This window comes from Pleurodeles waltl, chromosome 6 (assembly GCF_031143425.1).
Source record: "Pleurodeles waltl isolate 20211129_DDA chromosome 6, aPleWal1.hap1.20221129, whole genome shotgun sequence".
Classification (NCBI taxonomy): domain Eukaryota; kingdom Metazoa; phylum Chordata; class Amphibia; order Caudata; family Salamandridae; genus Pleurodeles; species Pleurodeles waltl.
The window spans coordinates 1,651,575,346-1,651,647,434 of NC_090445.1; positions in this window are offsets into that span (position 1 = coordinate 1,651,575,346).

The window sequence follows — 72,089 nt, forward strand, 5'->3', positions numbered from 1 at the left end:
AACTCCTGTTGTCTCGCTTGTCGCTCCTCTTCTTGTGGTATCCCAGCATTCACTGGGACACCAGTAGAGGCTCCCCAGCAATCCTGGTGCTGCTTTCATGCTAAACCTAGCATGAAAGCAGCACCAGGATTGGTCTGAGCGGCTTGGACTGTTGCTCAGACACAGCCTTGTGGTCTGTGCAGTTTCTTAAACCCAGCTGTTTAACACAGTCGGGCTGGAGAAACCTAAGTGCACATGTGTGTTTGGCCGGCCTGAGATGATTGGCGAAACATACATGCGCACTTAGGTGCACTCTCTCCTCCCTCTTCCCTCTCACCTCCAATGACTCAGCCCGCACCTCCCTGCACTGCTGGCTGATCCAGCAGATGAAAAATAAAACAATAGTAAGCTATTGTTTTATTTTTCATCTCCTGGCCCATGGCCATGTGGCGACGCTCCTCTGCTATTGCAGAGGAGCCTCCCCTGCTCAAAGAGTCTGCTGCCGGCAACTGCAAATTGGCCTAAGTGGAGAACTTACCCTCCTGGAAGATGTCAATCTAAATACGATTCCTTCTATGTCTCCGAAGGACGTCACAGCAGTGCAATGGCGTTCAGAGTAATGGGAACTTAAGTTCTGAATATCAGACTGCCCTTTCATTTTAATGAAAAGATATAAATATCCCACACCCCCTAATCAATCGGGGTTCCCGGTATCTACCTGAAAATGTTAAAACTTTAATTTAGAACAGCACTGGACACAAAGGAAAACACCTATGATCTAAATGGGGAAGGGATAGGATATGATCACACAACCACCTTAGTGAGCATGGGAGTTGACGCCCCATGCCTAGATCAGTCACAGAGGGATACATGACAAAACCATGCATGCCATTATCACGCATGCCTTTACCACGCATCCATTACAGCGGTTTTACAACAAAATAGTAATTATACGCAGGAAAGTGATATCCTTCTTTATTTATATGTATATGGATACATGTGCATGTGTGTGTGTGTATATATATATATATATATGTATATATATGTATATATGTATATATATATATATATATATATATTTATATATATAATAATATATTACCCAATTTTGGCCGCCAGTAGGTAGTTATGTTTTGCCAGTGAGTTTCACAACATTTGACGAATCTTCATGAAATGTTCAAAACCAGTAAGACAGTCAGTTCAGCTGTTGTGTTGAATGTTTTGGGGTGATTCTTCAAATGGGGGCCGAGAAAAGGGGGGGTCCCAAAACGCATTTTCCCCCATGCATTTTTCCATAGGGTTTTTAGACAAGCACTACAGCCCGAATCGCTGAACAGAATTGCACCAAATTTGGCAGGAAGTTAGATCTTGGTGCACAGATCATGCTTTTTGTTATTTGGTGTGAATCCATTACATAGTTTTATAGTTATTATAGAAAAAAGAAATATAGATATCTGGGTGGAGCCTAAACACAGATCTCACAGTGAAATCTGATTGGCTGTCAGCACTCCAAAAAAGAAGTGCTGGCTGCCACCTTAGAACCAATATACATAATAATATCCCATTGGAATGCATTGTAGTGAATGGCAGGTTTTGTAGGTCACAAAAAGGAGAAAGTATAAAGGGTGATGCCAGATTTTAGTTACAGTATAAATCGTTTGTTTATGGTACTAATGTTTGGAATTGTGGTGTGTTCTAAGGTGATTATACCCTGTTAAAAAGCCTTCTGCTAGGATTTCATGAATCATGTTTGAGAAAAAAACTGTTTTCGTATGATTTTTTGATAGAGGTTATGGAAGGTGCTCCAGAAGCTAAAATGAGAGTATATTTTCTGTACATTCAAGTGCCATATTTACAAGGCCCTTTGCGCCGCCGGAGTGTCACTTTTAGTTCCCACGTAACACCCATGGCATTTGACACATTCCCAGATCTACAAGGTTTTCCAAACCTGGAATTGCGTCAAAGGTGTATGGCTCCCCAGGGGAGGTTTAAGGGAGATGAGGTGAGGAGGAATATCTTTATTTCTCTTTGTTTTCCCTTATCCTATGTGTGTTGCATTCTGTAGTACACATAAAAAAGCAGAACTTCTTTGGTGATTGTTTTTGTGCAAGAAAGTGTCCCATCCTGCACAAAAACAATCACCCCTGCAACGCAAACACCCTTGCACCATGGTGCAAGGATGCCTGCGTATGCGCATGGCAGCCCATTGTGCACCAGTGCAGGGGACAAGGACACCATATCTTGTAGCTACAGCGCATACCTGCCCTTTTCTTTTCACTCAGGGCAGAGCTGCAAGAAGGCCTGCGGCACTGCCCTGCGTCAAAAGTTTGTAAATATGGCCCTATCTTTCCCAGTCATATGAGAATGAAGTCTGACATTCTCAGTAAAACATGTACTTCCAAGAGGAGCAGCCTGTCAATTGATTCCCTTGTGCTCCACTGTGGCCTCCCAGTGTTCTAAAGAACAACTAGGGTGCTAACAGTCTTACTTATGACAAAGGTGTGGCACACCTGAAGCCATCTTGATTGAATCAAACTGGTAAAACATAAAACGTTTACTTTAGAAAGGAACATAATGAAAGGGTTAATTTTTTCATAGAAATTATGGTAAGTGCTGTAGAAAGAAAAATTAGGACATGTTTTAAGTGAGTTCTCAAATATCTACCTCTTCTCTTTCATTAAACCATTCTGACATGCAGGCTGAAACATGCACTTTCAAACCAGCAGCAGACTGCCAGTTAACTCCCTAGTGATCACCATTTTCTCTACATAGTTCTAATGTGCAACTAGAGTGCTAACATTCTGAATTTATACCAAAAGTGGGGCACGTCTGAGCGCCATCTCAATGGAATCGAAGTGGAAACCTGAAAGCACTTTCTACTGAGGATACTGAAGTAAATGACGGAAAGGGAGCTTCATAAAAATAAGTCTCCTAAGATGGTCACCAGAGACAAAAAAGAGCCCAAATGTAGCACAAATATCACCCAAAAGTATAGCTCAATGACATATGTGTGCAAAGCACTTAGGGGGTGACGGGCCAGGGTCGGCGGGAGCACCGCCGACAGGCCGGCGGTGCCCCGCAGGGCATTCTGACCGCGGCGGTTCGGCCGCGGTCAGATGCGGAAAACCGGCGGTCTCCCGCCGGTTTTCCGCTGCCCATGTGAATCCTCCATGGCGGCGGAGCGCGCTCCGCCGCCATGGGGATTCTGACACCCCCTACCGCCATCCTGTTCCTGGCGGGTCTCCCCGCACACTGCACATAGCCATACACCCCCCTAAACCATCATCACACAAGCTTCCACACAGGGATACCAGCACTGGGGTACACGGCCACCCACCCATTGCACAACATGGCACACACATATGCAATAATCATGCCTTTCCACCCCTGCAGGACCCCTACCCAACGTCACCAGACAGGAGGGTCCAGACATGTCCACTCCACCCACAGAAGAGGCCCACAGTGATGACAGCAGCTCTGTCGAACTGGATCTAGATGACCAGCCCGGACCATTGGGGACCTCTGGACAGTCGGTTCCCCTCACACAGGCACAGGCCACCACAGACCTTCCCCCCTCTGGAAACACCAGCACAGCACCCACCCAGCGGGCCCATACCTCGGTCCCCAGGACACGTCAATCAGCTGTGTGTCCACCACTACAGGGACCCCAGGATAACCCACCACCCCAACAACAACAGGGACCCGGGGGCAGTGGCAGTGGGCACACGGTCCAGGGGACGGAGGCCCAGGAACACAGGGGAACTGGGAGGGTTGCCGTGCGACAGGGGGCGGACAGGCCAAGGGAACCCACTCTCCACGAGGCCCTCTCCTCCATCATGGGAGCATACCACCACTCCCAGGAGACGATGGCAACGGTACTGGCCAAGTTTCAGGAGACCCAGCGCATGCAGGAGGAACAGTATTTGGGCTTCAGGGAGGAACTCAGAACCATCAGCTCCACCCTGGGCACCATCGTAGGGGTGCTGAAGGAAGTACTCAACACCAGGAGGGACACTGTGGCACTACAAGGGGCCCCTGGCACTAGCATGGACGATGAACTGCCCACCACCTCCGCCGGCGCTAGTGGACAGGACGCCCCACCACAGGACCAGCACCCCACCCCCTGCAGACGGAGAACCACCCCGCAAACGGTCCCTGAGATCCAGGAACAAGACAGAGAACGATGCCAAGACCCCGCCAAGAAATGAGACCACCCTGATTGTCATCCTACTGTCCCACTTTGTCACCCTGTCCATAATTAAACTGCCCCAGCTCCACTTCCTATGCCCATATGGGCAATGCACCAGTGAGACTAATAGACTGGACTCTGCCATGGACATTCCTCCGCCATCACCCCTCACCATTTAACTCCCCCCTCCAATATTTTGCATTTAAATAAACACACCTAAAACACAAAATGATCTGGAGTCTGTCTGTGATTTCGAAATAGTGTATTTGCAATTACAGTGACAAAATGTTTTTGAAATAGTAATGTCAACATACCTATGTCACACAGCTCTGGTCCAAGAGGAATTTAAGCAGATGACACACAGTGGGACCCACATCTGTGAAACCGTAAGGGAAAGTGACAACTCAGTGACCATACACTGGGTGAAAACGACAGACAGGATAGAGGTAGTAGTGTAAAAGTACATGTAGTAGGCAGGATTGTATTCTCACCTGTGTTTCACTGGAAATATTGCTGGATCACTGAGTCCCTGTTCTGCATGTCTTCTTCCTCTGCTTCATCCTCATCACTGTCCACAGGCTCCACAGCTGCCACAACACCGCCATCTGGACCATCCTCCTGCAGAAAAGGCACCTGTCATCGCAAAGCCAAGTTGTGAAGCATACAGCAGGCCACGATGATCTGGCACACCTTCTTTGGTGAGTAGAATAGGGATCCACCTGTCATGTGGAGGCACCTGAACCTGGCCTTCAGGAGGCCGAAGGTCCGCTCAATCACCCTCCTAGTTTGCCCATGGGCCTCATTGTAGCGTTCCTCTGCCCTTGTCCTGGGATTTCTCACTGGGGCCAGTAGCCATGACAGGTTGGGGTAACCAGAGTCACCTGCAAATGGCGAGTGACAACTGTTAGACACACACTAACCTGTAGGGATAACCCCAGACAACCATTCCCACTGTCTTGCTTCCAGGGGATCACCTAATAGCCACACACGGTGCCTCTGGAGTTGACCCATCACATAAGGGATGCTGCTATTCCGCAGGATGTAGGCGTCATGCACTGAGCCAGAGAACATGGCATTCACATGGGAGATGTACTGGTCTGCCAAACATACCATCTGTACACTCATAGAATGATAACTCTTCCGGTTTCTGTACACCTGTTCACTCCTGTGGGGGGGACCAAAGCCACATGGGTCCCATCATTGGCACCTATGATGTTGGGGATATGTCCCAGGGCATAGAAATCACCTTTCACTGTAGGCAAATCCTCCACCTGAGGGAAAACGATGTAGCTCCACATGTGTTTCAGAAGGGCAGACAACACTCTGGACAATACGTTGGAAAACATAGGCTGAGACATCCCTGATGCTTTGGCCACTGTTGTTTGAAAAGAGCCACTTGCAAGGAAATGGAGCACTGACAGCACCTGCACTTGAGGGGGGATTCCTGTGGGATGGCGGATTGCTGACATCAGGTCTGGCTCCAACTGGGTACACAGTTCCTGGATTGTGGCACGGTCAAACCTGTAGGTGATTATCAAATGTTGCTCCTCCATTGTCGACAGGTCCACCAACGGTCAGTACACCGGAGGATGACGCCATCTCCTCACATGTCCCAGCGGACAGTGCCTATGAAGGACAACAGCGACCACAGAGTCAAACAACTCAGAGGTACGTACCCACAGTTTACACAGAACACCAATCATACACAAAAGGTGGCCTGTATGTGTGTTGAGACTAGGCCTAGGTATGTGTGACGCAGTTGAAAATGAGGCCACGTGGGCCCCTGAAATGGCAGCTGCCTGACCTCTAAAGTAGGACAATGGAATGTGAGGTAACTGCGCTGGCGTTGTACACCGTTGCGGTAGGCAGTCGAAGTCCGCGGCGCAATGCTGCATTGGTTAACATTGGACCCTATGGGTCCCAGGAGCCAATGACAATGTACGCCGGCAGTGATGGTACGCACCTCCGCGTACGTGACCGCTGCGGACGTGACCACCATTTTCTATCACTTCAATCACTCAATACCTGATCTTCGACAGGAGAGGACCTACACTGCAAGTGCTGCTGTGACCTTAGTCTGGAAGAGACAATGGCTTGTGCGTCTGGGGAAAGGGCCCCTGCCTTCACATCGGAGGAGTTGGAGAAGCTCGTTGATGGGGTCCTCCCCCAGTACACGCTACTCTACGGTCCTCCAGACAAACAGGTAAGTACACAGGAAGCATGTTGTATGGGCTATGCCTGTGTGGACAGGGCTGGATGTAAGAAGGAAGGGGGCAGAGTGCTGCGTGCATCTAAGATGGTGAGTGCATGTGCCACATGGCAAGGGTAGGGATGGGGGCCACTCACTTTGACGGTGCAGTTGGTAATGACTTCTCTTCTTCCCCTGTACATTTCATGTAGGTCAGCGCCCACCAGAAGAAAGATATTTGGCGTGCCATCGCAAAGGACGTCCAGACCCTGGGGGTCTACCACAGACGGAGTACCCACTGCCGGAAAAGATGGGAGGACATTCGCCGCTGGAGTAAGAAGACGGCGGAGGCTCAGCTGGGGATGGCCTCCAACCGTGGGAGGGGTGCCCGTCGAACCATGACCCCCCTGATGTTCAGGATCCTGGCGGTGGCCTACCCGGAGTTGGATGGGCGCTTGAGGGCATCACAGCAGACACAAGGGGGTGAGTACACTCGCATTCTGCTGACTTTGCGTGCAGTGGAGTTGTCTGGGTGGGGGAGGAGGGCTGTGGGTTTCCCTAGGCCAGGGCGAGTTCCGTAGGCTAGGCCCCTCCGTAAGGCATGGCCCTGTGGCACCCCAGCCTACCTCTGTAGAGTGCCAAGTACAGCTCTTCATGCCCCTGTGTCATCTATGTGTGCAGATGTCGTCCATAGCCTTGTAGGCCCTTTCCCAGGAATTGCACTGTGGAGCCCAAGAGTGTGGCGTAGTGCAGGGGGCCTCTGTGTCTGTCTTGTCCGCCAACGGTAGCGGTAATCCATGCACTGAACATGTCTTTCTTCTGTCTCCACCCCCCCTTTTTGTGGTCTTCCTGTTCTTGTGTGCATTAGCATCATCAGGCAGAGGAGCAGTGGCACCGGCGCACGAGGGAGCTGCATCCCATATGGCCCTGGAGGGCGAGACTACGGACTCGGAATTCACCAGTGGGACGGAGGGCGAGGGGAGCTCCACGGAGGGGACAGGAGCTGACATCAGCGACACGGACTCATCCTCTGATGGGAGCTCACTTGTGTTGGCGGCTACATCTGTGCCCCCCGCATCTACAGGTACAGCCGCCACCCCCCCCCTACCAGCACCGCCCTCCCAGCAGCCCCTCAGCCTTCGCCCCGTGCCTGCTCACCCAGGAGGGTGGGCATCACCTTCGCCCCAGGCACCTCAGCCGTGCCCCAGTCACCTCTGCTGCCCTCAGTGAGGAGACCATTGACCTCCTCATGTCACTCACTGTTGGGCAGTCTACCATTTTGAATGCCATCCAGGGTGTAGAAAGACAGTTGCAACAAACTAATGCATTCCTGGAGGGCATTCATTCTGGTCAGGCAGCCCTTCACCGAGCTTTTCAAACTCTGGCCTCAGCACTGATGGCAGCCACTGTCCCCGTCACTAGCCTTCCCCCCTCCAACTTCCTCCACCCAGACCCAATCCCCTGTTCCTCTGCCTATCCCAAGAACACAATCAGACCAGCCTGCACACACCTCACCACACAAGAGAAGCTCAGGCAAACATAAGCACCACACATCCCACAGGCCCTCACGCAAGCAACACACACATGCAGACACACCAACATCCACTGCCTCCACTGTGTCCCCCTCGTCGTCGTCTCCCTCCTCCCTCCCAGTCTCGTCTACACTCACACCTGCATGCACTGCCTCTACAGCCACTACGTCCCTCACCAGCACACCCACCAGCACACCCCGCTCACATGCAGTCACCACCCCCACTACCATTCACACGTCCCCTGTGTCCTCTCCCAGTGTGTCTGTGACGCCTCCTCCGAAGATACACAAACGCAGGCACCCACCCACCCAACAGCCATCTAACTCACAACAGCCTCCAGCGCATGCACCTGCACCCAAAGTCACCAAACGTACACCTCCTACTACCACCACCTCTTCCTCCACTCCCAAACCCCCTCCAGCTACCTGTCCCAGTGTGTCCAAAAGAATTTTCCTGTCCAGCCTTGACCTTTTTCCCACACCTCCCCCACCCCGTCCATCTCATAGGTCCCGAAGTAGCACCTCAGCCACAACATCTACAGGACCAGTGGTGCCTGTTGTCACAGGTATGTGGAATGCACCGGCCACCAGGACAGCCAGTGTGGCACGGAGCCACAGCACAGCCAGTTCCCCCCCCCCTGTGAAGCATCAGAAGTTGGCCAGTGCCCGGTGGGAGAGGGGGAAGACTCCAGCCACCAAAGCCGCTCCCAGGGGTCCCGGTGGGAGTGTGGAGTCAGCTGTTACACCTCCCAAGGTGGGGAAGGGCCACAAGAAACCTGTCAAGTCTGGGAAGAGCTGCACAGGGGAGAAGACCGCCATCATCCCCGCTGCCCAGGAGGCCACCGCCAGCCCCAGCCCAGCTGCCCAGGAGGGCCCCGCCAGCCCCAGCCCAGCTGCCCAGGAGGGCCCGCCAGCCCCAGCCCAGCTGCCCAGGAGGGCCCCGCCAGCACAAGACCCGCTGGGCCATGAAGGACCGCCAGCACAAGCACCGCTGGGCCATGAAGGACCGCCAGCAAAAGCACCGCTGGGCCATGAAGGACTGCCAGCACAAGCCCCGCTGGGCCATGAAGGACCGCCAGCACAAGCACCGCTGGGCCATGAAGGACCGCCAGCACAAGCACCGCTGGGCCATGAAGTGCCGCCAGCACAAGCACCACTGGGCCAGGAAGGACCGCCAGCACAGGGACCACTGGGCCGGGCACCACCAACTCAAGCACCGCTGCACAGGGCACCGCCAACTGAAGCACCGCTGAACAGGGCACCGCCAACTCAAGCACCGCTGCACAGGGCACTGCCAACTCAAGCACCGCTGAACAGGGCACCGCCAACTCAAGCACCGCTGGGCCGGGCACCGCCAACTCAAGCACCGCTGCACAGGGCACCGCCAACTCAAGCACCGCTGAACAGGGCACCGCCAACTCAAGCACCGCTGGGCCGGGCACCGCCAACTCAAGCACCGCTGCACAGGGCACCGCCAACTCAAGCACCGCTGGGCCGGGCACTGCCAACTCAAGCACCGCTGCACAGGGCACCGCCAACTCAAGCACCGCTGCACAGGGCACCGCCAACTCAAGCACTGCTAGCCCATGAGCGGCAGGGGCACTGACGCAACTGGGTCCGTCACGGGGTGAGTGATGCACTCTGGGCATCCCCCTCCAGAACCAGTGGAGAGATCCATCCACTACCTCTGTCCTTCACAGGATGAAGCACTCTGGGCACCAGTCCCCCTCCAGAACCAGTGGAGAGATCCATCCACTACCTCTGTCCTTCACAGGATGAAGCACTCTGGGCACCAGTCCCCCTCCAGAACCAGTGGAGACTGTTATCCACTTGAGAGACTGTGGCTTTGCACTCACCAGGATATGGCAGTGGGCAAACCACCCACTTGTGAGACTTGAGAGACTGTGGCTTTGCACTCCCCAGGATTGAACAGTGGGCAACCCACCCACTGGAGAGACTTGAGAGACTGTGGCTTTGCACTCCCCAGGATAATGCAGTGGGCAACCCACCCACTGGAGAGACTTGAGAGACTGTGGCTTTGCACTCCCCAGGATAAAGCAGTGGGCAACCCACCCACTGGAGAGACTTGAGAGACTGTGGCTTTGCGCTCCACAGGATATGGCAGTGGGCAAACCACCCACTGTAGAGACTTGAGAGACTGTGCTTTGCACTCCCCAGGATATGGCAGTGGGCAAACCACCCACTTGTGAGACTTGAGAGACTGTGGCTTTGCACTCCCCAGGATTGAACAGTGGGCATTGAGCCCCCTCGTGGATCTGGCGTCCTGCACTCATCCGGCTGAGGTGTCCCCCCTCCCCTTCCCCCTGAGGTGCCTGTTGTATTTCTATCTGATGCCCCTGCAGTGTTCTCACTGTTTTGATCGGGTATTGAGTGTGGGCCTCGCCCATGCATTTTGGGCCCAGTGGTCCACGGACTATAAATGGTGCAATACCTGGACTTGTATTATTGGTGTATGTATTTGTTTATAGTGTATATATATATTTTTAAGTACTGGATTTTAATAGATTACAATGGTTACACTCATTTCCTTTTGTCTTTGCATTCTTCCGGGGGCTTGGGGGGTGTAACTGTAATGTATCAACATGTATTAGTGTGTGTGTTGTAGTGGGTGTGGGTGTTGCATGTGTGTGTCCCTGTTTTTTGCCTCGCCCCTCCCCTGTGTCGTAGGTGCAGTAATCACCGTGGTCTTCACCACCATAGTTTGTGCTATTGGTAGAGGAGCAGAAAGACTATCGCAGGTAGAATTTGGAGTTCCGGTTCCATGGTGTCCTCGTTCCTCGTGGGGTGTGTAGAGGTGAGCGTTTTCCCTTCGGAATTCCTGTTTCCGCCGTGTTTTTATCCGCGGTGAATCCTCCCCGGAAAAGGTGTCGGATTGGCCTGTCATAATAGTGTGGGTGGTACATTGTCTCCCGCCTGTCTGTTGGCGGTGACCGCCGTGCTGTTTGTTTGTACCGCCGTGGCGGTCGGAGTGTTAAAGTGGCTGTCTTTGTTGGCGGTTTCTGCCACGGTCGTAATTGCAATTTTATTACTGCCAGCCTGTTGGCGGTCTTACCGCCGCTTTAACACCATCCGCCAGGGTTGTAATGACCACTTAAGTGATTTGCCCAAAATCACAGGATGTCGAGCTGACATGGAAACTCTAACTACCTAGTTCGCCTAGTTCGCTAGTTGCAAAGTCTGCAGCTCTGGCTGTAAATCCGCATCCTCTTCCCTAAGTGTAACAAATAATCAAGTGATAAACTGGATAAAAAAAATCATAATAGCAAATAATTTAAATTAAAAATGCTTTTCCGCTACTTGAGAACTCAGATAGTATGTCCTCCTTTTAGTTTTTTACACCACTAACCATAATTTTTATGAGAATAATACCCCCTTATTTTTATAATCTCTAAAGGAAATGCTCTAAGTATTACAGTTTTGGTTATATCAAGATGACATCAGATGTGCCACCCAATTGTATTAAATATAGAATGTTTGCAATCTAGTTGTACATTTGAATATTGTGGGGAGGCAGAGGTCATGGGCACAGAATGGGATAATTGAGGGCAGGGGGAGGGTGCAGGGAAACAATCAGCCTACACTGAGAAGGCAGGACGGGCAGGAAGTAGGGGCCTGGAATTCAACAATGAATGGCAAGGAAGAGGGGGGCAGGAGCAGCAAGCTTCGGTGGGGCAGCACAATGCCAGTTCAAGCCCTGCATCCAACCCCCCCTATATTGCTATGTGCATCTTACTTAACATGAAAAAAACTAGAAATTCACTGAAAAAAAACAAAAGTTTACAGGGACGTTATAGTTGTGCCCTTAGGCATGCACTGCTAATTACCCCAGATATTACATCACTCATTACATCTTCTATGACATTATTGATAATATCACTATAACATTTGCAGTAAAAAATATTGATGATAAATCTGTGCATGGCAAGAGCACAAGTTATAGTTACGTTAGGGTCAAGTTATAGGTTCTTGAAAGAACTCAAACAGCTGAATTTCTATGGTTTTGTGTATGTAAAATCTAAACCTAACTACAACATATATATGTATATATATATATATATATATATATATATATATATATATATATATGTTGCCTAGTGGCAGTCACCACTAGGTAGTCTAGTTTATATAGAAAAAGCAGTTTTTTTACTTCCCCATATCTTTTGGTGTTGCTTGACGAATCTTCACGAAAAGTTCCCAAAAAATTCAACAATCATGTGGCCGTTGTCTGGAAAGTTTCAGAGTGAACCGTCAAGCGGGGACTGAGATAGGAGTGAAATTTAGACCATTTCCCAGCGATAGAGCCAAAACCTCTGGACGGAATTACACCAAATTTGGCAGAAAAGTAGCTGCTGGTCCAGGAAGAGCCCTTTTTATGGGCAAGCGCAAAGCGCTTCGTCCCATGCTGTACTCTCTCTTTGGGCTTCTAACCACACCCATGTAACGTCAGTCACTTTCATTGGTTCGTGGGCTTGCCTTTTAAAATCTGCTAGCTTTCATTTGTGAAAAGCATGCATACGTCATGCCTTTTCTGGTGTTTAGCCAACCTACACAGCACCGGTAAACTACTGAAACCTTTCGAGGCTCGATGTTTTCAGCATGGTTTCCGGACTACTTCATTTTTTTATTTTCGAAGCAGCGTGATTGCGCTGGGGTTTACATAGCGCAATCGTGCTCGGTTTTTCCGTTTTACATAGCGCGATCGCACTGTGTTTTTTTTCTTGTAATTTGTGTGGCAAGAAAAGTCTGGTTAGGAGTTTATAACGCTAATAGCTCTAACTCGAGCAAATGCAAGACCCTTTGCATTGCAAATGCTTGTTGTTATTTGGTGTAAATCCGTTCAGTAATTTTTGAGAAATTAAAGAAAATCCAAATTTGTACATATAGGGTCACAAAAAGATTTACGACCCCTCTCGATCTCGTGCTGAGATCTAATTGGCTGTTAACACTTCAACAAGGAAATGTTGGCAGCCATGTTGGGGCTCGGCTTGAGCGGAGTCCCATACAAAAATGTAAAAAACAAAGAAAATGGGCCAGGGTACAGACATCCTGACCTATTAGCTCTGGTGGTGGGGACCCAGAGGGACCTCCCCAGAGCTAAAAGGCATTTTTTTTAAAACAATTTCCAGTGGGAGTCATGGTGGATCCGCTGAGAATGTAAAAAAAAGAAATGAAGCACAGGCTCCTACACTTTACTTGTAATGGCAGGGCTGCGCGACTCCCCACATCCAGGAAACCACTACCTCCCTGGGGCTAAATGTTTCATTTGTGTGGTGGAGGCCCGCCAGCCTCTCCCACAGCCCCAGGACCGCCACCTCCCCTGGGCTTTAATCAACATTAATGTGGGGGGTACGTTTGGGACCCCCGTAATTCTGGGGACCACCAGCTCCCTGGGGCATTGTTCGTAGGAGGGAGTCCGTGCAGCTCCCCTTGAGGAGCTACAGATGGCCTTTGGGACCACCGCCGCCTTGGGCCAGCTCCTGCTATGTCCCGGGTTGCCCACCCCGGGACATAGCTGTTTGCTTTTGCTTGGTAGGAGCTGACCGCTCCCACAAGCAAAAGCAAACATAACTCTGCTTTCTGACAGCGGGACCTGTCAAACAGGTCCCCCTGTGAGAGAGCGGAGATTTGATCTGTGTTCTCTGCATGCAGATGTGCATGCAGGGAAGACAGATTAAAATATTTCTCCAGCAAGCAGGGAGCTGCTATTAAAAGCAGCTCCTTGCTTGCTGGAGCAATACCGGCACACACAAGAGGCGGATATTAGATGGGATAGCTGGGGAGGCCTCGAGGCTCCCCCCGCGGTCCCAAATAGCCTATGAAGGGCAACAAAAAGGGGAAAAAAAATCAATCGGGTGGGACCGTATGGGAGGCCTTGAGTCTCCCCCGCGGACCCAGATAGCCAGTAAAGGGCAAGAAAACAAAGAAGAAATAAAATATTCATACCTTAATGGTAAGGTCACAGACCTTCACACTGAGACCTGAGAGTTCACCTCCAGGTATTTTTTCGTGGTCATTTCCCTCCTTTGATTTCTTTGCAACTGCAAATGTTTAAGGCTCATGCTGAAAGGTGATCTCACTCTTTTTAATTGACAAATACACTTTTCTTTTCAAATTGTGCAGAAATATCTAATTCTAAGTATATCACCCATCAAAGCCTAAAACACTCTCTAGCTCTCTCACTCTCACTCTCTTTTTCTCTCTTTCAATCTCTTTCTCCCACTCACACACCCACTAAGACTGTTACGCACCCACTCACACACCCACTGACACCCTCATGCACCCACCCACTCACAGACAGGCACTGATGCACCCTCTCACAGCCCTAGTCACTCATGCACCCACTTAGAGACCCACTCAAACACTCTTGCACCCACTCACAGACCCACTCAGACTCTCACACACCCACTCGCAGACCCACTGTCACATCCACTCACAGGCCTCTGGAGACAATGACACACCCACTAAGTCACTGATGCATGCACTCTCACACTCAGACAGAGAATCTCACAGGCACTCTCACCCCCAGATATACCCTCTTAAACTGATTCTCACACCCAGAGGGATAGGCTGGGGTCAACTCCCGCCATACATGGCTAAAAGGCTGTGTGCCTTGTGGGCAACCCCTGCTGCGCACAGGTGAAGGCCATGCACAGTGCAAGGTTGGGTGATTATAGATGGTTGTCCTCAGGGCCTGGCCGCATGACTGATGGATAGGTCACTGAGGGACCTCTCATGGGCAAGAAATTGCCCCAAACGTTTTCCTTGGGGTGAACGAGGATCCATATGAATCCGTGATGGATCCTCAGATCCAGACCCCAATTAAAAAATACACCCACTCACAGACCAACTCACACACTCACTCACACACCCATTCACACTCTCTCACACAAATACTCACAGACCCACGAGACCACTATCACACCCACTCACAGACTCACACAGCCATACACCTGCCGACACACCCATTCACACACTCCACACACTCACACACCCACTCATGCACCCATTCACACCCTCATACACCCACTTGTACAATCATTCACACACTCACACACCCACTCACTGACCCATTCACACCCTCATACACTCACTTGTACAATCATTCACACACTCACACACCCACTCACTGACCCACAAAATCACTACCACACCCACTCACAGACCCACACACCCACTCACACAGCCACTGACACACCCATTCATACACCCACTCATACAAACATTCTCACACATTCACAGACCAACAAAGCTACAATCACACCCACTCACAGACCAACACAGCCACTCGCACACCCACTCATGCAACCATTCACACACTTACACTCCAGCTCACACACTTACACACCCACTCAGAAGCCCACAAACCCATTACCACACCCCCTCACTGCAACTCATACACTCACTCAGAGATCCAGAGAGCCACTCACACACTCACATAAACACCCATACAATCACTTACTCACCCACCAACAGACTCACAAATGCACTTTCACACCCATTCAGCAAAATCGGATCTGCAGATCCATCACAGATTTGTCTATGGGTCGACTGCAGATTTGCATCTCTGAGTGAGACATTTTAAAAAAAGATTTCAAATCAAAATGAACCAGTATTTGGGAAAAGGGTTGACTCTGAAAAGAGCCTTTGTGCTTATGATGTGTAGATGATAATTACATATAGAATGGGATGCAGTCTTTTAAGCTGTTAAGGGACACCTTGTTACCTCCGTCTGTGAAATTGACTTCTTCTTTTTGATAAATTCCATCCGTATTGAAGCGCAAGTTGTTATGGTATACAGAGCCCACGCTGTCGTCTCAGAGAAATGCAGAAACAGTTTTATTGACATGTTTCCTGGATTTCTCCATATACAGACAAAATTCAATCGACTACTGCCACTTCTGTCTTTGGTAATTGTTGGCGAAAACCAAGGCATAATGTGGGAAAAGTACCATTAATTTACAATGGTAACCTTTATTAGGATTTCCAGTCCCACCCCAGTAATTCTGCCAAGGTCATTGCAAACACGGTGCGCAATCATGAGGTCTGGGTGCTGGCAATCTGCAATGCTTTCAACCAAAGGCAGCAATTAATGCCACTTTAACCCTCTCTGACCAACCAAAGTAATGTCTACAACAGGTAAACCTATGTCCCTGTCAATGCTACTCTTTCTAGCACTCTCTCTGGGCCAAAACACAAAACTGTGGCCCATGCTCCACACTCTGGCCATTTTGGAGACAGGCAGGAGCAGCACAAGAAAAGGCTGCATCAGAATGAGGCATTTTTGAAGATGAAAGGTTGTTAAAATGGAGGACATCAAGTAAAATATAAAAGAACATATTTGATTGGATGATGGAGATATGCAGGAAACTAAAATTAGGTACTGACTTTAAGAAAAAAGTAATTAACTCTGTGATTGGCTTTTGTTGTTTGGGGTTATGCTTTGAATTGCAGACAGCCAACCACACCTGTTACAGTTAATGTGAGGCTAGTATGCTGTTGAGAAACATTCTGGTGAACATTTGATCTACTGATAGGCAGAGGCCATTGGAAACATGGTTACTATGGAAATGGAGCTAAAAGAATGTGGGTCGTAGGGAACAAAAGAGACTGCAGTGTGAAACTGAAAAGCAGACTGGTGTACAAAAAATGCTCAGTAGGAAGTGCATGTCCTGTAATCGACAATATTTTACAAAAGAACATGCAAATGAAAAGCATTGACAGCAGATTGTTGAGTTCTCTTAACGGCTTCTGAGTGAATCTGCAAACCCACACGAGAGCTGCACTGAGCCCCGCAGGGAAGCCGCACAAAATCCTACCGGATTGGGCTTCTTTACAGGAAACATGTAAAGAATTCAAAAATAGAGACCATTTGGAAGTGGTATAACAAAACTAAAAGATGAATTTAAGTCTGTGATTTGCTAAATACAGCAGTATGAGTGAGAGCACAGTGGGAAGGGTAGCCATTCTTGGTACTTTTCTACTGGGGAGTGGAGGAGAATTGCTATATTTCTGACTGGAGATTTGCAGTGGAAAACAGATCTTAACAGATATTTAAAAAGCTAGACATCAACAAAGAGATGTTACAGGTATGTGAATTAAGTTGTAGTAAAAAAAAGTATATTAAAAAAAAACTATGAGTGTCGCGCCGCGTGGTGCGGCGCGAGCCGAATGTTCGGCACAAGCCGGGCGTTCGGCTGGGGCCGCACAGCGCGTTTCTAAAACGCGGCGCGCCCCCAGTCTTTCATGCACTTTTCGAGGCCCCAGGCATTGCATGGGGCCTCGCTCTATCGTTTTCCACCGCCTTGCTGGGGTCTCCTGACCCCCCTTACCTGTTCTTCTTTCTTCCTTCTTGTCCTCTTTCTTTTCTTCTTTCTGGGGTCTTTTTGTTGTACTTTTTTTATGTCTTCTTCCCTTCCCAGGTTACCTTTCTCTTCCCAGCATTCATTGTTCCCTATTCTCTATGGTTTCTATTCTGTTTTGTTCTATGTACCTCTCCCTGTCTAATATGGTGTCCTTTTACTTCCTGTGGGTCACTTCCGGTCTTTTGGTATATAAGGGCTGTATTTTCTTCATTTCCTTGCGCTTTAACACTTTCTGCTCAGTTAGTGTCTTCGCTCCTGATTTCCTCCCCTTTTGGTTCTGGATTTTAGCATTCTGTGTTTCCTGACCTTTGCTCCTTTTGGATTCCTGTTTGTTTGTTCTTGTTTTTTCCAGGAATCTTCCTGTTTGGAGGTTTTTCCCCTTTTCCTAAGGGTTTTTTTCCCTCTGGCGCTATTTTCTGAAGGGCACGGTCTGTTCTTGGCGTCTCCATTGCCTACAGCACCGTGGCTACCAGAAAGAGTCGCCCCTTTTTGGGCCAAAGTCGAACATTGAAGATCCACGCCACCAGATCTGCAAATTCCAGGCGCAAGCAGCACGTGAGTCGTGTCAGATTGCAGCGCCCAACCATTCCGACGTCCTCAAACACCATGGATGACTCAGTGGCGGCTGCTGCAGATCCGGAACAATCTCTTTTGACCACGATTCAGCAACAAGCTCAGGAATTGCAACAACTACGCAATGAAAATGCTGCGTTACGACAGGCTTTGGCTCTCCGCATCAGTGATGTTCCAACTATCTCCGCTTCCACCCCTTGTTTCTCTGGTGAACCAACCAAGCTTCGCGAGTTCCTGGATGCATTAACAGTGTACTTCGCCTTCCGACCTACCCAATTCTCCCACGACAGGACCAAGGTGGGTTATCTTATCAGTGCCTTATCCGGTCCAGCCTTGGCCTGGGCAACCCCGATGGTGTCCTCCAACGACCCGGTATTGTCGGACTATTCCACCTTTGTGAGTCGCTTCAAACAGATGTTTAGCTGTCCTGGATTGGAAGCCTCTGCTGAAGAAGCCCTATGTGACATCCAACAAGGCTCGCAAGACGTCCTGCAATATATAACCCGTTTTCGTCAGCTGGCGGCAGAGACCACTTGGGTGGAACGTACTCTGGTAACTTTATTTCGTAGAGGACTCAAAGAAGAAATAAAGGATGAACTAGTACATTCTACCAGAGCAGAAGAGCTTCGTGGCCTGATGGATCAAGCACTGTCCATCGAATATCGTCTTCAGGAACGGAGATCAGAAAAGAAAAGGAGTAGAGGGTTTTCCCAGCCAAGTAGCTCACGAGCTTGCCTACAGCGTTCCGAGGAACCTCGCACTCCTGCTAGAGACATCGAAGGGGAACCCATGCAGGTGGATACTACCTGAGGTCCGCTCTCTGCTAGTGAACGAGAAGACAGACGCAAGAGAGGGTTGTGCCTGTACTGTGGTTCTGCTGGTCACATGCTTCGTACCTGTCCTGTACGTCCGCCCAGGCCTTCGGGAAACGCCACCTCCCGTCCTCTGTAAGAAGGGAGGGGACGGGATCTACAGCTATACCTTCCATTAGCTCCTTTAATGACAATACAACCGCCTTGTTCATTTTTCCTGTCCTGTTACAACTTCCTGACGGTCGTCAAGAAAAGACTATGGCATTACTAGATTGTGGTGCTAGTGGTATATACATGGACAAGACGTGGACTGCTGCTCACCAAGTTCCTACACAAGCAAAAGAAGTACCCGAACAGGTACACACCGTGGATGGATCCTTGATATCCTCGGGTCCTGTAGACACCACTACCCTGATGTTAAGTCTACAGGTGGGAAACCATCAAGAACACATTTCCTTCGATCTTATCACGTCCCCCAACCATACCATCATTCTTGGAATTCCGTGGTTCATCAGACATAACCCGTATATAAATTTGGTAACCCGGACAGTTTCTTTGTCTTCGCAATTTTGTCATGAGAACTGTTTTACTTCCGACAAGTATTGGTCTCCGAAAAGATCCTTAGATACTGAAGGTGCCACTGGTATGTCCATTAATACGGTCCAAGGGGACCCAGACCACTATTTGGAGTTTCAGGATGTTTTCCAAAAACCGTCGAAACCTGTGCTACCTCCACATCGAGAATATGATTGTGCTATTCCATTGGAACCCGGCACAATTGTTCCTTTTGGGAGGATGTACTCTCTCACGGAACCCGAAAGAGAAGTTCTAAAAGAGTATCTGGACGAAAATATACAGAGTGGCCTTCTCCTTCTTCCATAAAAGAAACACAATGTTTCCTAGGGTTAGCAAACTTCTATCGACAATTCATTCTAGACTTTGCCAGACTGACTAGCCACATAACTCACACCTTAAAAAAGGAAAATTTAAAGAAAGGGTTTGTCTGGACTGAGGCGGCTGAAGCAGCCTTTCAAGAATTAAAGAGAGTCTTCACCCAAGCCCCCATCTTGAGACATCCAGATACCACCAAACAATTTATAGTCGTTACTGATGCTTCTGAGAGAGCCATCGGAGCTGTCTTACTCCAACGACAAGAGGATGATGGTCTTGAACATCCTGTTTTCTACTTGTCTCATATCCTTTCCACAGCTGAACAACACTATTCTGTACTGGAAAGGGAATTATTGGCTCTGAAAACAGCCTGCCTTGAGTGGAGACAGTTTCTGATGGGTTCCAAGGAACCATTTGAGGTGAGGACAGACCACCGTAACCTACAATGTTTACGAAATTTTGTATGCCAGAATAGTCGTCAGGCCCGCTGGGCCTTTTTCTTCAGTCAGTACGATTTTTTTATCACATATATTCCTGGATCTCAAAACATTCTGGCTGATGCTTTGTCTCGCCGATATCCAGAGTGTACTCCTTCCTCATCTCAGTATCTTCTGGAACCCCGTAAGATCATTGGAGTGGCTCAGTCTTTCCTGGAAGAAGTACAACTGGAATACGCCAACCTATCGGACCACGACATTGAAGAACTAAGACCATTAATACATAAGAAACAAGGATATTTTTATTATCAAAACCTGATATTCCTCCCCACTAACAAGGTGCAAGAAAAGGCATTACAAATGTGCCATGATTCACCTGTAGCTGGTCATAGAGGCATCAAGGCCACACAAGAACTTCTTTCACGATTTTTCTGGTGGCCTACCTGGAAGCTGGATGTGGAAAGATACGTTCAGGCCTGTCCCATATGTGCCCAAATCAAGATACCCCATACCAGACCGGCAGGATTACTACAGCCTTTGCCTGTTCCACCAGCCCCATGGCATACCATCTCTACTGATTTTATGTGTTCACTCCCACCATCAGCAGGAAACCGGGTCATCATGGTCACGGTGGATTCTTTCACGAAGATGGCTCATTTCACTGCCCTGAAAAGGCTACTCACTTCTCAAGAACTAAGTCAAATATTCATTGATCATATCTTCTGTCTCCATGGACTTCCACATACCATAATATCTGATAGAGAAACTCAGTACATTTCCCGATTTTGGAGGCATTTTTGTAAAACACTAAATATTAATAGAGCCCTGTCTTCAGGATTCCATCCTCAGACCAACGGCCAGACCGAGCGTCTGAACCAAGGACTAGAGCAATATCTTCGATGCTTTTGCAATTCTACCCAAAGTAACTGGAACACTTACCTCTCTATAGCAGAATTTTCCTACAATAACTCAGTCCATAGTGCCTCCAAGGTCACTCCCTTTTTCTGTTCATATGGTTTTCATCCTACCTCTTTTCCTACTTCTCCACAATCCAACTCTCCTCTACCCGCTATTACCTATTTCTCCAAACGCCTTCTCCAAATCCATAGACTAATTCGATCTAATTTGTTACATACCAAGAGATATATGAAGAAGGCTGCTGACAAGAGACGTGCTACCAATCCAGACTATCATCCGCAAGATAAAGTCTGGCTCTCCTCCAAATTCTTACCCTCACGTCTTTCTCAAAATAAGTTCACACCTCGTTACTATGGGCCTTTCCGTATTCTTCAGTTGGTCAATCCTGTCACTGTCCGTCTTCACTTACCTCATACATGGAAGATTCATCCGGTCTTTCATGTTTCTCAGCTTAAACCTTATGTGCCTGACCCTTACTCACGTCAGTTTCCTTGTCCACCTCCTGTACTCGTGGATGATGTTCCTGAATATGAAGTACAGGAAATTTGTGACTCTCGTCTTTTTCACAAACGCCTTCAGTATCTGATTCATTGGAAGGGTTATCCTCTCAGTGAATGCTCTTGGGAAGATGCATCTTCTGTTCACGCTCCTTGCCTGATTCAACGCTTTCACCGTTTATTTCCTCTCAAACCTGGCCCTTCGGGAGGGGGACCTACTGTCGCGCCGCGTGGTGCGGCGCGAGCCGAATGTTCGGCACAAGCCGGGCGTTCGGCTGGGGCCGCACAGCGCGTTTCTAAAACGCGGCGCGCCCCCAGCCTTTCATGCACTTTTCGAGGCCCCAGGCATTGCATGGGGCCTCGCTCTATCGTTTTCCACCGCCTTGCTGGGGTCTCCTGACCCCCCTTACCTGTTCTTCTTTCTTCCTTCTTGTCCTCTTTCTTTTCTTCTTTCTGGGGTCTTTTTGTTGTACTTTTTTTATGTCTTCTTCCCTTCCCAGGTTACCTTTCTCTTCCCAGCATTCATTGTTCCCTATTCTCTATGGTTTCTATTCTGTTTTGTTCTATGTACCTCTCCCTGTCTAATATGGTGTCCTTTTACTTCCTGTGGGTCACTTCCTGTCTTTTGGTATATAAGGGCTGTGTTTTCTTCATTTCCTTGCGCTGCAACACTTTCTGCTCAGTTAGTGTCTTCGCTCCTGATTTCCTCCCCTTTTGGTTCTGGATTTCAGCATTCTGTGTTTCCTGACCTTTGCTCCTTTTGGATTCCTGTTTGTTTGTTCTTGTTTTTTCCAGGAATCTTCCTGTTTGGAGGTTTTTCCCCTTTTCCTAAGGGTTTTTTTCCCTCTGGCGCTATTTTCTGAAGGGCACGGTCTGTTCTTGGCGTCTCCATTGCCTACAGCACCGTGGCTACCAGAAAGAGTCGCCCCTTTTTGGGCCAAAGTCGAACATTGAAGATCCACGCCACCAGATCTGCAAATTCCAGGCGCAAGCAGCACGTGAGTCGTGACAATGAGTGTATATAAGCTGAAAGAAATTGTGTAGCTTCTAGACCAGTGGTTATTAACCTGTGGTCCGGGGACCCCTGGGTGTCTGCAAAGCCTCCTCATGGGGCCCGCGACTGCTTGGAAAATTAAATAATATTAACAGATTAGGTCCTTAGCTTTCAGTAATGACCATGTGAGGGATCCCCGGATTCCAAAAATGATTCAGTGGGAGTCCCTGGGTTCCAGTAATGATAAAGTGTAGGTCCACGGAAGTCAAAAGGTTGGAAACCAATGTTCTTGACACAACATTAAAAGCAAAATAGAAGGGAGATTAGAAGAGAACATTAAGTAAAAAATTGTGAGCAGCAAAGGAGGAAGAGGAATTGTTATACTAAAAATATAGTTATTTTATTAAGCTAGTATGAATGAATGAATGTTTGAAATTAGATGTGGCTGCTAGCTTATAGCATGTAATTTAATAGTATGTAATTTGCACTCACACAGTCAGGCAGGTACTTACACACCCATTTAGACTCCTACAAAAGCACTTGTGTATCCGCTAGTCATATAGACAGACAGACAGTCACTGAAACACTCAGTCACACATACATAAAACCATTCAAACATGCATTTACTCACCTATACATCCACTTACATAGTCATTCACACACCCATGCAAGCACTGTCACACCCACTCACACACCAATACAGTCATTCATGTACCCAGCACTCAGTCAGTCGGTTACACATGCACGTACACACCCAGTCACCCACCACTATAGGCACTCACATACCTATTTACAAAACCATAAAGCCATTCACACACCCAGTCAGAGAGCAACAGAGGCACTTACACATCCACTCACAAAACTACACAGCACTTATATATTCACCACTAACACACACAGTTACACACCAAAACACCACCTAACACAGCCGGGTACCAATCCATACAACCATTTATATACCCATTTAGACACCCATAGAGTCACTAACACTCAGTCAAACACCCACATAGTTACATACACATCCAGTGACACACCCATAGAGGCACTGATACATTCACTCACATATCCACTCAACCACTGACACACCCAGTAACCCACCCATTCAGCCACTCAAATACACATTTCACACCCATATTCAGAAACTTACATAGCCTGTTATGTTACACACTGGCATAACCACTTATGCAGCTACTTACTTGCTTATAGTATGTAATGTAATAGTATGTTATATAATTGTAAATGTATTCTATATTTGCTTCTCAGATATCTACTTGTGTTTAAAGAGGAATGGAAAATGGAATGGTTACGTAAACAAAATCAAGACTTATGCTTGTTGACAGCATCCATAAACTGGGCAAGAGATGACATTATAGTGCAACTGGCATATGGCATTTGCTACAATGAGTGACCATGTCTTCCAGTTTTGGTGAAATGGTGGGGATGGTAAACATCTGGTCAAGAGGTGAGTATCCCACAAATACACCAGCTGCTGATGATGATGCACCATCTTCCCTCTCTCGTATCATATGGTGATATGTCCGTCTATGTATGGTTTTTCAGGTGTTTCCAAATAGAGGATGTGCCATGTTAATAGATCTTCACCATACCACTTGACAGTTTTTTGCTGTATATATTATACTGGAAAAAGTTTAGGAAGAAGGTTTTTTACTCCTGAAGGGATGGAGAAACGTTTTCAAATGTTGGAAGAATTCTTTGGAGGTGGTAAGTCATATTCTCCTTTGTCCAGCTCGTCCCCTTCTCTTCTATCTTCAGCAGAAGACATCTCAACTTTGAAAATCTCTTCTTTTTAAGGAACGGCAGAAAAATGATGGTGCTGTGGTTTTGAGTCTATCTCCAAAGAGATGTGAAACCCAAATTACTGATTTAGGGATGGTTTGCAATGAGGATGGGTGGACACTATGGGGCACATCCATGGGAAATTAGCGTAGGGCAGTGCCGCACGTCTTCTTGCTATGCTGCCCTACGATAATGTGAAAGAGCAGGAATTTACCATATTTACAAAATATGGTACATTCCTTTCCATTTCTCCTGGGCTGGTGCACAGTGGTCTGCTTGGCGCTAACGCAAGCACCTTTGCACCATGGTGCAAGGGTGCCTGCATTGCATGCAGGATTGTTTTTGTGCAAGAAGGGACACCTTCCTGTGCAAAAACAATCCTCAGAGGCTTTTTCCTCCTTTTATGTGTGCTGTGTTCTGCAGAACACATAGAAACAGGGAAAAACTAGGAGAAATGAAAATATTTCTCCTCATTACCCCTGCTCTGTGGAGGAGTAAGGTGTTGGCACTGTTCCAGGTTTAAGTGATTGATTAAATCTGGGGCAGCATCAAAATCCATGGGTGTTGTGTGTGAACACCCACTGCAAAGCCCATGGAAGGCCTTTGTGGCGCAGAGTAAGGCAACGCAGCATCTTGTGATGCTTTGTCTTACTCCACACCTATGAGGCCATGAAAAGCCACGCAAAGTGGCTTTGTGTGGTCTCAGAGATACGATAGAGAGGCTTGCATTGCTGGAGCATGAAAAAACAAATGATGCTCCAGTGGTGCAAGCCTCTCATAAATATGCCCTTTAGTGTATGAAATGAGAATTTGATGTTTGGGTGTGTTCCAGGAATTGCAGAAGATTTGTTGTGGCATCGTTGCAGAACTGTGGATCCTTAAAATGAATACAAAAAAAAGAAAGACTTGCTGAATTGCATTTATAGAAAGTTTACATAATTTACCTTGCTTTGTTTTGTTAATTGTAACTTTTATAATGTATTATTAGATTACGTGTTTTAATAAAATGTATGTACAACCTTATGAAAATTTATAGTACTAAATTTAAGTAATATAATTTATAGTAAAAAAAACAGTAAAATACACCTAAAAATACAAAGGTTATAGGGACGTTATAGTTAGGAAATAGAATTTAAAAACCTTGGAAATTCACTGAATAAATAAAAGTTCCAGAGATGTTATATTTAGGCTCAGATTTTACACAGACACACACAAAACCATAGAAATTCAGTAGTTACAGTTACCTAAGCTAACTATAACTTACGCCCCCTGCAATACACTGCTTATGACCTCACATATTACATCACTCATGACATGGTCACTGACATCAGTGTTGACATCACTGATGACATCCTAATGACAGCCTGGTAAGCTGCAAAGTCAAGCATCATGATGGCACCACCTTTGTCTGCTGGTTTGATGGTAATCGTGCAGTCAGAGCCCAATTTCATAACAAGTTTGTGTAGCTGGTCTGAGATATTATGAAGGGCCTTCTTGCAACTGTATCAACCTTTTCAAAGTCCTTGAGTACAGCCTTTTCAAAGGATAAGACCTCTCATGGTAGTGTGTCCAGAGGAGAATTAAAGTTGGATTTTTTTCTTAAGGCCAGTGTTGACATCAGCTCCCTGTATATCTTTCTCCAAGGATAGATCTAAGAAAATCTCATTTGAATCTTCAAGAACTGAGTGAGTTGTTTTTGAATGCGAAAGTCATCACCAAGATTGGTAGGTACGTAACTAAGTCTGGCAGGTCGACGGTGTTGGTTCTTTGCTCATACCCCTGGTCTGACGAGAGGATGGCGGGGGTTGCAGTGTACTTGCTGGGATCCCCTTCTTTTGCCTCTTGGTCTTCCGGGGCCTTGTCCTAAAGGCATCTTCTGTTGCCCTGGAAAAAATAGTAGTTGAAAAGGCGGTGCTGGATATCCCCATGGTTGTGTTTACCAGGCCTGTGGAGGTGGTGGCCTGGTGAGCAAAAGTGCAATGGATTTAACCTAGATCTGTGACTGGAAGTGAGTGTTTGAAAAGTTTAATTAATAAGTCCATCATCCTTTTGTGTTGCTAAAGTGGCCGTAAGTGGCTAGGGTATGCCCAGACATGGGTTCCTTGCTCACTGTGCCACTGGATTGAAGCTAGCCCGGCTGATGAGGGGTTATACCCTGAAACTGGTCCCAGGAGGCTTGTTTCCGATCCAGGGAGGTCCTGGCCTGGCAATTCAGGCTATGCTTGTCCCATGTTGATCAGTTTCAAGACTGATTTGCATATGGCTGCGTCCAAACAAGGATTCCATAGTGAGCAAAAGCACAATGGATTTAACCCAGAACTGTAACTGGCATTGAGTGTTTAAAAGGTTTTAGCACTCCGGTCATCATACTTTTGTGCTGCTAAAGTCACCATAAATGGCCGGTTATGCCCAGATGTGGGTCCCTTGCTCGCTGTGCCACTGAATTCAAGCTGGCCTGGCTGATGAGGGGTGATACCTCAAAACCGGTCTCAGGATTCGTGATTCTGGTCCAGGGAGGACCTGGCCTGTCAGTTTGGGCTGGACTGTTCCCATGGGGAGCAGGGTGAAGACATATTTGCCTGTGGCTGGGTCTAAATTGGGGTGTCATGGTGAGCAAAAGAACAATGATTTTAACTCAGATATGTGAATTTGGTGAATGTTTACAAAGTTTCAGCACTAGCCCATCATGCTTTTGTGTTGCCAAAGTGCATAAGTGGCCACAGACGTGGGTCCCTTCCTTGTTGATATAAAGTACAAGAGGCACTCATTATAACATGAAAAATAATAGTACTCATGAGTCAGTATACATAGGCAATGTTTTGTCATATATTTCTGAAAATTAATAGGATTATTTCCAACATTATCCCCAATTACAGTATCACCGTCCAAATCCAAATAGTAGAATTAATTGATCTGTTGTTCCAAAATTGCTATGATCCAACGCCCAAGTCCAGATTTCTCTAATCAAAGTTCAATCATATTCTTCAAAAGATGATATAGCTTATTATTTAAACTTTAGCAGCCGCATCCAAATTGATAGCCAGTCCAGATTTTCTCAAATCAAGGTTCAATCATATTCTTCAAAGGATGATATAGCTTATTAATTAAATTTTAGCAGCCGCATCCAAATTGATAGCCTTTTCTCTGTAGCCTCGGGAAGGTTAAGCTCCTTAATTTCTATCTTGAGTGTGGCAATTTCTTTTTGTAATTTAGAAACCTTCCTTTCGGAATTAGTGATAAGAATATCCATAAATTTTAATGAACTAGAGGTTAGTTCTTTGTCCCAGAGAGTCAGTAAATCTGGGTCCAAGTCATCATATGTAGGAAAAATTTGGGAGCGTAATCCCCTTGGGATACGATTGAGCTTGACATATTGTTTTAATGTTGCCCCATCCCACCATTTTGAGAGTTCGTTCTTTCTTAATTTTTCCAATTTAATAAATTTACTCCTTAAGCCCTCCTTACGCGAGTGATTAGAGCTTATATTCAGATTAAATAATGCATTCCCTTGTGCAACATTATTAAATAGTTCTTCTGCTAGTTTCACTCTATCCATCTTGTTTAACCTCACCCTAGCGGCCACTACCCAATTGTCTTATACTCTAACTACTAGGCGATCTGGGTAGCGAGGTGAATATCAACGACGAATGTCGAATCTCGAAATGGTGCACTCTTGAAAGACCACACCCAAAAGGTCTTGATAGATGCTAAAAGCACTATTGCAAATATAAAGTACAAGAGGCACTCATTATAACATGAAAAATAATAGTACTCATGAGTCAGTATACATAGGCAATGTTTTGTCATATATTTCTGAAAATTAATAGGATTATTTCCAACATAATCCCCAATTACAGTATCACTGTCCAAATCCAAATAGTAGAATTAATTGATCAGAGAAATCTGGACTTGGACTTTGGATCATAGCAATCTTGGAACAACAGATCAATTAATTCTACTATTGGGATTTGGACTGTAATTGTCGCGTCAAAGCGTTTTATTCCTTTACTTTTAGCCATGTTGCATGTTAGCTTGTGCTTCTGTGCAATATGTCTAAAAAACAATTACATAACCAAGATATTCCACATAGGCGAAACCTATTGGCTTTGCCAATGCTTTAAGAGATAGAAGTATTGGTCTGGAAGTGACGCCACTTAGCAGTTTGAGTCCTCTGAAGAGGGCTTTGTGTTTGACTTTCTGTGCTTGAGTAGCCAAATTGTAGCCGAGCTCTGGTTCCGGACTTCCGGTCATCTCATTTTGTAACACTAGAGGTTTACATAAGAAGAGAATCTAAGCATTATGTGATGCAGGGGCACCACCGAACTCGCGATAAAGCCTTAGAAATGCTGAAAACCATGCTCGCTCACTCCCTGAGAAGCCAGCGGGCGCTGCAGCAGCAGCTGAGAAATATTTGCCCTTTCTAAATAATTCTACGAAATTTGATCAACTCCATTCATTACCCTGTGACAAGCAATTCAATTAACCTATACCGCCACCAACAGTACCTTTAAATTACTCTACTCCTTTGCACATGATGTGTTGGGGACACGGTTTATGTCCATACATATTTATGGCACCTTCACAGGCGAAACACTGGCAATAAAAACACGAAATGAAAGCAGTAAATCGGACTAGAAACAGAACAGAAAATCCGAAAGCAGACAAAGAGCAGCAGGAGGGAATGAAAATGCTGCGTTCCACATGGTGAGAAGGAGCCCCAAGGAAGACAGATGCTGTATTTTTATTTTAAATATTCATGCAAAATTGTTTAAATGGACCGCCTCTCCTTGTATCATTGCTCCAGGAAGAACCCCGGCAGCAATTTATCCCCGCGGATAGATAGCTACAAGACTATTTAAATTTACATCAATTTAAATACCAGAAGCAGACAAATACATGCTCTGTTATTTGACTGGTATCATGTGGAGTGAGGACCAGTGAGAAAAGAGGAATAGATGTTCCTGCAGAACATGAGTCGTAGTCAGGGCCACTGGAGTAATGTGGTAGAGAAGATAAATTATGCGACAGGAATGACTAAATTATGCATTAAGAAAAGGCAAACTAAGTGCAACACATTTTGTGATAATGCAAATATATTATTTTGTCATTGTAAGTCCAAGCCTACCAGTCAGTGCAGCTGTCAGTTTTGCTAAAGACATCATGTGGACATTCAGACAGCTTCCCAGGAAATACATTCTGTCTGTTGCTTACCACTGCACTCTATGCCATTAGACTCTATGCCAGTGCACTCTACTCTCTACCACTCCACTTTACTCCCCTGTACTATATGCCAATCCACAGTATGCCACTGTATGCCACTGCACTCTAAACAACCTTACCCTACGTCATTACACTCTACTTCACTCTACATCATTGCACTGTACCCCACATCACTCCACTCTATGCCACTGCATTCTACATTTGAAACAATCTACTCTGTGCAACAGCATTCTACGCCACTCTACTCCAGTCTGCGCCACTTCACTCTGTGCCACTTGCACTCTACGCCACACTAGTCTAAACCACTGAACTCTACACCACTTCACCTTACAACAAAGCACTCTACACCACTGCAGTTTACTCTTCACCACTGTAGTCTACGCCATTGCTCTCTATGCCACTCTACTATACACTACTATCTCCATGCCAATGCACTGTATGCCACTATACTCCACTGCACTCTACGACACTCTACTCAGCTACACTGCACTCTGCACCACTGAACCCTAGGCCGCTGTAGACCACTCTGCACTACTGCACTCTACGCCAGTGCACTCTACACCTTTGCACTCAGTAGCTTTACACTTTACGCCACTGCTATCTATGCCACCCTACTCTGCACCACTCTACACCACTGCACTCAATTCTACTGTACTCTGTATCACAGTACTCTATGCCACTCTACTCTGCACTACTTCACTTTATGCCTCTGAACTCTACTATGCTCTGCTCTAATATATGCCACTGGATTCTATAATGCTGCATTTTACACCGCTGAATCCTTTGCCACTGCACTACACTACTATAATCTGCAGCACTCTATGACAATGCACGCTATACCACTCCACCCTGCTCTTCTCTACGCCATCACACTCCACTGCACGCCACCCTACTCCACTGGTCTCTTCTCTGCAACACTCTACGCCAATGCACTTTACACTGCTGCACCCTACGTCACTGCACTCTACACCTATGCACTCTAACCTGCACCACTGTACTCAACATCACTGCACTCTAGCCACTTTACTATATACTACTGCATTCTACACCAATGCACTGTACATCACTGCACCCTACATCGTTGTATGCTCAACCTGGAAAATGGTGTCTTTTCACTAGAATGTTTTATCTGTCTTGGATGACAGCAAAAGTTGAAAATTTGATGTCATTTCAAGGCCTTTTCTAAGGATATACGAAATGTTTCCACCTTGCTCCTGAAAAATGTATGAAATTTTTTTTTAAACTTTGCAAAAACGTAATTAATTGTACAACGTTTTCAATTAAAAACAGTTGAAAAATAAAATAGGTTTTGTATGACAAAGACTCAGCAAAAACTACAAGCTGAGAAACCAACCTCCCAAAAATTCAGCATAAAACATTCCCTGAAAAAAAAAATGAAAGTACATTAGTAAGTGAAGTTGTGCAAAGCTCACAACTATGCAACCTAACAAAGTGCATGTGTTGTGAACTTCGCAACTCCTATTTGTATAGGGAATATTAATTCCTTAAACCTCGTCCTCTATCCATTTCCATTTCGCTAAGCACCAGATACAGTTGATCAAGGACATTAATGCCTCTTTATATAGATGCGTGAAAGTTCAAACTCTGCTAAAACTCTAACTCCGTCATCTCAGCAGTCAGGTCATTTACAGTGAGGCATTCACATGTGGCATTTGCTGCAGCTAAAAGAACAGGAGCTAGGTGTCCTTTATTTAAATAGGACTTTTTCCCAAGTGAAGAGCACCTGAAAAAAAACCAGCGTAGAGTGCTTGTGTTATGAGTAGGGGTGGGTGGAACTCACAGAGTTTCAATCTGTGTGGTTCCATGGAGTTACATAAAACCTCCACAACATTGCGCAGAGTTCCATGAGCAGGCAGGCAGAAATTCATTATGTTGCGCTGCTCGTGTTGATTTTTAGGGGCATATTTATACTCTGTTTGCGCCGGAATTGCGTCGTTTTTTTTTACGCAATTCCGACGCAAAACTAACTCCATATTTACACTTTGGCGTTAGATGCGTCTAGCGCCAAAGTCCATGGAGTTTGTGTCATTTTTTAGCGTGGACACCTACTTTGCGTTAATGAGATGCAAGGTAGGCGTTCCCGTCTAAAAAATTGACTCCGAGGCATGTGCGCCGTATTTACACTCCCGGGCAAAATTCACGCCCGGGAGTGGGCGGGTCAAAAAAAATGACGTACGGACGCTTTTGCGCCGTTTTTTAGCGCCTGGACAAGGCAGGCGTTAAGGGACCTGTGGGCTCGGAAGGAGCCCAGAGGTGCCCTCCCATGCCCCCAGGGACACCCCCTGTCACCCTTGCCCACCCCAGGAGGACACCCAAGGCTGGAGGGACCCATCCCAGAGACATTAAGGTAAGTTCCGGTAAGTACTTTTTTAAAAATAAATTTGTGGCATAGGGGGGCCTGATTTGTGCCCCCCTACATGCCACTATGCCCAATGACCATGCCCAGGGGACAAATGGCCATTGTGCAAGGGGGTATGACTCCTGTCTTTGCTAAGACAGGAGTAATTTCTATGGGGGTTGGGAGTCGAAAAAAATGGCGCAAATCGGGTTGAGGCGAAAAATTTGCCTCAGCCTGACTTGCCCCATTTTTTGGCGCCCAAGCTCCATATCCCCCTACGCCAGCGCTGCCTGGTGTACGTCATTTTTTTTCACGCACACCAGGCAGCGCCGGCGGCTAACGCCGGCTAACGTCATTGATTAAATACGGCACCCGCATGGCGCTTCAGAATGGCGTTAGCTGGCGCTAATTTTTTTGACGCAAAACTGCGTTAGCGCAGTTTTGCGTCAAAAAGTATAAATATGGCCCTTAGTGCCGGGAGCTTGACCCGCGCTGCAAAATCAGCAAGAATGGCACTATGTGCCCACCAGACGGCGCTGCATTTTTTGCTGCTACTTGAGTATATTAGTCCAATGCTAGCCCTGGGCTAAAACAGAAGATGATTAAGGAGGTCTGATAGTGAGGTTATCTTGAAGATATTATTTTTATGCATTTTTCCAACAACAGTAGTGTTTTATTCACTTTTAGTGCATTAGGGGTGAGTTCCAAAGGATAGTGATATGACATGGATAATCTGTTTATTCCGCATCCTCAAATGATCTCATTATTCATTGTCTAGACCAACCGACTATGAGTTCGGCCTATTCTAGCATGGCTATCCAAAGCAAGAACCGTCAAAAACCAGGTGCCAAAGAAGTCTATTGGATGGTTATAGTATCTGATGATGAATTTACAGGGTGAAAACTAAGGGTTTATGCAGAAGTTGGATTGTATTGGTAGGTCGATGTAGTGGACTGAAATTATTGCCATTTGATGTATTGCATCCGATATAGTGACCCCACCAAAGGAATACATCTGCCATGGGAGGTGCCAGCTTGGCAGTAATCATCGAGTGGATATCTCACCAATGATTATCATCGATGAAGGAATCCCCTTCACGACATGTGGGTACATGAATAGGGGATACTGGCATTGCTCCCAGGCTGCATTTAATCTCTGTAATGTGGTGGTTGCTTCACCAGTCCGTAAAACGCGCCACGTTTACTTTTTTTTGTGAGAGTCTGACATCCTTTCTGTATGAGCCTTTCACAGAGTTAATTAAGCTAATCACACAGGGTGTCGAGCAGCTACTTTTTTTCCTGTGGCTGTTCTATCATCATTTATGGGTCGAGAAAACATTGTACCTCAACGTAGAAGGCTCTTAAAGCAACATTTCCTCTCAATGGAACTGTTATACAACTGAAGGTGTAAATTTGATGTTATTTGGACGAATATCCATTGCTGTCCTCTTCATAGCAGGCCCTAAGTCTCTATTCCTTTTTTTGGACAGTTTGATATCTTGTTACCAGACCAAATGAGCTGCAGATCAGAGGACTGACAGGAATATCTGCAAGAGCACCATGGTCCACACAAAGGATGGTCTTATGTTGTCTGTCGGTAATAGAGTGATGCTCCTGGAAAGGTCAGCATGCCCATCTGTGTCTAAAAGTAGCTTTCATTGCCTCAAAGGATGTAGGAGATGGCCATATGAAGGAGGCCAACTAAGGTGTGGAGGGAGCATGAAGCAGACCTCTTCGCCTTTCTGGTACAGGCACTGGCCGATCAGTCCTGGCCTTGAACCCTACAAACATATAACTCACAAACTGTGCCTTTTTGACTCACCTGCTTGGAGTAAGAGTGACCCACCCAACTGTAAGTCTGCTTAGGTATGTATGTTTACACAGACACGTGAAATATAAACCCATATGTTGCTTTATCCCCAAGCTTTTGCATCACCCACCACGTGCCGCACGTTGCCACAGATGTTGTGACTAAAGCTAACCCTTGCCACCCACAGTTCTGTTGCACACTGGCCTGTGGGCTTCATTGCAGCGTGAGACTTATTGACTGTCAAATTAGTATTTATTTTCCAAGTGTCAGCCACTCAGGCCTGCCATGTCACTCTCTAAACCCTTTCCACGGGCTTATTAATTCAGCAGCACATTTCATTTCATTAGCTCACTTCCATCACACGGGGGTGAGCTGACCAGCTGGGGTGACTGACTTGGTGAAAGGATACTATGAAATCACCCTATGTGGGGCTCCTGTCTGCAAGAGAGACAGAAGCCAGCTGGTGCTGGGCACAGCCGCAGAGTTCTAGGATTTTTTAATTTTTTAATGTGGAGTCGTGCAGCAAGGTAGACAGCGAAATTCTAGCTCTCGGTCCGAATGAATCTATCTATCTATCTATCTATCTATCTATCTATCTATCTATCTATCTATCTATCTATCTATCTATCTATCTATCTATCTATCTGTCTGTCTGTCTGTCTGTCTGTCTGTCTGTCTGTCTGTCTGTCTGTCTGTCTGTCTGTCTGTCTGTCTGTCTGTCTATCTATCTATCTATCTATCTATCTACCTGGCTGTCTATCTATCTATCTATCTATCTATCTATCTATCTATCTATCTATCTATCTATCTATCTATCTATCTATCTATCTATCTATCTATCTATCTATCTATCTATCTATCTATCTGTCTGTCTATCTGTCTGTCTCTCTGTCTATCTATCTATCTATCTATCTATCTATCTATCTATCTATCTATCTATCTATCTATCTATCTATCTATATACCTGTCGATCTATCTATCCCTATGAATGTATTGCTTTCTATGCCTGGTAATATCTGTTTCTCTTTCTATCTGTCTGAGTTTCTGGGTATCAGTCTTCTTGTTTGTCAATCACTCTCACACCTCTTTGTGTTTATCCGTGTTCAAAATTCACATTTAGTTTGACTCCATCAGCTGTAAAGAAGGGATCTTCAAACTGTAAGGGCGGAGATAAGAACCGTTTTAAATACCAATTTAAAGTGATTGTCCATAAAAGTGTTCAGATTTGCTAAGCAAAATATTTGGACACATCTCCCATAGACTGTATGAGACACAAGTCCTTCCGTACATTCAACGCAGCAGATATTTGCCAGAGTTGGCTAATGTATACGCAAAAGAATCCCTTGAAGGAGACAATTCCTGCTTAGTATTTAGTATAAGGAAAAGCAGTAAAGAAAATAAATGCTGTCCGTATTACAATATGCAATGAATAACGAATCAACAATAGATTATATTCAATACAAGGCTTACTTCTATATATGTCAATAATCACGTGTAATTTATGAATCACATGTAGAAGGGTCATAAATAAACAAATCACACTTTCTACCGTCAGCCCCAGAACATAACATAAAGTCTAAACAGTGATCCGAGACAACACGGGCGCCACCCACTTATATAGTTCTTTTTACGATTCAAAGGCGATTTCCTTGAGGCAAGGGATGTGCAACTCCTTTAGGTTAGATAATTATGATGATCACTACACTAATGTTTCAGTCTCCAATCATCTAATACGTAAATGAGACCATCATCAGGACAAAGTGTCGGATTTTTATCCAGGTATGTAGACCCTAGTCAAATGATGAAACCTAAAACAAGAGAGTTGATAATAAAACACAAATACGCTCATGAATAACCATTAATGTGTAAATATAATATGGTACCTCACTAATGTTACCAGGATTGGAATCAAGAGCGCTCAATACAAATCAAGACCACATCAATGGAACTAATCACCAAAATACGTATAAACTCGGAGAAAAAATGCGAAGGAAAGAAACCAACACCTGACACCTTCAAATAAATGCAGTACTCATATTGAGTATCAGAGGTGTTCAATGAATGTGCCATTTGAGAGATTTTTAAGAAAGTCAATGGATAGGAATTCTTAAAAACTGACTAAAGAGTCCAAAGAGGGGAAAACCTCTAACTTCAACAAAGCAAGAAACCTATGAAGTGCGTGCTCAAATGAAACATTGAACCAAACAGGCAATCCTGTAAGTAGAACTCATGATCTCCCACTTATAGGCTTGGAACCAAAATAGGCGTCCATGTTGGTCTCCTCTTTCACCATCTTCTAAGACTTTACTAGGAGTTTGTCTTAGAAGACGTACAGGTTTAATGGCTTCTTGCACACTGTCTCAGTATGCTGTAAGCTTTACAATATTTTTCCATTTCCCCTACTTTCTCTATTTATTGCCTTGGATCAGTTTCTTCCCTTCTTTTCTGTTCTCTGGAACCGATCTCCTTTTCCTCTTCACCCAGCAGAAGTGAAAGCTGTGACGTTGTCAGGCCTTATTTTGTTTCAGGCAAGCACAAGAGCCTCATGTATGAATTTCTTCACTGAGCACAACTGTCTTACTTCATGACTTTTTTCCCATTCGATCTAGTACTTATAGATAAGTTGACAATCTGATGGTCTCTTCCAGTTGAGGACATCTCACAGACAAGATGAATGTGGGGGCCATCACCTCCAAAGGAAATGATGTATTCCTATGGGTGGGTGACAACTATTTAAGGGTGTGGATTCCTCCAGTGGCCTTCACTACCACCTTGTGTCTGCCACTGTATTGGCACCAGGGTTGTCCAATAAGTCACGAGGCTTGCACACATTCACTGCACTACATCACACTTGATGAAACAGCCATAAAATGAGTTTAGAAACTAGCACTGCTTTCATGATAAATGTGATTTGTATCCTGAAATTCTTGTTTTTTGCTGAAGGAGTTGTTCAGTTTATGTCTGCCTTTAGCTTATTGGTGTCGCCCTCACACAGCAAATTATTACAATCGGTTTCAGTTCTGGCCATTAAAGAACTTCCTTTAAAAGTATGAGTTCGTGTTCCCAATATAGTACACACCTTCACTGGGCTAGTGAAAGATAAATTCTTATCAGCAAGGGACCACAAACGCATTGGAAGTCAGTCACAAGATACCATAGTCAGATCCTCAGATGAAGAGTGACGCAGCCAGCAAGGTAGCTTTGAATTTCCGAATATTGCTTTGAACTTTACAGGCAAGTCTCTCAGCAGAAAGAGGGCAGAGAAACACAACACTTGATCTCAACAACCTCCTCTGATTATTATGACATGTAAATGGTTTTATAAATTACTTTGTGATTGATGTGATACACAAACTGAAGAGTTGCAGCTAATCTCTGACTTATTTCGACCGACTTTAGATTTTTTAGATTGTTTTCGCCACTGCATCTTCAGTATGTGCATAATCTCGAACGTTCGGGTGGGATTTTGAAATTCAGGTTTTCTATTGGAACTGGGTCTCTTGTAAAGTCGCGGAGACCCTATTACTTACGAGAGAGGAATGGTAAATGTATGGGTAATATGTTCCTGGTCATTATATTTTAATGGATGCAGCAGTACAATCTGTTCTTTTCCTGAGTCATATGTGTTTATTATCTGTCTATTATTCAGAAGAACATTGACAGTGAAGAATAATGGAAAGTATTTCTTCTCAGCTTCTCATGTAACAGTATACCTATTTTATTTGTGGAGTCCATGTGGCTCGGCCTAGCCCCGGGGAGCGCAGAGGAGCCACAGAGTTCTTTGTATACCCCGAGAGTGGTGCATGAGTGGAAATTCGCAAAAGCTGTAGTGCTACAAAACAACAAATATAAACGAACATGAGAACTATAGAAAATATAAAATATGCTCTAAAATATGTATATTAGATAAGCCACGTAAGAGTGGGTATTTACCCAGAATATCACGTTTTTAATGCCATACTCCCCAAAATACTGTTGCCCAAAACGGACTGCTGCAACATAGTGAATCTAAGCAAACAAAAGTAACCATATATTTATTATGCTTGACGCCACAAGACTAAAAGTCTTCATAAGTAGGGATCCTCGGAAATGATGCTTGCTCTGAGTATTGCAGCACAGTCAAAAGAGGGTTTTATAGATGTGGATCTCAGGACAAGGTTGACAGCTTTCTGGCTTGTAATAATCGACCAAATAGTGGAGGGTTTGTTCAAGAGTGTAAGCTGTGCCAGTATGTGCAGAGCAAGTAAATAACCAAGTTAACGTGGTTACTTAAGATCCCCCAAACCTAAAGAAAGTATGAAAAACCTGATACTGGCAGTAGCAGGTACCTGATAATGAGTCTGCTTCTTCTTGTAGCAACATTCCTAGTAGTGGATTCTGGTTCGAGGACCATTCTCCTTTTGGCATTACAACCACACTCTCATATTGCATTTACTTCTGGGGTTCTCCATGTGCAGTTGGTATTTCATGCTCTCTGGTGGTGCAGGTGGCCATTGGCCTGGGTGGGGAGTGTGGTTGATGCAGCAGCTGAAGACATGACCCCTTGTTCGGAGTTTCTTTGCAGAAGAGAAGTGGTGGTTTTCCCAGGGGCATGTTGAGAGGGAAGCAAGACTGCCAAATTTCCTAGCAAATCCGTACACATCTGCCTATACTCGTCTCTGGATCTGCTTAGCAGTTGTCCCAGACAAATATGAGATTCCTGCTCTATTGCAGTTGATGGATATTTTGTTTCCCAATCCAGTCGATCACTGTTTAGGCCTCTGTGCTTCCGTCTGTGCAGCCCTGCGATTTCTGCTAGGAGAATCTTTGTTCTCCAAACCTTAATGTGCTCTTGCAATTGCTTTTTGAGAACAGATTTATAGTTTTTGTGGATTTTGGATGACTCCTTATTACCTTACAAGGAACACGTTTACCTTGGATTTTTTGTTAACTGAACTGTGCCTGAATTTATCTTCCTGGCTATCATTATTTAGAATTCAGCTGTTTGCTGAATTGGTTTCCCCTCGTCACCCGGGTTGAGCAGTGTCTTCTGACCGGGTAAGTGAAATTTCTCTACTCAGCACTAGGTTTGTCATTTCCAGGCTGTCCACTCCTTTCTATAGCCTTGAAATCCTAAGTGCATGCTGCCAGTCCCGGCTACTCTTGGTCCTGCTCAACCAATTGGCCAAACCAGCAAAGTTAAACTCTCTCTTGTTAAAAAGTTTGTGGGGGTGAGACCCTACTCTCGCTTGCCTCATATCTTACAAGAAAGATCATTTCAGGTATCTTTCAAACCTTTCCACTCTAAGAGCTTCCAACTGCAACAAGGAGTTCCTCAGGGGTCTTCCCTGAGTCTCACTCTTTTTAATATTTACATTCAGGCAATGGCCAATATCATAGAAGCGTTTGGTCTGTCCATAATCTCCTATGTAAATGTTATGAAATTAATTATCATTCTCTCCCATAATCCGGTTGTAAACCACACCCCAGTTGAATCTGGGTGTTTTAGGGTGGTGAAATGGATGGATGACAATTGTCTAAAACGTACTTGGGTAAAAACCATAGTATCTTCCTAAGAACTCTTTGTATACCAAAACATTTGACTGCAAGACATTTTACTTGATCTTCAAAGCCAATTTTTTATCTGGCTAAACTCCTGGATTTAGCTTTGTCAATGCTTGTTTTTATATGTTCATTTTAAACATTGTTTTTGGGAGGCACCAGGAACTCTCAAATATTTTTAAAAAATAGATTAGAAAATTACACATTTCTGTAGTAGTCCCTTCAAATTAAAGTGAACTGCTTCGGTGGTGAATGTGCTCCTTGTAAAAGGATAGAATGCTGCCACTCACAGTGGAGCTAGTCAATGGTTGAAGTGGCCCATTTCCCGTGGTGGATGCGCTAGTGGGCAGAAGAAAGATGTGAACGACAAATAAGCAGACCAATGGATGAAGCTGTCTGTCTGAAAGACCCTATAAGTATGTAGATTACACATATAATTTGAGTAAATGCAGCAATTGTTGATAATGACGGCCTGATACAATGCCTTAACAGTGTCAAACAGGCTTCTTGAAGCCCCTGAAGCAAAGGTGGATCATCCCAAAGAAGGAATGAAGAAAGCAACTTCAGGGAGTAGAGAATAACCTTGCAAAGTAAATGAAATACACGCACACCTTTAAAGGTTTCTCTCGAGGATCCTACCGGGTGCATCAGTCAAATCAATTCCACAAAATGTCCAGGATCCTGAGGGTATCACAGTGGTGAAGATTAACTCCTGTGAGATGGGCCTTGGCAAAATGTGCAGGCAGAGGAACCATAATAATATAGTTAGTGGTGAAACCAAGTTCAGAAGAGAAGCTCTGTCATGGACTGAGGTTGTGCATGCCTCGTTGGCACATTGGCACATCTGCCGGGTGCCACAAAGCAATGAGCCAGGAATAGCTGCTTTCCTTCTGACCCCAGAAACCCGAATTGGGCAACCATTGTTTAAATTATCTTGCTGGTGAGTCTGTTTTTAAATATTTACATAGATGTATGGTGTTGAAAAAACAGACATAAAATGCCAAAGGAAGTTCTGCTCACACTCAAGAACTGCTAAAACTGTATAATTTTCTGTCTACTCTTTCTAAATCTAACAAAACATGATTAAAAAGGAATTTAACTAAGGCGCCAGTGTTGTATACAATAAAAACATTGCATTTTTATTATCGCAGTATTACACTTTTACACATCAAACAAAATCATTTCACTGCACTAACCATGTGGTTGGTGACCTTATGCTAATGTTGTAAAAATATGGCGCGGTCTGTGAGCTCCAGTGAATCTGAGGACTACATCCCAATTTATATTTTAAAACAAATCTGAGTTGAAAGGAATACAGCCGAGGGAAGCCTCCTTTTTAGGGTGTCCCGTTTGTCCAGGTCCCCCAGAGGAAGCTGGGGCGCCTTTCACATTCGGTAGGGGCGTGCTAAAATTGGCGCAGCTAAGTGTGCGGAACTTAACAGCCTACTTTTAATAATTCAAACGAAAACATGTTCGAATATTGCACGGACAATCTATGAAATAAAACCACACAATTGTGGTGGCTGCTTTGCTTTCCAAGAAAGAGATTATTATTTTTAAACAGCTAGGTAATGTGATATTACACTTATTACTGACGCACGTGTTTCATGGGTGTGCCTTCAGTTTTCCTGCATCTCAATGAATCTGTCTCAAGTTGCTGTAGCTTATGTCTCAGTTTAGACTTGTCTTCCTTATCTCTTCCTTGGCCGTATTCCCAGCAGCATTCTCCAGATGTGCATCCCACATGCAGATCACAGAATCAAGACTGGGGAAGTTCATGTTTAAATACTTAAGAATTTGACAATTGCACTAGCAGTTACTAGTTTCAGGGCAGGGGGCATGGGTGGTCCACCCTGCAAAAGTAAGTGAACACTCACAACCTAATAGGTATGTAGGTACTGACAGGCTGTACCAACCATGTTTTGGGGGTTCCAAGGTGGAATGATGAGGGAACCCCTAGTTTTTATTGGAGGATATGTGGAAAGTAACGCATGCTGATGCACATTTGTATGTCATATGTATGAAGAGTTGGCCATTTTTACATGGCCCTAGTGCCACCAGAGCGTCACTTTTTGCGACGTTTTGGTGGCGCTAACCATTTCTCCATATTTACACGGAGGTGTGACGCCACTTTTTGTGGATTTTCGCCTCCTTGTAAATATGGGCTTCTCCGGCACAGTTTTCTACATCAGAGAGGTGGGCAATGGGTGTTGTAGTAGGCATTCCAACTCAATAACCATTGCTTTTGACGCTGCCCCAGATTTACAAGAATTCGTAAACCTGAGGCAGCTCCAAAATCTAATGCCACCGGAGGGGTGGCGTTACCATGGCACAACGAAGAGAAATACTTTTATTCCTCCTCGTGTTTTGCTTTTTCTATGTGTGCTGCATTATGCAGCACACATAGAAGAAGCAAAATGCCATGTGTGATTCAATCACACCCCTCAACTCAGACACCCTTGCACTATGGTGCAAGAATGCTTGTGTTGTCGCAGGCTGCTTATTTTAGCGCCAGTGCAAGGGGAAACGCAAGGGTTCACTGTATTCTTGTGAATATGGCACATCCCTGTGTTTCAAACTGGTGCAGCGTGGCACTGCTAATTTTTGCACAGCACCGCGCTGCTCCAGTATCTTGTGAATCTGGGCCATTTTTATCATTAAGTAGGATATCCACAGTTAGACTATGAACTGAAGTAGTCTAGGAATCTACAACTTTTATATAGTTGCTGGAGAGCTGCTGGAATCCTTTTGTGAATCTACAAAAGTGAGAAATTGGTCCAAATATGTGAATAATTTTACCGGCGCAGATTTTAGTTTTCAGTGCCAAGGCTTGTGAATAATACCATCTGTTTCTATTTCTCTCCCTTCTATATCTCTTCTCATTTTCTCTACTCTGTCTCAGCTCTTCGCTTTTCTCAATGTCATAATTCCATATTTCGCATTGTATGTATATTTCTCGTTCTTCGTTTGTCCCTTTAACTCTCACCCCTGGGCTTTTACCCCATTCACCACTTCTGCCTTTCCCATTCAATTTGTCAGTGTCTCCTCCTTTTGTCCTACTTGCTAAAATAACTATTGTTTTTGTGTTCTTATTATTACGCTCCCCAATCGCTCCTTTCTCCAACATTATCCTTGTCACATTCTTTCTCATGCTTCTTGTGGCCTCTCTCTGTTTAGGTCTGGAATTAACAAAGCCCTTTTAATTTGACTAAAATTACATATAACATTTACTTACTTCCAAGAGTTTTCAGCCAGCCCACTTCATCTTTTGGCTTGTTTTGTATCATTTACTGTTGTCCTCCCACTGTAGCCCACAGCATTGGCCAGTGGGTCGGCTTACCTCAATCTTTGGCCTACTTAATGTTAGTAAATGGCAGCTCAAACTACAGTGTTTGACAAATGCCATGCCAAAACAAAACAAACAAAAAAGCATTAACAAAGCTCAAACACTGGTAGCCGACACCAAATATATTGGCTTTTCCAATTCTTGTTCTATTATATTATCCCCAGTTTAATCTCTTGCTAATTCTTTTCCTTTATCATTTCAATCCACTTGATTCATCCATCGTTCACTCTTTTGTCTCCTTTTCTTCATCCTTCCCTCTCCACTTCTCTTCCGCAGATCACTTCTTGCTTTCTTTTCCTTTTATCACCTCTGCTCTGCATCTCTGCCTCTTGCATAGTTTCTTCTTCTCATTTGACATAAAGCAACCCTTCAACATATTTGCTTTTTCTATAGCTCCGATCTAGAGTCTTGTGTAATCAAAATTCATAAATACTAAATACAAATATAAATACATACATACATACAATGGGGTGCTGGAATCAGATCTCTTTATTCGCTGCAGTTAAACCGTCATTCACATTGTACTTCTGCCCACCACAACACACATCATATAGTACTAGAACATTGGCATGAGTGCTCCGGGCTTCTAATGGACGGTAAAAGCCTGAAGGTCCAACATTCCAATGATTATCTCACAAAGGCCTCACAGGGCCCAAGAGGCCTTCAATCCCCTTGGTCTCCATGAAGCCGTTGTTTTATTTATTGGAACATTCTGCCCTCTAGTGGTGGAATGTTCTAATATCCTTATAGCCCGCCGTAGCTGGGATATACTAACCATTAAAGGCACGCTCCCTTAAAGGCCCTTGCCTTCGGATCAGGCCTTTAATGCCTTTAATGGCTTGTTTAGCCCACTATGGCAGGCTATAAGGCGATAGTGGATTTGCCCACTTCACCAACTGGGTCTTTTGTAGAAGTGGAATAAAGTGACACGGCCGTTGGGACAATACTTAAGCTTACCAATTATTTTTGCTTTCCTTTCTTAATCCTTTAAAAATATTTTCTACTCATTCCTGTGTATTTAAACAATATCGTCAGGTTACAGTGATTTAAAGCCAATAGCAACTTTCCTTTGTGCCAGTAAGAATCATGTTTTCCTGTGATGTGCATTAACACTAAAAGAAAACTTCTATATCTTTTCTATGTACATCTGCCTGTTAGGAGCACTCATACTGTTCTATTAAAATGATATACGGTCAATTGGTTTTAAATGTAACATTTTTAAAACAACTATATGGTTGCCACATTTCATTTTATTATTATTATTTGTTTAGGAAACAATCATTCATCTACACCTAACCAATTAATCAACATGCAGGCAGCTATGGTATTTAAAATTAAAAATACATACCCGGTAGTTAAAGTTAGTGTAAAAAAAAAGAAAATTGAACCAGCTTTGCAATTGAAAATTGAAAAATGGATAGGAAAATTTTTCTCATGTTTTGTGCAGTCACTGAAAGTGAAGTTAGTCAATTGGTAAATTATCTGACCTTTTGCCCATGCTCTATTCTGTGATCGGTGGAAGCAAAATGCGAGTGACAAGTGGACAGACCAATAGTTGAATCCTGCTGGTGAAAAGCCCTTGTGTGTATGTATATTATGTATGATGTTTTTGGAGAAACAGTAGGCTGACGAAACAATGAAAACTGTTTTAAAGGCCAAACCTACAAAACTGCGACTTTATCACATCTTAATGACACAGCAAAGGGTCACTTCACAGGTTGGAGCACAAATACTGATCTCTGAACAAAGATAAATCAATATCTAGTGCCCATGATGCTCTTTGATGTTTTACTAATGCTTGGATTAGAAAAGGAAAAGCGCACTGACTCTTTGTAATTTTTATCCTGTCTCAAGAATCCTTCAGTTTCTATAGTTAGTGCTTGTGGAACAAATACAAGATGCACTTCTGCCCATAGGTTTTCTGGATTCTGGGATAGCTGAAGCCATTCTGCTACGGCTCCTGATCCTCCCATGTCTACAAGCCCGGATGGTCAATCTTCCTGCAGCCTAATAATTTTTGCCATACAAGTAAAGGAGGTTTTTTCGGAAGGGAACACCACTAGGAATAAAAAAACTCTTTTACATCTGCGGGAGAAGAGGGAACAAGGCATTTGATATGATCCAGATGAAATGAGTTGGACCACTGACACTGAGAGAAGAGGGGATCCATAAGCTAATTTCTGGTGTTAGTTCTACTGAGGCTAAGGGAGTCTAACCCATGACCAGCCAAATGGTAATTTAGGTCCAGGTAGGGTTATATATGACTTTGCTGCAGTATAAGGGTTTAAGTTTCATTGAAAAGCAAAACTGTTTTCTTCAATGACATGTCCATTTCAAAGCAAAGTAGGGAACAATCTGACTTTTCAGTGGAAATGGTTTTCAATGAAAAAGATTTAATCAATTGGAATTCGAAATTCATCTTATATATACTTGAATCCCAGTCAAATTTGTCTACCATGAGATTTAGCAGAGGCTCTTTTGGGGATTAAGTAGGTCTCTGGCAAAGCCAGATGGAATCTTTCATAATAGATTTGTGGGCCTACGCTATCTTCTTCTGTTGTTGGACAGGTTCATCGTTTGTACATTACCTTTGATGATTTATAAAAATATCTTCAATGTTAGGGGCCACCGATGTGAGGGAATCATTTGACCTGTTATCCATACTGCTTCTACTATTGTTTCCTAAAATCTAGCCATTCTTCATCATACTTTTCACTAGGACAATTTTTTATGCAATCTCCTTTAGGGACTATTGTATCATGCTCACCCTAATATACAGCGCCCCATCCTTCTCTAGAACTGGAGGGCTTCAATGTGCCTCCTGGTATCATTTTATGAATTTCTGTATCCATTTGCCTGAGGTTGGTGGTGGTGTCTTTACCCTTGAAAGTTTCCACTCTCTGGTCTCATTCTGAATCATTCCTCACCTGTGCTCTAATATTAATGACTTTGTGGTTTTAATAGCATGGCCTCAAGGATTACTCTGGCACTGGTCCACTCGACAGCCTCCTTTAATCTGCTTCCCAGATTGATCCTGCCTAGGTATGCTGCCATATGCTAGCTATGCTTGCAAATCCACCTAGCACTCTTCCATACCAATATGAAGGCTGAGTGCCAGGGAACTCATGTGCCACACGCTTCCAAATGTAAAGATCACCACCAGTGGATTTTGATTACCAGAGGGTCTCTCTGTCATCCACCTCAGCTTTCCATATTCTTTTATTTGTATGAAACTTGCATGGCAGGAGACACCGGAATTTTGAATAATCTGCTAAACATCCCCTGACAGATGACTAAAGGTACAACATGGCTAAATTTGTGGGAGCAAACAGCCCAATGAAAAGGCAAAGTGTGCATTTTAGCATGATAAATACTGAATCCTTGTATTATGTCCAGATCTCTAGGACCAGAAGGTAGAATAAGATGTATTTACTTAACCCACTAAATACCTCTCCCTGGAGTACCAGTGGTGCCCGTGTGTGATAAAAATCACCTAGTATGGCAACAAACTCTGAATCAAGGCATTAGTGTAGGACGGTGGCGAGTTCTCAGGTCTGTCTGTGCCTTGCAAGCTCGTGCCTGTGTGTTTGTGGGCATCTCCTAAGACCCCCCTGTTCACTTATTGTTCAAAGGCATTCACCTTAAAGCCCAAACCCTCAGTTTGGCTCTATACCAGGAGCTCTCAAGAGGACCTCCATCAGGGAAGTGGACTTTTGATACAGACATGAAACTTGTCTATTTTGGTCTTGCAATAAAACAAATTTAAATACATTCTACATTACTTTTCAGTAGTAAATGAAACAGAATTACCGGGAAGGACGTTTCAAAAGCAATTGCATTGCAATTACACAGAAGCCAACCTCTTGCAGTGTTACCTAAAACAATAATGCACCTTCTAGTAAGTAGGTCAATAACTTAAAAACTACTATAGTTTGCCAGTATTTTATAAATTTACTTACTGTACGACCTCCATGAAAGACTTTGCTGAAAGTGTTCCGACTAATCCTGATTATAGTTTTCCACGGGGTCAGAATGACTCGCTTTGCAATGTTTTGTAAATGTCTTTTAATGCTTTTGCAAGCAGTGAAATGATACTAAGTTGATTCTTTGGTATGGAATGCATGCTGATAAAATATGATAGTCCACAGGAATTTAGTGGCGCTCCCTGTAGTTTTATATAAAAGCAAACCGCGGTCTGGGTTGTAAAGTAAAAATAAAATACAGTTTCATACCTGACATATATGGGTATACATTTCAATCACACAGCAGCAGGAGGGTCCTCTGAACCCCGCGGAATTGCCGCCCAGACACCTGGACATCAGACCTCAGTTTAATAAATTGAATGCAGTGGGAGGAGAGTTACTAGAATGAACCCATCTTTATAAATCGTGTTAATATTCGAGGAGCTCTCAGAAAACAGCCAGAAGCCTTTATATGCTGAGGCAGCTTTTCAATATGTCTACAAGAACATTTTTTTTTTTCTGGAGAAGCTTTATTTTTAGGTCGAGCGCATAAGCGCTTTGACCTGTTGTAATCTATCTGTGGGCTTTTAACCACACCCACCGCACACCCATCACTATCACTCGTTCATGGGCTTGCCTTTCAAAAATCCTTTGTTATTATTAGTAAATGCTTTACATTTGGCCCTCCTTGGGGCGGTTTAGCTACCGCCTTGGACACCGACCCTATTACATGGATAACTGCACTTTTGCTGACACGCTTGACTGTGAGCTAACTTCTTTGTCCTTTTGTGTCTTTCCTTCGCGCTCATACTCATGGCGGCTGTGGCGCTTTGAATCGGCTTGTTTATGTCAACTCTTTCACTTTTAATTTTCTATTTATGTGGCAAAAAAAGTCCAGTTAGGAATGTACAACGCTAAGAGCTCTAACTTGAGCAAACGTGAGATCCATTGCATTGCAAATGCTTGTGTAGTTTTAGGACGGCAGCTTCCATGTTACAACCTTGACCACTTCGTCTGATTTCATAATAAAGTCTTATCGGTTTGCATGATTGCCACATTTCGGTGATTTCCTAAAGAACATAAATCCAATACTCACTCTCTTCTTCCAAAGACTGACGAAAACTGTTTGAAATTGAGTTGAAGCAATGCTAAAAAAAAATTATGTTCGATACTCTATGCTATTTCACTGCCAGTTGAGGTTGACAAAATAATAGTTGTTTCTCAACCCTTTTTATATTTGCTACATTTTCATTCAAGGTGCTTTCTGTTGGTCAAGTAACTGCAGAATTCACAAGTACATAACCCATTTAAACTGTAAGTCTCATGAACTCTTCAATGTCTCAAGGCACATATCTAAACAGCCCTAACATAGGGCAAATCACCCTACTGCTACTGAAAAACAGTGCTTGTTTTGTTGACCTAAACAGTTCTGTCCAGGAACTAACTTCCCATTCTTATCACAAATCCTGGAACGTTGTGTAATGCGACTCAACTCAGTCAGTTCATAAATGACCACAGCCTATCTGATGACCTTGAGTCAGGATTCAAGACAGACTGCTGCACAGAAACAGCTATTTTGAAAATAGCTGATGATGCACTAATCCTTTTCTGCATTGGGGACTTGTGCTTCTTATCCTCTGTGGCTTGTCACCAGATTTTCATACAGTCAGCCACAACACACTACTAAACACATTAAGGCCCTCATAATGAACACGGCGGTCGAAACCGCTGTGTTCATGCTGGTGGTCAAAACACTGACTGCCAGCGTCCCCGGATCTCCGCCGGCCGTATTAGGAACATTCCTCTGGGCCGGCAGGCAGACACATTGTTTCCGCCCTCCGGCCCAGAGGAATGCCTGGCCGGGACATTGACGGCGGCTCCATGTGACCTGCGTGATGGGGCACTGCACAGGGTCCCCTACACTGCCCATGCCAAGTGCATGAGCAGTGAAGGGGCCCCCAGGGGTGCCCCGGTGCCCCCCCCTCCGCCAGCCTTTCCCTGATGGGTTTCCCCACCAGGGAAAGGCTGGAGGATGAGGGATCTTTATCTGAGGGGCAGCACCGCTGCCCTGTCGGATAATGATTCTGACCACCGCCAGGCTGCCTGAGGGAGGCAGCCTGACGGTGAGTGAGGGCTGCCGATGGCAGCCCTCAAGGTGTTCTTAATGTGGCGGTGTGGCCCGCCATGTTCAAAATGACCACCTAAGTGACAGAATGAGATATAGAGACACCAATGTGAGTGGGTTAACTTCTTTGCTCACTAACCCACTCCAAACCAGTAAACCTTTCTCAGATCTTACACTTGTAGGACAGGGCATTCCTCAAAGTTCAATTCTATTACCAACTCTTTTTTGATTGTACGATGAACCTTTCACGAAGCTGCAGATAAGTTCAGGCATATCATGGTATCTCTATAGTGATTACATGCAACTTTACCTAAACATTAAAGACAGAAACTTTTTGGGATAAAACATCTTGGAAAGCTTTCCACTGCCCAAGGATAAATCCTAAATATTTGTAATTCCTAGTCATCTCCCCTCCACGCACCTCAAGCCTGATAAAATCATGTCCTGACTCAACATAACAGATTGCAAATTTCAGGTGAACGAATGTATGAAATCACTTGCTGTCACTAGATAAGACTTTTAAATTCAAGTACACATAAATGCAACACTTAAGACGACTGAATACCACCCGGATCTTTTGGGTGGGACCAATCCCCTTTTATGTGCAAAGGACCTCAAAACTTTGGTTCTATCTCTGAGCTTATTTAGACTTGATTATGGAAATGGGTGGCTTATTAGTTGTTTATGTAACTCTTACATCAGCATTGAGACTTGTAACAGGAGTGAAACGTTTCAGCCACGTCACATCACCTCTTTCAACTCTTAATTAGCTTCCTACTGAAGCTATAAGCACTTTAAAAAACACCTGCATAATGCACAAACCCATGCACTGGTATTTCCTGAGAAACAGTGCACAACAAAATTCATGGCCTGCGTGTTGACAGTAAGTTTTCATGGTGGGGTAACAAGTAGCCCTTTTGGTAGATAGCAGGTACAACAGGGCAACGGAGAGCCATTGTGTGCTATCTTGTACTAACTTTGCTGGTAGGAGAGACATTTAATTTGCTGATTTATTGCCACTCTATTTTTGTTTTGGAAGTGGAAAATGTCTGAGTGCCATAGCTTATCATAAAGATACAAGGTTATTTACTAATCACCTTCGCACGGTCAGTTGTTTTACTTTGTTGCAATGATAACATGTTGTTGAAGTTGCAGTCTTTTTTGTTCACCAGGTGAAGAAGTGTGCACGCAAATGCTTTCTCAAAAATATAACAAACATAGTTGCCATTAGCCTATTTTACAGTGCTTTGCCACATTGTTATACAACCCATACAAATATGCATCTAACAAAAATGACTAAGTACTATAGTAACACCCACACTTAACTTAAGCAATTTGCCCTCATTCTTCTTATCCTCTGAGCCAGAGCTGGGGGCCATGATTTCTCCTACCTTGCCCCTAAAGCCCCTTCCACATCCGAGCCACCGGCTCCATCCTAAAGTTCTGTACGAACCTGAAAACCTGCCTCTTCCAATAGGCCACAGACTAGCTTGACCCCTTCATAGGCCCAGGATACCCTCACTGGAGACACGTTTTTCCATACAAAGAAGTACAACATAACATAACATAAACCTAGGTTGCTGAATAATGTACTTCTTGCCATATAGCGCTTTAGTGCCTTATTGGGCTAGTGAGCACTAAATAAATACAATTGTTGTACAAAAGTTTACAATTGATAAACCAGTGAAATACAACCAGTGCTATGTTGAAGAAGGACATACAAATGCATACATTAATGTACAATTTGGAAAACAGACTGAAAGGGCAATTTAAAGGCACACACTAATCCATTTGATTTTAATTTGAGGCAACCCTTCATGTAAAGAAAATCTCCAAATTACCTAAATTGTGGAAATCAAAAAAGCTATCTGCAAATTTAAAAAAAAGACGACATTGCAAAAGTAGTTTGTATTAAAAGAACACACAGACATAACAGTAAATCAATATATATGTGATTAAAATTATTTTTGGGAAACTGTATTCAGTGGAATTGATTTAGAGAGCAATGCAACTTGAAATTGTGTCTCTTAAGTCCATAAAATGTTATGGCGGCTTTAAAATCCTATCAACAAGCACACTGCTCGAAATGGGGTCTTTGGTTGGCAGTCAGGTTACCCCCTGTCCAAGCAAGGACCCTCACTCTAGTCAGGGTTAAGGAGAAACACCCTCAGTTCACCCCCGCTCGCCCCTTTGGTAGCTTGGCACTTCAGAGTCTAGGTGTAAAGTATTTGTACCAACACACACAGTTACTCAGTGAAAACCACCATACACAAGTCAAGTTATGAATTAAAAAGCAAAAAGAGTCTTAAATCCTTAGAAAACAGTGCTAATAATGTTAGCGTGAAAAAGTACTTGGGTTGCTTCAAAATAACACCGCATGGGCGAGTGTGCGTCGGAAAAGGCCAGTGATGCGTCGATTTCTCACTCGCAAGCGAGACCGTAAGCCGTTCCTCCTCTGGTTGGGTCAGCGTGGGTTGTTTTTCCTCTCCGCAGGAGAGCGTTGCTTTGATCCAGACAGGCACTCGGGTCCGGGCAGGCTTCGCGTTGGTTTTCTGAGCCCAGTGAGGTTTGCGTCGAAAATCCGGTCGCATGGTATCAGAAAACTGCGCTAAATGGGGTTGCAATGTTAACAGTCTCTGTCAACGGTTGTTGTGCATCGTTTCTCCAGCCACGTTGCGTCGATCTTCCATCCGCGATGCAGGTGGAGCGTAGATTTCAGCTGCAAAGCCGGCGGTGCATCATTTCTCAGCCACCTCTCGAAAGGTGTATCGAAAATATCCCCGCACGGCGGTCTGTGTTTGGATTTTCAGTCTTTGGCTGCCAGCTTCACCTTTCAAGGTCCCCTAGTGCACTGTACTAGGGACTTACCAGTAAATCAACTATGCTAATCATGGAAATCTAATTACACATACATTTTACATAGGAGCACTAGCACTGGATAGCAGTGGTAAAGTGCCCAGAGTAACAAAAACAGTAAAAACAGAGTCCAGCACACATCAGCAACCTGGGAAACAGAGGCACAAAGTTAGGGGAGACCACGCCAAGGATGCCAAGTCTAACACATGCAATTCTCAAGGTGTAATGGTTTGGAACAGAAAATTAAACACAGTTATTAGGACAGTAAGCTGAAATGTTTGCATGAAGATATCAGGTTATCTAGTCTTAAAATTAACTTCTGAATATTTAAGCAAGTAAGAAATAGGAAAACAGGATTGATGTACTAAATGTAACAGTTCTGTTGGAACTTCTTTTTGTATGATTAATCTTTCGTTGCAAGATTATTTATCTAAAATGTCAACGCAATCAACATGTGTTACAGATTTATCTTTTGAAAAATGTATTTCCTGTTAGCTTCAAAGTACAAAGAGATCTGAGAGCACAGTAACTTTCAGCTACCCTATTGTATTTCTTAGAATGTATTCTACCAGAATAAAGACTCTAAATATGTAATTGTACAAAAGAATAAATACATTAGGAAAACATGGAAAGGTAAATTGTGTTGCATGTAAAACAATTAAGTACCCTATAAAAGAAACTTCTCTTCCCTGTAACTGAGCAGGTGTAGAGCTCCATACCACAAGAGAATTGCTATGGGCCTATCCCCAACTATCAGCACATTGATGGCAGTCTAACATTCTACGATATTTAATTTTGTATCTAACAGGGGTGCACTTAGTTGATCCAGAAAACAAAATTAAATTTATCTCTTAGTATTTAATACTCAAATATTTTGATTATCTTAATCTTTTTCTGAAAGACATTGCTATCCCAATGTATCATTAAAAGGTCAAGTATTTACCATTCATGCATTTGAATCCGCTATTAGGAAACGACTTTTCATGAGCTGTCTCAGGTGAGATATTTTATGATTGGTCCTTTTTTGGTGGGGTTTAACCATGATTGCAAATGGTGCACCCTCTTCCTTTGTTTTAAGATCATTCAAGTCCAAGCAAACCACAGAGTGTTCCAGCAAATACAATAGGGCGCACTTTATTTTCTTCCTGTAGCACAAGTTCTGTCTGTGCTTGTAGTAATGTACAAAAGCTAATTGTTGATCATCGCAGGTGCTGCTAAGACTGAACACAATGGCACTGGGATAAAGAACAAGCTGACTGTATCATTTCTGAATCATCCAGTCACTTGTGACTTCATTTCATGTTATACAGCCATCACCTGGGTGGTGGCTGCATAATTGCTCTGTCAAAAATCTATGGTGGTACATCATGAGCCATCAGCTGAACTTTAGACAATCTTCTTCATGCCAGAGGTGCAGTGCTATGGAGTTGTAGAGGGCATATACCTCAACTATACTCAATCCTAGAGGGTTAAGGCATTCACCATACTAATGAGATCCATTGGACCTTGGGGAATGGCCAGGCAGCCTGCTGTGTCAGGGGAGGCTTACCTTCTGCCCCTCAGCAGAGGACTATCTACCAAAAATAGAGATCCCTTACTCCCTGTTGTACCTCTATGTGATGTAGGTGTACAGGAGGATGTGGTTGAAGCACTTTCATCCCTGTTAAATACCGAGGCGACTGCCAGATTCATGCAGCGTGCTTGGCATTCTCTTTTGTTTTTTTAGAATCAAAGCTCTAATGTGGGGATTCGTTGCTGAAAATAAAATAAAAAATATCTCTGATTTGTAAGAAGTTTTCTTTCAGTATTCAAGGGCGTTTTTACATTTTCCTATATGGGACTACTTAGACTTGCAAGATGGATCTGGGCAAGCAATAACAGTGGTGATCTATCTGCTCTACCACTGTGACCCGGGTCATTGATTGGTGCATGTCTGAGGATTCGCCAACAGAAACCCAGCTATTCTGCTATTTATAAATATGAAGCAGGACCAAAAGTTTGGTGAGGCAGTCATACTCCTTCTTTGCGCTGCTGCTCCCTCTCCGCTGAACTCTAAATGGCTCCCCATGACCCTGGTAACTGTCTGAAGATATACCCATATTGAAGTTCTCCATACTGATGTCTGGAGGTATCATTGGTATTGATGGAGAGTGCAGGGCTCATTGCCAGCTGCTGAAGACAGTTGAGGAAAGCAAATAAATGTTATGGGGAGAATAAAACATGAAATTTACTGTATTTGATCAGGAATATAATGTGGGTCTTCAACCAGCAGAGGGCCAATGTCAGGAACACCACTAAGCTAGAAGAGCTTCACTTGTAGAAAAAATGTTCTCAGCCGGGGTTAGCGTCCTGAGTAGTGGAAATGAGAGGGGAATGGATACACGCTTATGACCAACAGGTTTAGCCACAAAATCAGGAAATGTCTCTTAGACGAATGACAAATTAAAAAGCTGTACGTGGACTATCAAAGGCCCACTTGGAGTATGTGGTTGCTAGTCTCTGATCTGCTAAAAGTAGGCAAAAGGCCATATTACATTTCTGTAGCAGAGCTAAAAATGGAAAGGAAACCCTATCCCTTTTTCTGGGTACCGTAGGCAGACTGAATATTTTTCTGTAAACGGGTCTAGCTGCTGTGTTCTCCAAAACCCATGTGCTCCTAACCTGGGGTGAGAAAATAAATAAACAAGCTTACAATCCTGAGCCTTTCACCTGTCAGCAACTAATTGTTTTTGTGTGTGTCTTAATTAGCATGGCATGACATTTAGACACCTCCTGTTTAAGCCTCTTTAAAGATGGACTTTCACCTCCCAGCTGGAGAGAGGTGCAGCGGAAGGTGCCTCAATAATGGTTCAAAAGACTGGTTCCCTCATGGGTATCCTTCAGTAAGGTGGCAGCAGGATGAGAGGACACCAGGCCTGAAGAAAGCCAGCAGTAGCCCCCTCTCCTTTACGGTGGACTCAAAAACAGCACCGAGTGGTTGACAGAGGGTTCCTAAATACCCTGGCTAGTCTGGCTTGTGTCATTGATGGCACAAAAATAACAATCTGCTGCTCTTAAGAAGCCACTCAACCTGCCAAGGACAAAGAGTGATGAATGCTATAACTTCTCAAGAATATGCAGAGGCTGAGAGGCACTTCAGAGACACCTCATAAATACAGACAAGGACTGCATTACCCTTAGTCTAAAAGAACAAATGGAGACCCCTTTGGTATGAATGATGGTGTGCGGGTGTGTCAGGGTCAGTGGTGGTTGCCTAGAGAACGGCTGAATGGTCTGGAATGAATCAAGAAAGGGATTGGCTGTTAGGTGTGATAGAAGGTAGTAATTAGCTGTCCTAGCCTCTTTGTGTTCTGCCACATCCCTGTCATGTCATGTCACGTACCACTACTTTTAAAAGGAGCTAAGGCCCCTTTACCAATACGTGAGCACCCTTATATAAGGAAATGCTATAGTGATGTTGTGGATGGTGTACATTGTTAAAATAAAAAACCTGTGGAAAAACAGGGAGTGTAAGATAGAATGGAATATTGATATATGGTTGGGAAGCAGATGAAAGTAAAAAAACGAAAATGGGAGGATTAGAGTTTGGATCCCACTGCAGTCAACTAGCCTTGATGCTTCACGAAAATGGTGAAAATGGTGCAGATGTTTGGTTTGTGGAGAGGTTGCAGTGTCGTTTTTAGAAGCAGAGAATGATGTCATGTTTGTGAAGAGGATACAGTGTCACTCTTAGAAGCAGAGAAAAAGATAAACACTTTTTACAGAAGCAGAGGAATTAAAATCTGAGGGATTGCTTACCGGTAGAAATGCACTTCGTATTTTAGAGAGCAATAGGCCAAAGTGGTGTCAAAAGAAGAAATTGATGAATGAAATATGAGTTATAGAATAATACATTTTGATGTAAAACTTGGCAGGATGGTGTGAGGAGGTACAGATAAGAAAGAACAGGAATACAGATAACAAAATATAATATCTACCTATCTTTCTATCTATCTATCTATCTATCTATCTATCTATCGATCTATCATATAAATATATGAGCATCATTAATTTCTTAACTTTAGATTTATTATTCTTAATACATACAGCTTTGAAATATTGGTACCAATTGAAAACAAAATTAATTTGTAAATTAGAATACATTTATTATACAAATGGAAATAATCTTTAAAAGAAGAATATATCATTAAACCATGACAAATAATAAAGCTCAATATAAACATAGAATTATTATTATTAATGGAAATAAAGTAAAATATTTTAAACATATTAAGTCATTAAAAATAGATTTTGAAAATATGTAACAACAATGATTTTTTACAACACTAGACATAGGACAAAATAGAAGTGAATTTTGAAAAACAATTCACAAAAGGAAAACACTTAAAATAAACAAAATAGTGTACAAATATATTCTTTTGAATATTTTTTAAAATTATTCCAGAATGGAGTAGCATGTGGTAACCTTACTTCAATCCAACATCATGAAAAAATAAACATAATAGAAAGCAATAGTAATACACTATTCTAACTACAATCCTACCAACATGGGGAAAATGCAACTATTATGAAAGTAGGGCAATATGATTCAAATTTGCTATTCTTTCTCTAGTTTATCAAACTTTAACAAACAAAGGAGAAAGTGTATACATTGGGGACAAGAGAGTCAGATTTAATATCCAAACTCCAGCCTAACAAACATTAAGGAAAGTGCAGGCATGGGATGGAGGGTGGGGGGAGATTTACTAATTCAAATCCTAATTTTTACGATTCTAACTTTAGTCTAACAAGCATTAGAGAACAAGTATACATAGGATGGGTCTGATTTACTATGCTGACTCCAGTCTAACAAACATTGGTAAAGTGCATACATGAGGCATGTGAATTACTCATCTAACTCAAGTCTAAAAAACATTGAGGAAATGCATCCATTCAGGTGGGCTGGTTTTCTATTCTAACTCCAATTCAACACATATTGGAAAAACTTACTAACTCTAGTCTAACAAATATTAGAGAAAAGCATAAGTTGAAGGGGGCATATTTACTATTCTAATTCCAGTCTGAAAAATGATAGGGAAAGTGCTTATGTTGACAGGCCAGAATTAATATTTGGACTATTTTCCAGCAAACATTAGAAGAAGTGCATACACTTACACTGGGGTTGTCAGATTTACTGTACTAACTTCAGTCTAACAACCATTAGGGAAAGTGCACACTTTGCAGGGGAGGTGTCATGTTTACTATGCCAACCTCAGACTAACCAACACTGGAGAAAGTGCATACATTGGGGGTTGGAATGAGGGGTCAGATTGACTAACCTAACTATAGTCTGACAAGCATTGGGGGTAGTGCATACTTGAGGACATATTTACTTTTCTTTCTCCAGTCTAACACAACATTGGAAAAAGTGCATCAATGGAAGGAGGTGATCAGATGTTCTATAATTCCAGGCCAACAAATATTGGGGGAAATGCATACATCTAGGGTGGTAAGACCTACTATTCTAATTCCTTTGCAACAAAAATGGGGGGAAATGCATTCATTGGGAAGAGCGGGTGTGATTCATTATAGCCAAATAATATAGATTCTCATTACAAATACTTCAGACATTTAAATCAACACAAAATAAACCTACATTTCAATTAAATATCTTTAAATTTAATTCAAATTATTAAAATAATCATCGAAAATGTGCAAATAAATCAAAATATGTTTTTTTTCAATCTATTATATAAATACGTTTTTAAATAAAGACTATCCTTTAGTCCCATTAAAACACACAAATCTAAAATATAACAATAACATATTTTATGATATTGAAAACTTATATTCACAATCAAAACATAATATTTTTTTTTACTTTTAAATTTTAAATTAATTATAATTTAATATTTTTAAAAGAAACATTCCCAACATTCCCCAGCCATATCCCCCATCATAGTCTACATCCTGCAATAAAAACCCTTAAGTGCTCATTACAAGTTTGGAAGTTGGATGATCCGACCACCAAACTCGTGGGGGTGAGGCGGTCATCAACCCGGCTGCCTCACCCCCGTCATATTTCGATATTCCCACTGGGCTGACTGACGGGAACATTGCGATAATAGTGGACCTATAACAGTGCTACAGTATTGGTCTTGTCTCCCTTAAGGGAGTGGAGGCCAATACACCAGCACAGCAGACCCTGTGGCGGCCTGCACTGTGTTTCTGCTAGCCAGACACCACCATGAAAAGGCTGGCAGACACTGGACTTGTGATCAGAGCGGTGGCGCTGAACTCAGCGCGGCCGTAGCTGACTATGACTCCGATCACCGTCAGCCCATCTGGAACCATGTTGCTGGCGAGGACAGCGGCCCCCTGACGGTGCAACTGCTGGCTCTCTGACTGCCAGGGTCGTAATTTGACAGTCAGACTGCCTGGAGTGCAGAGGTCCGACCGGCACCACAGCATTGGCAGTCATAGGACCACCAATGTCGTAATCAGGCACTAATTCTTTTTTTATAAATGAAATATATAATCCCATAATTCAGTTACAAATTAACAAACTAACAAAACTGATTGATGAACCAAATAATATAAATTAATATATATACAATGTAGTTTATATATATGTATATATATATATATATATATATATATATATATATATATATATATATATATATATGAAGAGACTCAAACTAATGGACTCACCAAAGAACAAAAATATATTTCCACTACAATGCTTTGGCTTCCACCTTTTTCAGGTAGTACAAGATGGTTTGCTCAGTGGCTGCACAGCTGACACTGATTAATTTTTAAACAGCATCATGAGAGAGGTTTCCATTTGGAATGTGGAATTAATGCAGTTTTGATAATTCCTCAGATATGCAGTAATCAAGTGGTATTGTCAGTGATGTTCAGTCCGTCTGGATGCAGTGATTTTAAATGGAACATCCAGAGGTTTTCTCTGATTTCCAGTAGTTCTTCCTTAAAGACTTGCTCTACACTGAAAATCTTCAAATTTGATAGTAAATGGTCCACAAGGTTAAAATGATTGGCTACAGGCTGGTCACGTTTCTAGTCAATTATTGCTGGTTTGTAGTTCCTGAATAGTGTACGGAGGTTGTTTCTCTTGACCATGCGCAAGAATTTAGGATGATTAGCACTTCATAGAAGTGAGGCTTCAACTTGGGCACCTGCTTTGTTTGTATCTATTAGTGGTCCATGTTGAGGTTTAATTTCTGTGAAATGAGCATCATGCCAGTATGAATCCTGTCCTGCGTATTTATCTAAGATAAATATGCAGGGCAGGATTAATTTCTTTTTTCTATAAATGTCAGGTATTGCAGGATAAGCCTTGAGGCCCCTGCCATTTCAGCCGGCTTCCTGCCTCCCGTTGGGAGCTGGCATTGCTCCCACATGTAGGGAGCTTTTGGGAATGCAGCTCCCTGTGTACGAGAGCAATACTCTCTTTCTCCCCCCTCGTGTGTGCGGGCAGGGAAAGAGATGAAAACTTTTGATAGCTCCTGCTTGCTAGAAGCATTGTTTTTAATTTTGCTTGGCAAGAGCTGTCACAGCTCCCGCCAAGCTATAGCAAACAGGGGTGGGCACCTTGGGAAATAGCAGGAGTCGGCCCTGGGGGAGGGGGAAGGGGTCCCCAGGGCCATATATGGCTCCAGGAGGGGGGCTGTACGTCCTCCCTTCTTTGTTCTGCATGGGCTGGCCCCGGGGAGGTGGTGGTCCGCTGGGCTGTATATATGGCCCATGAGCTGGACTGCCCTTCTTTAAATTTGTGAAAGGCCCCGGGCGTGGGGGGTCTGTGCAATGTCTGCAATATTTTAGTATTTGCCCCTTAAAGGTGGTGGTCCCCTGGACCTGGGGAGAGTCCTCACAGCCCCTCCTAATAATTATTTGTTTTTAGCCCTGGGAGGGTGGTGGTCCCAGGGGCTCAGGCGAGTCCGCACGGTCACCGCCGCATATCCTTGCTATTAGCCCTGAGGGTTTGGTGGTCCCTGGGGCATTATCAAGCCTTTGGAGGGGGGCCCGTGCCAGTTGACAACTTGTGTTTTTTTTTGGAAACAGATATTATTGAAGATTTTGGAGATAATAACTTCAATACCAACATACAGTACTACATATCTACCCACTACAACTGGAAAGCCAGTATTCCTGCAGACAGCATTCTACAGACCAATTACATATCAAACTGTAACAGCTTGCATGCAACAGTTAGGAAACTGCAGCCTGAGTCGATGTACCTGTGATTTGAAAGGGCTGTCAGTGTTCTCTAAGTCACCCGCTGGACACGAGCATTATCCCCCCTGCTCGTCAGTCTACAGATTCTAGATTTCAGCAGCCCTGTGCAAGCACTATAACCTGATTGGACAGAACAAAGCATGAGTACCGTCTATGTGTTAGGGGAGCCCATCTGGAAATATCCTGCAACTGGGGATATAGCTATTTCAAGCAATCAGTAAGCGATTCCAAGGCCTGTGCTACCTCTGTTTGACCAACCCCTCTGCAAGCCTCTCTCCTCGTCAATGTTCCCTCACATCCTGCCCACTTCTCTAATTCACGCCGCCAAGAGACCACGGCGGGCACCCGGGATCCTTCCACCACCTGATGATGGTGTTGGCCCTAGATCTTGAAATTTGCTGGTCATCTTGTTTTTGGGAGTGTGGGGGAACCAATGTAGAAGACAGTGAGCTAGGGTGTCCGGGACTGTTTTCGCCATGATTGCTACCAGCAGGTGGGTAACCTCAGCCCAATAGGAGGCTGATTCAGGGCACGCCCATACCATATGCAGGAAGGAGGCATCTATCACCTTACACCTAGGGCGGGCCACCTTGGTTTTGCCAAAGTATTTGTTAATCTTATCTGGGGATAGGTATGCTTTGTGCAATATATAAAAACTGATGAGTTTGAAACTCGCATTCCTGGAGGGCCTCGGTATCATCTCTAGTATGAGCTCCCAATCTCTATCTGATATCGGAGGCTATTGAGAGGCCGTATAGTCTCAGTTTGAAAGTAGCGGTATAAACAAGTAACCACTTTGTATGTACCAGCTGCCTGGAGCTCAAAATTGCAACACAGAGGACCTCGAGGCTCGGCATCCCCCATCCTAGAATTTCACCAGAGAACAGCCAATGCCGAACCATGAAACAGAAAGTGACCACCTTGTATGCTGAACTCCTCCCTTGAGGCACCAAAAGGGAACAGCGTGGAGACCCAAAATAGGTCTCCGATCTTGGTAACTCACGTCCCAGTCCAGGTGCCCAGTCTATCCCAACCATTCTCATTCTTGAGCAGTTAAAGGGCAGTGAGAGGCAATGCGGGGGAATGTGGCATCTTGATATTGGATTTTCTCATACTTCATGCCCAACATTTCTGTATTGTCCTATGGGCCTGTAAGGGCATGTCAGAGGAGCCAGGTGTTTTTAGTACCAGCCACAATAATAAGTTTTGAGATGAGGTGAAACAATCTATGGGCTTGTCCGGGGTGCATCTGCTTGCTATCCACCTGGCAAGCCACTACAGCTAGGCTGCCAGGTAATAAGACTCAAAGTTTGGGACCGCTAAGCCACCTTGAAGTACCGTGGAAAGCGCCACTCGCCTGTGCCCCGTGCCCCTTATGAACACAGTAACAATATCATTTAAGTCGGTGAAGAAAGGCAGAGGAAGCCAAAGTGGGAGAGTCCCTGATAGGTACAAGAGGTGAGGTAGGACCACCATTTTGAGGAGGACAATATGGCCCGCCACTGATAATGGAAGCATTGGCCATAGGGCAATGTGTGATTTCAAGTTACTAATGCTACTCTTTAATTCCTCTCTGATGAATCAGTAGGGGAATGGTATATTTTAACTCCCAAGTAAGGAAGGCAGTTGGGCTCCAACTCCAGGTCCAGTGAGGGGTCCCTTAGGTTGGCAGTCCTGCTGGCGGGGAACAGTTTAATCTTTGACCAATTCGCTTGCAGCCCTGAGACTGTGGCGAAACTCTCCAACAGTGTTCCAGCTCCTTCAAGATCTCCCTCAGTGTCATGCATGAACATACGGAGGTCGTCCACATATAAAGCAGTCCTTTTTATAGAGTGCCCAGTCCAAATGCCCTCATAATGTATTCCAGACCAAGCCAGTGCAGCCAAGGGCTCCATTGCTATGGCAAATAATAATGGGGACAACAGGCATCCCTGCCGCGTGCCCCTTCCCATTTAGAAGCTATCCGATATATGCTGACTTGTTCACAACCAAGCCGCAGGGTTAGTATATAAGAGGCCCGTCCAAGCCACAAGGTTCGGGCCCAGCCCTGTGAGTTCCACGACTTCATACAGATGGTTTCCATTAAAGACTATCAAATGCCTTCTCAATGTCAAATGCCAGAACAACGATTTGTCTTTACCATAGGTATCATCCTCCAGGATAGCCATTAGCCATCTTATGTTGAAGGCAGTGTTGCTCTTGGGAATGAAGCCTGCCTGGTCTGGATGGATCAGCTCAGCCATATATGGTAGCAAGGGAGAAAGGCCAAGATCCTACTCAAGATCTTATAATCAACGTTGAGAATTGAGAGCGACCTATACTCCACGACAGCTTCGGACACCAGACCCAACCAAACACCACCGAACCCGCATCCCCGGCCATCACCCTCAACAACTGGACCCACATCAACACGGAAGAAACCAAATCCATCATGAACTCTATCCACTCCGGCGGCCCTTCGGACCCCTGCCCGCACTTCATCTTTAACAAAGCCGACGACATCATCGCCCCGCACCTCCAGACCATCATCAACTCTTCTTTTTCTTCTGCTACCTTCCCCGAATGCTGGAAACACGCCGAAGTCAACGCCCTACTAAAGAAACCTACGGCTGTACCGAGCGACCTGAAAAACTTCCGCCCCATCTCTCTTCTGCCTTTCCCAGCCAAAGTAATAGAGAAGACCGTCAACAAACAGCTGACCACCTTCCTGGAAGACAACAACCTGCTCGACCCCTCACAAACCGGATTCCGAACCAACCACAGCACTGAAACCGCCCTCATCTCAGTCACAGACGACATCAGAACCCTGATGGACAACGGTGAAACAGTCACCCTCATTCTTCTCGACCTCTCGGCTGCCTTTGACACCGTCTGTCACCGCACCCTAATCACCCGCCTCCGCTCCACCGGGATCCAAGGCCAGGCCCTGGACTGGATCGCCTCCTTCCTCGCAAACCGCTCCCAAAGAGTTTACCTCCCTCAGTTTCGCTGAGAACCCACCGAGATCATCTGCGGCGTACCTCAAGGCTCATCACTCAGCCTGACACTCTTCAATGTCTACATGAGCCCCCTCGCCAACATCGTACGCAAGCACGACATCATCATCACCTCCTACGCCGACGACACCCAACTTATACTCTCCCTCACCAAGGACCCCGCCAGCGCCAAGACCAACCTACAAGAGGGTATGAAGGACGTCGCAGATTGAATGAGGCTCAGCCGCCTAAAGCTGAACTCTGAAAAAACGGAAGTCCTCATCCTCGGCAACACCCCGTCCGCCTGGGACGACTCCTGGTGGCCCACGGCCCTCGGCACCGCACCGACCCCCACAGACCACGCCCGCAACCTCGGCTTCATCTTGGACCCTCTTCTCACCATGACCAAGCAAGTCAACACCGTGTCCTCCGCCTGCTTCCTCACCCTCCGCATGCTCCGCAAGATCTTCCGCTGGATCCCCGCCGACACCAGAAAAACCGTGACCCACGCCCTCGTCACGAGCCGCCTGGACTACGGCAACACCTTCTATGCCGGGACCACAGCCAAACTCCAAAATCGCCTGCAACGCATTCAAAACGCCTCGGCCCGCCTCATCCTCGACGTACCCCGCAGCAGCCACATCTCCGCACACCTGAGACACCTGCATTGGCTCCCAGTCAGCAAAAGGATCACCTTCCGACTTCTCACCCACGCACACAAAGCCCTCCACGACAAGGGACCGGAATACCTCAACAGACGCCTCAACTTCTACGTCCCCACCCGCCTCCTCCGCTCCTCTGGCCTCGCACTCGCTGCTGTCCCTCGCATCCGCCGCTCCACGGCGGGTGGGAGATCTTTCTCCTTTCTGGCGGCCAAGACCTGGAACTCCCTCCCCACCAGCCTCAGGACCACCCAGGACCACTCCGCTTTCCAGAGACTCCTAAAGTCCTGGCTGTTCGAGCAGCGATAACCCCCCCTTTTCCCCAGCGCCTTGAGACCCGCACGGGTGAGTAGCGCGCTTTATAAATGTTAATGATTTGATACTCAATGATCAATGGCTCCCTACTTTACCTCTGACCATTCCCTTAATCGACCTGAGTACCTCCGTTATGGTGATGTCTGCTCCCAGGTTATCAGCAGCCTTGCGGGCAAGGTTTAGAAATATGGACGCTTGGAGGAACAGGGGGCGCCTCACGCGTCAGAGGGCAGCCTACTGGTGTAGAGAGTTTGATAGAATGAGGAGAAATAGTCATTGATTGGGGCTTGGGTGATGAGGGACTCCCCCGCAGGGGTGATCAGTTCAACTGTCAGTGATCCCATGCAGGCCTGGTTAGCCAGTCATGTCAGCAAAAGCCCTGCTCGAGCCTATTGTCATGGGACCATTCAATGTACGCCTTATGATCGAAGGAGCGGAGATGTTCAGTGTGCTCTTTAACACTCTCTCAGGCGTCCAAGAGAGTTTGATGGAGGTCGGGCCGTCCCAGTTGATCCAACTCTATTGATTGGAGCTGAGATTCTGCAACTGTAACTTCTTGCTGTAGGATACAGCGCACCCCTAGATTCTGCCAGACAGTGGCCTTGGATGACCACTTTCATTGCCTCCCATTCAGTCTGGTAGGCCGATGTCATCCCCTCATTGTCAGCGGAGTAATCCACTGTCTAGTGAGTCGGAGAGTCTGGCAGTGGGGGATGGGCGCAATCTAAAACATGGTCTGCCACACAGTTAAAATCACCCCGTACAATCACTGTATCTGCCAGTATATTGGATAGTTGGGAGGACAATTGGTCAAAGGAGGCTGGTTTATTAGTACTGGGGTCGTACACACTAACCAGTGAGATATCTCCCCAATTTTAACTTGCCCACCACGGCCACATACCTGCTCTCAGGATCTGTCACGGTGTGTATGAGTTGAAAGGGAATGCCCCCTCTGACCAAGATCAAGGTCCCCCTAGCATACATGGAAAAGGTTGTGTAATAGACATGCCCTCTCCAACGCCACTGCAGTACTGCACCCTCTTTAGCTGCCTGGTGCATTTCCTGCAAAAAGGCAATTTTAACTCCCCGCCTCTGCAAGAACAAGAACATCTTGTACCTCTTATTCATGGTGTGGATACCCCGGACATTCCAATATATTAGGTTATATAGGAATGTCCCTGAGTCATGTTCAGACCTCAGGGTAATTAGCAAGTGACTCGCCCAGCCCAGGGAAATGGTGGAAACCACCTGTCTTCCAGGTATGCTCCTTGCAGATAGTACCAGTTATCCCTCGAATCGGGGTGGGGTGTTACGTCAACCTCAAACCTCAACCAAGAACAACTCTGCCCAACTCCCACACCCAAGGACAGGGGGAAACACCCCACTCATCTAAACTATAACTGTAGGAGGCTGGACTGGCTTGTAGTGAGTACCAAGGGGTACTTGCACCTTGCACCAGGCCCAGTTATCCCTTATTAGTGTATAGGGTGTCTAGCAGCTTAGGCTGATAGATAATGGTAGCTTAGCAGAGCAGCTCAGGCTGAACTAGGAGACGTGTGAAGCTACTACAGTACCACTTAGTGTCATATGCACAATATCATAAGAAAACACAATACACAGTTATACTAAAAATAAAGGTACTTTATTTTTATGACAATATGCCAAAGTATCTTAGAGTGTACCCTCAGTGAGAGGATAGGAAATATACACAAGATATATATACACAATAGCAAAAATATGCAGTATAGTCTTAGAAAACAGTGCAAACAATGTATAGTTACAATAGGATGCAATGGGGAAACATAGGGATAGGGGCAACACAAACCATATACTCCAGAAGTGGAATGCGAACGACGAATGGACCCCAAACCTATGTGACCTTGTAGAGGGTCGCTGGGACTATTAGAAAATAGTGAGAGTTAGCAAAATAACCCACCCCAAGACCCTGAAAAGTGAGTGCAAAGTGCACCAAAGTTCCCCTAAGGACAAAATAGTCGTGTTAGAGAGAGAATGCAAGGAAAACACAAATCAGCAATGCAACAACGATGGATTCCTCTCTGAAGGTACCTGTGGAACAAGGGGACCAAGTCCAAAAGTCACAAGCAGCTCGGAGATGGGCAGATGCCCAAGAAATGCCAGCGGTTGGTGCAAAGAAGCTCTTACTAGGCTGAAGAACTGTGAATACTGCAGGAACGACAAGGGCTAGAGACTTCCCCTTTGGAGGATGGATCCCCCACGCCTTGGAGAGTCGTGCAGAAGTGTTTTCCCGCCGGATGGACGCCAACAAGCCTTGCTACACGCAAATCATGCGTTTGGCGTTTTTGGACGCTGCTGGGGCCCAGGAGGGACCAGGAGGTCGCAAATTGGACCTGCAGGGAGAGGGGACGTCGAGCAAGATAAGGAGCCCTCACTGAAGCAGGTAGCACCCGGAGAAGTGCCAGAAACAGGCACTACGAGGATGCGTGAAACGGTGCTCGCCGAAGTTGCACAAAGGAGACCCACGTCGCCGGAGACCAACTTAGAAAGTCGTGCAATGCAGGTTAGAGTGCCTTGGACCCCGGCTTGGCTGTGCACGAAGGATTTCCGCCGGAAGTGCACAGGGGCCGGAGAAGCTTGCAAAGTCGCGGTTCCCAGCAATGCAGCCCAGCGAGGTGAGGTAAGGACTTACCTCCACCAAACTTGGGCTGAAGAGTCACTGGACTGTGGGGGTCACTTGGACGGTGTCGCTGGATTCGAGGGACCTCGCTCGTCGTGCTGAGAGGAGACCCAAGGGACCGGAGATGCAGCTTTTTGGTGCCTGCGGTTGCAGGGGGACGATTCCGTCGACCCACGGGAGATTTCTTCAGAGCTTCTGGTGCAGAGAGGAGGCAGGCTACCCCCACAGCATGCACAAGCAGGAAAACAGTCGAGAAGGCGGCAGGATCAGCGTTACAGAGTTGCAGTAGTCGTCTTTGCTACTATGTTGCAGGTTTGCAGGCTTCCAGCGCGGTCAGCGGTCGATTCCTTATCAGAAGGTGAAGAGGGAGATGCAGAGGAACTCGGCTGAGCTCATGCATTCGTTATCTAAAGTTTCCCCAGAGACAGAGACCCTAAATAGCCAGAAAAGAGGGTTTGGCTACCTAGGAGAGAGGAAAGGCTACTAACACCTGAAGGAGCCTATCACAAGGAGTCTCTGACGTCACCTGGTGGCACTGGCCACTCAGAGCAGTCTAGTGTGCCAGCAGCACCTCTGTTTCCAAGATGGCAGAGGTCTGGAGCACACTGGAGGAGCTCTGGACACCTCCCAGGGGAGGTGCAGGTCAGGGGAGTGGTCACTCCCCTTTCCTTTGTCCAGTTTCGCGCCAGAGCAGGGGCTAAGGGGTCCCTGAACCGGTGTAGACTGGCTTATGCAGAATTGGGCACCTCTGTGCCCAACAAAGCATTTCCAGAGGCTGGGGGAGGCTACTCCTCCCCTGCCTTCACACCATTTTCCAAAGGGAGAGGGTGTCACACCCTCTCTCAGAGGAAGTTCTTTGTTCTGCCATCCTGGGCCAGGCCTGGCTGGACCCCAGGAGGGCAGATGCCTGTCTGAGGGGTTGGCAGCAGCAGCAGCTGCAGTGAAACCCCAGGAAGGGCAGTTTGGCAGTACCAGGGTCTGTGCTACAGACCACTGGGATCATGGAATTGTACCAACAATGCCAGGATGGCATAGAGGGGGCAATTCCATGATCATAGACATGTTACATGGCCATATTCGGAGTTACCATGGTGAAGCTACATATAGGTAGTGACCTATATGTAGTGCACGCGTGTAATGGTGTCCCCGCACTCACAAAGTTCAGTGAATTGGCTCTGAACAATGTGGGGGCACCTTGGCTAGTGCCAGGGTGCCCACACACTAAGTAACTTTGCACCTAACCTTTACCAGGTAAAGGTTAGACATATAGGTGACTTATAAGTTACTTAAGTGCAGTGTAAAATGGCTGTGAAATAACGTGGACGTTATTTCACTCAGGCTGCAGTGGCAGGCCTGTGTAAGAATTGTCAGAGCTCCCTATGGGTGGCAAAAGAAATGCTGCAGCCCATAGGGATCTCCTGGAACCCCAATACCCTGGGTACCTCAGTACCATATACTAGGGAATTATAAGGGTGTTCCAGTAAGCCAATGTAAATTGGTAAAATTGGTCACTAGCCTGTTAGTGACAATTTGAAAGTAATGAGAGAGCATAACCACTGAGGTTCTGGTTAGCAGAGCCTCAGTGAGACAGTTAGGCACCACACAGGGAACATATACATGCACGCCTATGAGCACTGGGGCCCTGTGTGACAGGGTCCCAGTGACACATACATATAGGCCACAAACCTATGAGCACTGGGGTCCTGACAAGCAGGATCCCAGTGACACATAACAAACATACTGAAAACATAGTGTTTTCACTATGAGCACTGAGGCCTGGCTATCAGGATCCCAGTGAGACAGTGAAAACAGTGACAAACACCCTGACATACACTCACAAACAGGCCAAAAGTGGGGGTAACAAGGCTAGAAAGAGGCTACCTTCTCACACAACCCCCCCCCAAACGAAGGACAATAAGGCTAACCTTGGCCAGTTGAGACTTTATTGTCTAAGTGGTGATAAGTAGAGAGTAGCTCTGCAATAGACTGGTTACTCCCTTTATCATCCACTATATGGTTACTTCCCTGTGGGGATGTAAACCACCCTGTTTGAAGTTTTTTAGCTAACCAACAATGTGAAGATGTATTTTCAGAGTTTCTATCAGTAAGTTTTAGTTTAGAGCAGTGGGAATTATCCACTGAACCTATTTGTAATGATGGAAATGCCAGACAGGGATGCTGTCTCAGTAAAGCCATAGCTGGGCAAAAACTTTGTCCATTTGGCTGGAAGAGGGAACAGGGATGCTGTTTCTCTTGAGTTGGAGCAGGGCAGGGATGCTGTCCTATGAGCTCCACACTAGGGCAGGGATGCTGTCCTAAGTGTTGTGAGGCAGTACAGGGTTTCTGCACTAAAGTTTCTCTGGGAGGGTTGGAGGGATGCTCCATGTTAACTAAAATGGTGCTCTTTTTGTCACCAATGTTAGTTATCCCACAGAGAGGTACTTCTACCTCAGGGAGTCCAGCTATGCCAGCTGATGATTCCCTTGGAACAGGTGCCACCCCAGGAGAGGTTTCTCCCACCACAGGAATGGTATCCTGAATGGTAGGGTGGTTAGGGGATACTGTGATACCCTTTTTACCTGTTGATGGAGAGGGATCCTGAGTTTTCAGGCCTTCTCTCCTTTGCTTTTTCATTTCAGTAGAAATGAGAGGGAACAATTCCTCAGGGATGCCCAGCATGGCTGCATGGGCATAAAACTCTACATCAGCCCAACCTGAGGCCTCTAGGTCATTACCTAAGAGACAGTCTACAGGTAAGCTAGGTGATACCACCACCTGCTTAGGGCCAGTAACTCCACCCCAACTAAACTGAATTATAGCTAAGGGAAGAAACTTAGTGGAGTTATGGACATCAATAATCTTATACTGTTGTCCAATGATGTGTTGTTCAGGAGGCACTAGGTTTTCAGTCTCCAAAGTGAAACTGGCACCTGTGTCCCTGTAGGCCAAGGCCTCAACACCATTTATTGAAACTGTCTGCCTGTACTTATCCATTGTAAGGGGACAAGCAGCCAGTGTGGCAAGGCCAGTGCCACTAGGTGTGACAGAAACTGTCTTGGGACTGATTACATCAGTTTCCACTATGGACCCATAAGTGAACCCAACTACACCCTTTGCTTGACTGTTGCCAGCAGTCCCACCACTAGTACCACTACTGCTAGGGGCACTAGAGCTTGATGTATTAGTGGTGGTAGGCTCAGGGGGTTTACCTGGACAGGACTTATCCCCTGGCCTATGGCCTCTATTTTTACACACAAAGCACCAAGGCTTTTTAATGTGTGCAGGTTGGGAAGAAGAGGAAGAATTTGTTTTATCCCCACCCTCTGAAGAGTGTTTAAGATTTGAAGTGGGATCTTTGGTTTTACCCTTATCCCCATGCTTATCTTGAGATTTTTCACCATCTTTCTTCTTATTGCCATCTTTGTCACCCCCTGTATGAACTTTTCTGTTCACCCTTGTTCTGACCCATTTGTCTGCCTTCTTTCCCAATTCTTGGGGAGAGGTCAGATCAGAGTCTACCAGGTACTGGTGCAACAAATCAGACACACAATTATTAAGTATATGCTCTCTCAGGATTGTGTTATACAGGCTTTCATAATCAGTAACTTTACTGCCATGTAACCACCCCTCCAAGGCCTTCACTGAATGGTCAATGAAATCAACCCAGTCTTGTGAAGACTCCTTTTTGGTCTCTCTGAACTTTATCCTGTACTGTTCAGTGGTTAAGCCATAACCATCCAGGAGTGCATTCTTAAGAACTGTAAAATTATTGGCATCATTTTCTTTCACTGTAAGGAGCCTATCCCTACCTTTTCCACTAAATGATAGCCATAGGATAGCAGCCCACTGCTTTTGAGGGACATCCTGTACAGCACAGGCCCTCTCAAGTGCAGCAAACCACTTGTTAATGTCATCCCCCTCCTTATAAGGGGGAACTATCTTGTGCAGATTCCTGGAATCATGCTCTTTTGCAGGATGACTATGGGGAATACTGCTGCTGCCACCATGGGTATCTAAACCCAACTTCTGTCTTTCCCTCTCTATTTCTAAAGACTGTCTATCCAAATCCAGCTGTTGCTTCTTGAGCTTCAGTCTGGTTTGTTCCACTCTCAATCTATTGAGCTCCCTTTCTAACAATCTGTCATCAGGGTGGGTGGGAGGGACATTTCTAGATACAGAGGTATGATGGGAATGAACAGAAGGAGACCTGTCCCTTACCAAGGGCACCCTAACAGCTTGGCTACCAGCATAATGTGAGAGCACATCATCAGTATGATGTGATTCAACCTCTGTACCAACTATGCTAGACTGTCTAGTAATGGGCAGGCTGAGAAGTTTCTTTCCTGAACCTTTTCCTGGGGGAGTCCCTGGATCAGATTGAGAACCATTAGCTACTTTTTCTACAGATTGGGCACTTATGGCCTTATCCTGTACTCTAAGCATATTAATTAACAGTTCTAAGGAAGGATTCTTCCCTACACTCAAACCTCTCTCTATGCAGAGACTCCTTGCTCCTTTCCAGCTAAGGTGATCATATGCAAGTTTGGACAGTTCAACATTTTTTCCTGTGCCAGACATTTTTTTTTTTAGAGAGAGTTAAAGTGATAGACAAAGAGAAAAAAGTTTTCAGAACTTTTTGGAAAGACAAAAAAAAAAAAAAAAAAAACTTTTCAAACTTTTAAGAACTTTTTGAAAGTTTAGAAGTACTTTTCAGCACTTAGAAAAGAGTGAAAAGAGGAAATGCAAAACTTTTTGGCTATGTGTATATACACTGACCTTGTTTTGTATATTTTTCTCTTATGAAAAGTACAATGACAAGAGTGGTAAGTAGTCTCAAAGCACTTATCCCACCACTGCACAACCAATGTAGGAGGCTGGACTGGCTTGTAGTGAGTACCAAGGGGTACTTGCACCTTGCACCAGGCCCAGTTATCCCTTATTAGTGTATAGGGTGTCTAGCAGCTTAGGCTGATAGATAATGGTAGCTTAGCAGAGCAGCTCAGGCTGAACTAGGAGACGTGTGAAGCTACTACAGTACCACTTAGTGTCATATGCACAATATCATAAGAAAACACAATACACAGTTATACTAAAAATAAAGGTACTTTATTTTTATGACAATATGCCAAAGTATCTTAGAGTGTACCCTCAGTGAGAGGATAGGAAATATACACAAGATATATATACACAATAGCAAAAATATGCAGTATAGTCTTAGAAAACAGTGCAAACAATGTATAGTTACAATAGGATGCAATGGGGAAACATAGGGATAGGGGCAACACAAACCATATACTCCAGAAGTGGAATGCGAACCACGAATGGACCCCAAACCTATGTGACCTTGTAGAGGGTCGCTGGGACTATTAGAAAATAGTGAGAGTTAGCAAAATAACCCACCCCAAGACCCTGAAAAGTGAGTGCAAAGTGCACCAAAGTTCCCCTAAGGACAAAATAGTCGTGTTAGAGAGAGAATGCAGGGAAAACACAAATCAACAATGCAACAACGATGGATTCCTCTCTGAAGGTACCTGTGGAACAAGGGGACCAAGTCCAAAAGTCACAAGCAGCTCGGAGATGGGCAGATGCCCAAGAAATGCCAGCGGTTGGAGCAAAGAAGCTCTTACTAGGCTGAAGAACTGTGAATACTGCAGGAACGACAAGGGCTAGAGACTTCCCCTTTGGAGGATGGATCCCCCACGCCTTGGAGAGTCGTGCAGAAGTGTTTTCCCGCCGGATGGACGCCAACAAGCCTTGCTACACGCAAATCGTGCGTTTGGCGTTTTTGGACGCTGCTGGGGCCCAGGAGGGACCAGGAGGTCGCAAATTGGACCTG